This window comes from Benincasa hispida, chromosome 10, assembly GCF_027475165.1.
Source record: "Benincasa hispida cultivar pf3 chromosome 10, pf3_genome.v1.1, whole genome shotgun sequence".
Taxonomy (NCBI): Eukaryota; Viridiplantae; Streptophyta; class Magnoliopsida; order Cucurbitales; family Cucurbitaceae; genus Benincasa; species Benincasa hispida.
This window is the reverse complement of record NC_143487.1, coordinates 27,263,245-27,335,333: the sequence shown is the minus strand read 5'-3', so window position 1 is coordinate 27,335,333 and position 72,089 is coordinate 27,263,245. Positions and strand designations below refer to the sequence as shown.

The 72,089-nt window shown below is 40.5% G+C and overlaps 1 protein-coding gene across 1 annotated transcript; it reads right to left on the bottom strand.

Annotated features, from left to right (window-relative positions):
- Positions 1–34,341: 34,341 nt before the first annotated feature.
- LOC150033232 (uncharacterized) lies at positions 34,342–66,832 on the bottom strand. Its single transcript, XM_090306330.1, has 2 exons — positions 66,516–66,832; positions 34,342–34,396 (listed from the first exon to the last, which is right to left on the bottom strand). The coding sequence occupies exons 1-2, from the start codon at positions 66,830–66,832 to the stop codon at positions 34,342–34,344; spliced, it is 372 nt and encodes a 123-aa protein (XP_090162456.1).
- Between the last annotated feature and the right edge of the window lie 5,257 nt (positions 66,833–72,089).

Below are 72,089 nucleotides of genomic sequence, written 5' to 3'. Positions count from 1 at the left end.
ATATGCGGTGAGAAAGTTGAAGTACTCTTGGTTACGCTCCGCAATCAGTCTCTATGCATATGGACTTTATAAATGTTGCGCTGCATGTTGATCAGTGCCTCTCTTGATGTGGCAGCACCGCGTTGAATATCATCAATCCGCTCCATTACCACTTTAAATCTTTGGTTGAAGAAGTGTTCTTGTTGAGAGAAAAGTTGTTGTTGTTGGGAGAAGAGGGATCTCATTTCCGCTAACTCAGCAGCCATGGAGGTGATGGAGGGTTGTGCCTGCGATGTCTCACCAACATCGTTTTGGGGTTGGGCAGAGGTGCCTTCACCTAAATCGTGTGTGTCATCAACTTGCAACGGTGGAATGGTGGGTTGTGGTGATGATGTTGATTGTGATGGTGGGGCTGCTGGGTAAACAGGTGAGGAGGTTGGGACAAGGAGAAGATTAGTAAAATGTTCGTGAAGTGGAGAAAAAGGTTGTGCGGGTTGGCTAGGAGGACTTGGAAGGCAAATGACTAAGGGAAGAAGGTTCGCAGGGTCTAGATTTTGCGCTGGCGACTCTTGAACCCTTTTTTTTCCCTTATCTTCTCTGCGTCGTCTTTTTGGCCTGCGTTCTTGCGACGCATTCAAATCGATCGCGGGCCTCTTTGCTGGCAGCTCGAGACAGTGTGGGGAGTTCTTGAAGAGCAGCCTCAAAATTTTAATGTTGATGAGGCTGTGGACTTTTGGCATTGTCTTCTCATCGACGCCTATGCCCATAGACAGGCATAGACTTGAAACAATCCACAGAAAGAAGTACTGCCCTCGGATATGCTCCACCAATGATTTGATCTGCCTTGCGATCAACTGCCCTACGTCGATAGGAATGTCGCGTGCGATGCAGTATGCGGTCATGACTCGATCCCTTGATATAGTTCTGTCATGCGTTGTTGGGATTAGCTGCTTCTTGACCAGGTAAACCCAGAGACTTTCCTCCAGGAGCAAGGAATTGGACTCCAGGATGTGGATGCCTTTGAGCGAAACCAACAACTTCATGCCCGGTTGCGTTAATATCCTCAGTGCGTCTTCCATCTATTGCTCCGTGGATCATTAATAATTTTATTCCCTTGCACTGAAGGATACCATTTCTCCTTTAAAGGTCACCGCATCCCTATTTCCATGTAGACGCCCACGGTACAAGTCCCGCGCTACCTGAGGCACAATAATGGATGGGCACTGGCAGAATGTGTCCCACCCATGTTCCACAATCACATTTGGGATGAGGTCAGGTAGTGGTGTCGGCGCAGGATAGAAGCCCATCTCAAACAACATGTCATCATTCTCCTTTCTTTTTTATGAACGCTTCTTGGCCGATGCGGGCTCGCTGCTCTCAGCGATTGCCTTGCCTTTTTCCTTAGCCAATGCAAGGCGGGCTACTTGTTTTTGTTTCTTCTCCTGCTCTTTGCATTTTCCTCTTTCTCGTGCTCTGCGAGTTCTTTGCCCTTTTTCTTCATTAAACGCCACAAATTAGCTTCGCGCTTTTTCTCCTTCTCTTCTAATAATGTCCTCTCCTCTTCTTCCTTTTTCCTTATTCCTTCTTCCTTTTCTTCTTGTTCTTCTCTCGCAAATTCTTCTTCAAATTGCTTAGAGGCCAGCAACAGACATTGTTCCTCCTCGCACCTCTGTATCCCTTCAAGTCTTGCAAGCTCATTATTGCTTCGCATTTCTTCGTACTCTAATCTTCTTCTTATATTTCCCTCTGCGATGATGAGCTTTCCCCTCTCCATCTTTTCTTGCTTCTCCTCCCCTTCTTTTCTTTTTCTTTTTTTTTTTCTTCCAATGCGATAATTAGTCTTTGAGGGTCAATAGTGGACCCTTGCGGTGGATTCTTCCTGCGACGCCGCATCAAGGGGTTTCCTTCTCCTTCTTCACCTTCCTCCATCGCAACCATTTGCGTTGATTCAGGTTGCGCCGACTCCATCAATTACGCTGTGTCCCCCCTATCCTCCCTCACGGAGGTTGATTCTCCATCCTTTTCAGGGCTCGTAGCCCTCTTCTTCTTTTCTTAAGCGCCTTTCTTCATACCGGCGCATTCTTTTTTCTTCCTTCTCTTCCTTCTTCCTTTCCTTCTTCTCTTCCTCGTCTTCTTCATCATCCTTTTTCTCTTTTTTCTTTCTCTCCTTGCAATGATGGGAAGATTCGACATCTCAAGCCTTCCTTCCTTTGTTTTTCTTCTTCTTCTTTTTCTTCTCAGCCACTTCTGGTTGCGCCTCCCCTGCAATCTCCTCCAACGCAACATCAGAGGTCTCCATCGCAACTTCAGCCTCCTTGGCCTCCTCCATCACAATCTCTTCCTCTTCTTTTTCTTGTTCTTCTTCAATCGCTACTACCTCTGCCACCACCACTCCTTCCGTCACCACCACTATCTCCTCCTCCGTAGACAGTGGTTGATTTACAATCCCTGGCTCAGGTAGACCACCTTCTAGCTCCAGGTTACTCAGGATGTTGCCAAACACCTCCATATCATCGCATCTCTTTCTTTCACTCTCAGTTGAGATGGCAGGTGTTGGAATAGGTATGCTTTCAGTGCTTCCTCCCCTTTTGAATAGAGGAGGTCTAACGACTAGGGGGTTTCTTCGGGTTCTCCCGATGAGTCTGAGGACAGTGTGAGCTTCAGAAATGTTGCATCTCGCATGGCTACTTGGTCAGGGGTAGGGGTGGATGGTGAAGCAGGTTAGTTGGAAGCTTGGTTAGCCATGGAAGCTAAGCTCGGAAGAACTGGTAAAACGCTGGAATGTTGGGGAAGAAGAAAGTTTGTATGCTAAGGCACTAGGGTTTCTGATTGCAAAGATGAGGTAACCTTTCCAAAAAGAGGTAAGGGTCCTATTTATAGGTTGGGATGCAGTGGGCCCAACGCGATTTTTGTGGCGACAGGCCTTGAGACACTCAAAAGGCACGTCGTTCGATTCCCCTTGTTTATGGAATTTCAGAAAAAATGTCCTTTCGTTTGCCGAATCATCATTACTCTAGGATACGAAACGATTGGACTCCCTCAAATTACAAAAAGAATTATCTTTAATATTTTATTTGAATGGATGCGAGATAACGATTAACACAATGTGTTCACCAACACAAATGCATCTTCGTAGATGACGGGCAACAACGCATACATCCCCGCAACACACCCTTTAACCAAACACATTTGTGAAGGATGCCTTAACATAGTGCATTTAGCTAAGGATGGGCAAAGGACATATACGAGTGCAACACACCCCTCAGCTCAATACAGTTGAGTTGGGTAAACGTAAAGCGTATCTTATTAGTTCAAGATGTGTTCATTATTGCCTTGCGTACTTGTTGTTGATTGTTTGATTTTCTTTTTATTTTATTTTATTGCAAGTGCGATGACTTGCGGCAATAAATTTTATTTATTACTCAATCATTCACCATTTAAAGCTTAACATATTAATTACAGAAAATCTTAAAGAATTAAAGACTATACGGAAATTAATGCCAAGGAAATAAATGAAGAATTCAATTCATAAAGTCAAGAACGAATTAAATGAGCAAGTGAAGACAAAATTCAAGAATTCAAAGAGACAAGAATTTAAGAAAGCATTAAACATAGTGGTGAGATATGGACCAACAGATGCATTTCTTGAATGGGCACAATCCACATCTCCGCAGGCTGTCCTACTTGCCTGCCCAATGTCCTAGGGACATTGCTTCTTTCCTATAGATCCTGGGGCTTCTGAATTGCTGGGCAACGTTCCTGGTGCTCTGCTTCTCAGCTCGGAAGCCAGCTGGCCCACCTGGATCTCCAAATTTCTAATTGAAGATGCCTTCGCTTGCATCACTGTGTCATTTTTATCCATATATTGCTTCAGCAGGGTCTCCAAAGACCTTCCAGAAAAGCTTAAAGAATTAAAGACTATATGGAAATTAATGCCAATGAAATAAATGAAGAATTCAATTCATAAAGTTAAGAACGAATTAAATGAGCAAGTGAAGGCAAAATTCAATAATTCAAAGACACAAGAATTTAAGAAAGCATTAAACATAGTGGTGAGATATGGACCAACAGATGCGTTTCTTGAATGGCCGCAATCCCATCTCCGCAGGCTGTCCTACTTGCCTTCCCAATGTCCTAGGGACATTGCTCCTTTCCTGTAGATCCTGGGGCTTCTGAATTGCTGGGCAACGTTCCTGGTGCTCTGTTTCTCAGCTCGGAAGCCAGCTAGCTCACATGGATCTCCAAATTTCTAATTGAAGACGCATGCGCTTGCATCACTGCGTCGTTTTTATCCATATATTGCTTCAGCAGGGTCTCCAAAGAGCTTTCAAAAGTGTTAGAAGATGAGGGTTACTGGTGATGCGACTGTCTCGGCTGCCCTTGATTTGAATTTTGGTGAAAAAGAGGATTCCCTTGTCTCCCACCTGGATGGGCGATTGGTCCCCCTTGGTTGGAATTACCCCCCCAACTGAAGTTAGGATGGCTCCTCCAACCGAGATTATAGGTGTTGCTGAAGGGGTTGTTCTGGATGGCGCATACTTGCTGGATGTTCGATGGGCATACTTCAGCTACATGAGCCCTCCCACAATTGATGCAACTTATTGCGGCCACTTGAGCCGGTGCAGCAGGTTGCGCTGATATTTGAGGGATGGCTCATTGATTAATTGCCATCGATTGGAGGATGGAGGTGACCGCGGCCATTTGTGCGGCCAATGTGGTCATTGTCTCCGCAGGGACAATGGCAGTTTCACTCTTTCGTCTATCGACACCTCGGCCTCCATATCCATCGTCAATCCAATCATCAATGTTCTGTGATATGCGATCGAGGATGACCTTATCCTCTGTGTATGTTTTATCCATAAAACCTCTTGCTGCGGAGGCATCAGCAACAACCTGCGTTGATCTGTTCAGGCCGTTATAAAAAGTTTCCATCGAGACGCAATTTGGGATTTCGATATGAGGGTAGTTTTTCACCAATCTTCTAAATCGTACCCAGGCGGTGCTCAGGGTCTCATTCTCCTTTTGCTCGAAGTTCAGCACGTCCTTCTGTTGCTTGCGTTGACGGCTGGTGGGAAGAACTTCTTCATAAATTGCTCCACCAGTTGGTCCCACGATGTACTTTCATTTGGCTCCAGTGAGTGAGCCCACTTCTTGGCGTCGTCCCTCAAGGTGTAAGAGAATAAATTCAGTCTTATACTCTCTGGGGTTACGCCAGGTAGAGAGAAGTTGCTGCACATTTCGAAAAAGCTGGTTAGATGGGCATGTGGGTCCTCACCTTGCAGACCCCCAAATTGCCTGGCATTTTGGATCATCTGAAGCATTATTGGCTTAATTTCGAACATTGTGTTCTCCTCGACAATAGGCCTCAAAATCCCAGGCGAAAAATCGTACAGATTGGGAGTCGCATAATTCCTCATGGGAATGTTGCGGTTAGCTGCCAGGAAAACAAGATCCTACGTTGGCCAAATAGCTCCTTGATTCCCTACCGATACCGCATTATCATTGTTGTCCGCCATGCTTGCTGCCTTCTTTCGCCTTATTCGAATCTGACGTGCCCGTGCGCGAAAGGTACACTCGATCTTAGGGTAAACTTCGAATTATAGTTCAGCACCAGTACTCATAAACCGTCAAGCTGCTCTTCGCGTTGTACAACCAGTACAATGAGATATGTCCTCCAAAATACCACAGACACACTCAAACAATAAACCGTTAACCACTTCCCAGCAATGGAGCCATAAACTTGTAACACTGGGTCGTTGTAGTATAGTGATAAGTATTCCCGTTTGTCACGCGGGAGACCCGGGTTCATTCCCTGGCAACGGCGCCATAAACTTGTTAGACGCAAAATGTATATGATGCTTAGATGATGTGCTAGCCATAAACTTGTAACGCTGGATTTATGCGATGACATGCACGCACGGTTTAAGTCCAATGTTATGCACTAATGACCTGACTTGACTTAATTTATGCAATACTACTTCTAGATATGCATTAGTAACATATGTTCTTGTAGTATGTTATGCGTTGTCACAAGTTTCCTTGTGTTAGAACCAAGTATAATTCCACCGCAAGTTTCTTGGTATGATCTGAGGTCAAACAGAGGGACTGTTTGAGGTTATTGCATTATGTTTATGGTATATGCGACTAGGTTTTTCAATTTAATAAAAGGATTTGTGTACAAGAATATAAAGTTGCGATAAAGTAAAAGAAATCAGTAAAAATGCGATAATAAAATAAAATGCAATAAACCTAAGCTAAGATGGTACAAGATACAGGCTTCATGTTACAAGATACTAAGGTCAAGGCTGGCTGTGAAGATTATACACATATCATGTGATGCGATGGAAAGTCTTATGTACAAAGCAGAAAGAGAAAGATAACTAGTATAAACATCGCAAGTTCCTTAATTGCATTAAAGTGATAAACACAGTTCCATTTTTTCCCTTGGTGTACACCTCTCGGTGATCGGCCACATTCCCACATATCTGTTGTGAAATAGGGACGAACGTAATGAACGCAAGGTTGCTTCCATCTCTGGAAGTACTACTCACTTTAGTTAACGCATTCTTCTAACCTCTCTCGACAGATTAGAATGGCATCTTCACTCTGCTCTCACAGGTGAAGATGTCGTCTAGCATGCCTTAGCTAAACGCAATTATCTCTTTAACACCGATTAAGTACTCGTTTAATTAATATTAACTACCAGGGGATTAAGAACACTTCATGAAGAAAGCGATAAATGGAGGAACGAAAATAGATAGAGAAGTGGTGATGAAAACGATCAAGACATTTAATATATCTATTTAGTGTCTGATACATGGTGTGTGAATGGAGGGGTAAAGAAGATGAAATACAATGATGAAAAGAGATAGAAACAAATAAAATCAAGTGCCAACGTCTCGGCACTGATTTGAATGGAGATTTGCTTGCCGATATGGATGGATCGTGTGGAAGGATGAGCTTCCCTCTCAGGCTTGCTCAACCGGTAGTAGGGATCTGAGTATAGAGCTTCCTGGCGGGGATCTGGCAGAAAAACACTGACATTCACCTCTCAGCCTTGTCTCTTCTTCTTCCTGGATTTCTTCAGTTTAACACTTAGCTCAGCCTTTCTCTCAATGACCTAATATCAATTCGCCCCGTATCCAGTAGCCATCCTTTTTTCTATGAATTCTATGGGGTATTTATAGGTGAAGATCTTTGACTCCAGCCTTATGGTCCCCACTTTTGTTATGGAAATTCCGAAGATGGAGGGATATTATTCCTTCTGTTATGCAATCAGACCGTCAAATCTGCACAACCGTTAGCTATACATGTGTCACAATCCTCCGCTTTTCCATTGCTCAGCTGCATCTTTCGATCAGATGTTTGCATGCGGTGTTGTTTTTATTACCGCATGCGGTTGAAAATCAACTCTGGATCAACTGTCGCATTGTGCCGTCATTGTGGATTGACGGGCACAATATGACAGAGATGCGTTGGTCAGTTTTTCTTGAGCCTTGATCGCAAGCAGTGACTTGGTTTCCTACAAAACAGAGTAGAAATCTTCTTTTCTTCCATCTTAATGATGTTAGTGGGTGTAATTGCATTAATTCATAATTATTGTATTTCGAAGCTAATTTCCATCCAATTGGCATATATTTATTCTCTTTTGGCCGCAATATCTAGATAAGGTAGTATAAATAACTTGTATTTCTAGAAGTTATGAGTTATGCGATCAATCCCGTCAGAAATGCACAACGGCCAACTGTACACGTGTTTGAATCCTCGGCAATTGTGTTGCTCTTTTGCATCTTTGATGTTTGCCCGCATGCGGTGTTGTTTTTTATTACCGCATGCGGTTGAGATTATGTTGATCACAAAGCTCTTGATCAATTGTCGCATGCGTCGTCATTGTGTCGATCGTCTATTCATTCCTGAATAATGGGCGCAATGCGACGTAGATGTGTTGTTCTTTTCTATTGAGCCATGAACGCATACGATGACTTGATTTCCTGCAAAACAGACATGAAATATGCTTTTCTACCATCGCAATGGTGTCAGTAGGTGTATTGATGACAATTTATAATGCTTGTATTTCTTAGCTAATTTCTCTATAATTGACAACTTTTCTCTCTTTTAACCGCAATATCTAAATAAAGTAGTATACATAACTTGTATTTCTACAAGTTATCAATAACTAAATCCCTCTATTAATCTGAACAATTCAAATTAATCCAAAAACTTATTCTCGATTAATCTTATTGAGCTACCAAGGGGACCTCGTGGACCTGTAACTTGAAGCTCTAACGGTCCATGAATAATTAATTAAACTCTTTAATTACATTATTCACCATCTGTTGATTGTCAGGCACTCTACTAAAGACCGACAGCTACACTCTTCGCAGTACATATATATTTATGTGTCCATTGGATATAACCAATCAACAATACGATGAACCTTAACAAATTTCTCGTAAATTACAACTGGGCCAAATTACCGTTTTGTCCCTGTAGTTACATCTAACTCCTTAAGTGCCACTGATCCCTCTAATGAACAATAGATCATAGTCCAACTATGACTAAACACCTTTCAGGCGAGGAGAGGGTGTGGTGACACATTGTTCAAGACCCGGAATTAGCCCTTAAGGGAGCAATTTATCTACTTACCCCTGCCTCGGAGAAGAAGTGAATTCCATCTTATGTAGCTCTGTTTCTAGCTCCCCAATCACACGAATCTCTCACCCATACAAATCAAAGGACCGCCCTCATAGGTAGGAAGTTCACAACTCACCCAAGATTCAGGTCATGTTACCTATTGCCATCCTAGTGAAATGTAAGTCTCTATTATGAACGACGTTATATAATGAGACTAAAAATTTTATGGTCCGGTCTTATACAAACTCCTTTCGCTCATATTTCTATACATGAATGATCAGGAATAGATCATTTGTAGCACCTTACAACAATTGTAACACCTTAAAACCGGGCCATACTTGTAGTGTCACCAGAATAAGGTACACAACCTTATACATCTACTACATACCATTTAGGTTATTACTTAAACATGATCCACCCGTATGTCTACGTACATGTTTAAGTTACAAAGATAACCTTCGATGTTAGTTTATTGGTTTGTGGTTAATGCAACTAAAATATCATATATTTTATTAAATGCACAATGATTTTGTTCAATAATGTTTACAAATTATAGGACCCTATGAGATTTAGAGCATCAACCCCAATGGGGAGATCATCTTGGACACATTTATGGTTAAAAATACTTGAGTTTGCTAAGCAATAGGCGCATGGTAAGGCAATTTGGGTGCATGGTGGACCATCTTGGGCACATGATGATGACAAAAGAAGAAGACATTGGATGCATGACCAAAGACGATGTTTTTTAGGCACATGACAATAAGAGATTGGTCTTAGATACATCATTTGAAGGAAGGTTACATTGGACACATCTTGGACGCATAGTAGGAGCATTTTAGGACGCATGGTTGAAGATGGAAAATTTGGCTAAGTGTTGGAAAACACATAAGTAAGGTTCAATTCATCAAATTTGAGGACTACTTAAAGGATTATCACCTTTTTGTAACGACACTCTTGGATGCATGGAGGACCACATTGGACACATTGAAAGGCTATGTTGGGATGCATATTGGAAAATAGGGAGGGTGAGTGTGCTTGAACACATAGAAAAAATAAACAAGGGAGAAACCATACATTGAAAGGGAGACAAAAACCAAGAAGGGTAAGAAAAGAGGAGGTTGGAAGCATGCTATGGAAACCATACATCCAAAGTAGCATGAGAGGTCAGTTAAGGAGTTGAAGCCACGTAATAAGAGTTGGAAGTAGGAGGTGTCGAAGGGAGAAGAAAATTTCCTGAGTATGGGAAGAGGTGGCAGACTCTGAGGTGAAGAAACCTTAGAGATAGAAACTTAGAAGCATGAGTTGGTGCATGCATATGAAGTGGCTATCAAGGATGGGGTGAAGGTGACAAGGATGGTTTGAATAAGTCTATAAATACCAAGAGGAAAATCTCATTTTCACTCAATAATTTCATGAATTTCTCAAAGGAAATTAAAGAGGGAGATGTAAGAGAAAGGACCTAGGTGGTTGATGTAGGAAGGAGGAGGCCAACGATCATCGACACCGTTTGACGACAAGCCATGTCCCGAATTTAAAGGGAGGATGCATTCAACAGGCTAAAAATGAGCTGAGAATGGCTGACTATGCGCCCAACTGAGGATTTATCTGCCCAACAGGACTGCCTATGCATCCAACTATATAACCACGTGTTGAAGAAATCTGGCCTGTATCTACTATTGTTGTTGGTTACCAAAAGCCTAGTTTTGCACCATTGGAGTTGGTAAGCTAAATCTAGGGCTAAGTACGTATTCTAAGCGTAATTTTTAGCCCCTCAAATAAAGTATATTTGGATTCTAAGGTAAATTTGGAATAATTTACGTTAAAAGTTGAGTTAGGAAAGGTTTGGAGGCCAAGGAATCCTCGTCAGTGACCGTTAGTGGCTTATGATAACTTGTAGAAATACAAGTTATTTATGCTGCCTTATTCAGATATTGCGGCCAAAAGAGAGAAAATATAAGTCAATTGTATGAAAATTAGCTAAGAAATACAATAAATATAAATTATCACAATTACACCCACTAACATCATCGAGATGGTAGAAGAGGATATTTCTATTCTGTTTTGCAGGAAACCAAGTCACTGCTTGTGATCAAGGCTCAACAAGAAACTGAATAGACGATCAATTGTGAGAGCAGAAGTGAAGATGCTATTCTGATCTATGGAGAGAAGGTTAGAAGAATGCGTTAACTGAAGCGAGTAGTACTTTCAGAGATGGAAGCAACCTTGCGTTCATTATGTTTGTCCCTGTTTCACCACAGAGATATGGGAACGCGGCCGATCACCAAGAGGTGTACGCCAAGGGAAAGCGGAACCGTACTTATATCTTTAACGCAATTAAGGAACTTGCGATGTGTATTTATTATCCTTTCTCTTTCTACTTCACACATAAGACTTGCCACTGCATAACACGATCTTTGTATATTCCTCACAGTCAGTCTCAACCTCGGTATCTTGTATCATGAAACCTGTATCTTGTATCATCTTAGCTTAGGTTTATTTTATCGCACGTTACTTTTACTACAATTTACTTTATTATCGCATTTTTATCGCTTTACTTTACATTATCGCATCTTTAAATACCTGTACACACAACCTTTTTATAAATTGAAAACCCCTGGTCGCATGTATCACAAACATAATGCAATAACCTCAAACAGTCCCTGTGTTCGACCTCGGATCACATCGAGAAACTTGCAGTGGAATTATACTTGGTTCCAACGCAAGGAAACTTGTGACAACGCACAACATACTACAAGAACATTCATTAATAATGCATATCTAGAAGTAGTATCGCATAAAGAAAATAAAAACTTATTTGTAAAGTTACAAGTTTATGTAACTGGTAACGAGAACATGGACTTGAACCTTGCTTGTAGTTTATAGATTCAATTTTTGCATTACAGCTTATTTTTAAAAGTTTTGGTTAATATTCTATGTATGGTAATGTATGTATATGGTTTGAAAATCTGACTTGATCTATTTTACAAGCTTGTCAAATAAGTTGAACTATGGATTTAGATAAATATGTTCTATCTTTGGATATGTGAGAAAACATGTTTTACATTGGAATTTATCTACTATTTCTACATGATTTCTTTGGAAATAACAATTTACATAAATCTCTGGAATTGGTTTGGAAACTCATATTTATGGTGGTATTGATTGAAATGGGTTTCAAACTACTGAATTGCAAAAGACAGTTTTTAAACTGTGTACACTGAAATAAGGATTCCCAATACATAAACACAAAAAAAAGGTATACAGGAAATCTATGTGTAATGATAATGAATTGGCTTGTTATGCGTTGAGTAGAGGCTATGCGTTATTTATTGACTAGGCGATGAGCATCCAAGAGTTGGACGCATACAAGGGTGAGGTCACATAGAAAACGTCATCAAAACCATGTGTATTCTTGGAAGGAAAGCCTTAAGCCTTAAGAATTTGAGGTGGTGGCATCTGATTGGAAGCTCATGCATTGGCTACACAGAAGGAAGGCACTTAGCTTGTGATGATCACATCATTGTGTTGATGGGGTGAGAAGGAAACACTTTGCCATGCAGCCAAGTAGGTGGTGTCAACTCTGGAGAAGGTTTGGATGCCTATAAATAGAGCCAAGAGACTTCATTTTGAGTTCACAATTCAGAAATATCGTAAAAAGAGTGGGAAATTTAAGCAAACCTTGCGTTGGAGCCAAATCCATGCGTTAGTCATAAAGGACGCATTGGACAGTGAGGTCTGAAGAGGATGCATCAACTTGGGACTAGGAGTTCTCCAAATTTACTCGTGCGTTTGGAGTGATTACAAAGACACCTGAAAGCTCGGAAAGTCTAGTTTTCAGGGTAGGGCTACTGGAAGAAAAGATTGAAGGGATCGGGCTGGAAACTGAGAAGAATACAGAAGGGTTAGGCTGTCGAATCAGTTTGGGCCAGTCTTGAAAGTTCTATGATTTCAGAAAAACCACGAGGGTATATGAGCTCAAATTTTAGGGTAAGCTTCCTGAGACATTTTAGAACATGTTTGTAGAAGGAAGTATCTCAAAATAAGTTGCATAACTATGATTAATCTAAGCTGAAATTTGAATATGGATTCTAGGGGTGAAAAGGGAGCCCGAGGTAGAAAAGGGAGCTACTAGAGTGAAAAGCTCCTAAGAAATCAAGATGAGTGGCTAAAACGTTTTGACTAAAACATTTTCTTAAAATGTTTGATTACAATGTGTTATAGAAAGCATGTTTTAAAGAAGATTATTCTCATGCCCGCTAGTTTTACAACGTGATTCCAAGCAAACCATGAGTTATGTTTTAAACGCATGCATCTATGAGAAATTGTTGAAAAGTGATTTATATGTGTTAAGTATACTCAGAATGCGTTAGTACCTTTAAAGCCATGTTTTTATATGTGTTATACTTTACATGCTTTAAAGAGAAAGTCATTTATGACTAGTTTTACTTAAAATGTGATACCGAAGGACATTTGAGAAGGTATCCGCCCAACTAGATACTGAAGGACATTTGAGAAGGTATCTATTGGTACTAAAGGACGTTTGAGAAGGTACCAAACCAACCAGATACTGAAGGATGTTTGAGAAGGTATCTGAACAGAAGTACCTAAGGTATGACGGTACTTAGTATGGCCACGTGCATGTAGGTAGAGTCAGAGTTTGAGCAAAAGGGTTCTCTCTTGACTAATAGTTGGTGTTGGGATTGTTTTATCCATAGTAAGGGTTATTCTCAACTGGGAAATAGTTTTACTGTTTTATGATTAAAACAACTTTATATGTTTTATGCTTGAAAAATTTTTATACTGTAGTACAAGTACTGTAAAAGCTTACATTTCAGTTAAACTCTTTATTGAGATTTGCATGAGAAAATTATCTTTCATAAGTAGTTCACTGGGCGTAAGCTCACCCCGTTTTCAAATGTTTTCTTTTTCCCCCTCACAGGTAGCGGTCAAATCCTTTGAAGATAGCTCTACATCTGCTCTACCACTAAAGGAATAAGAGATCTGTAACCCGTCGGTTTAGGTGGTTATTGTTAATATTGTACACATGTTACTGTTGTTCATATAGGGACTAGGGTTTTTGGGTTTTGGGACTTGTGAATCTAGTGTTGTAATGACTCTAAATATGTTATCTTTCTGAATTAAGAAATTTTGGCCTAAAGAAATTTCGCTATATATATGTTATATTTTGGTATCAGAGTTATTCCATAAGAGTTATTAGGCAGTAAGTGTCAACCAAAGGGTTGATAACAGCTGCAGTCATGCCCTTCTCTAGACTAAGAGGGTGGTCTGGGGTGAGGTGTGAAATTGATGGTCAGCGTTGTGCATCCATGCTTAGTAGACCAAGCAAGCATACCTAGCAAGCCATGCGTCGAGGGTGAGCGGTCAACCTATGCATTGGTGTTGGCCGACTCATGCAATGGCTAAGTGGGACTTTGATGAAGGAAGGGTGAGTTACTATGCATTAAGGATAAAAGGTAAGGCTAATTAATGGAAAACTCCAAGGGAAGATGCCAATAGTATACGAGCATAAGTCATAACCAATTTAAATAAAGAAATATGTTTAAGTATTTAAGTGATTTAGGTGGCAAAAGGACAATCACACAAAGTTCTAGCAGGAGGTGGACATAGGAGATTTCATGCAATGGAAGTCTTATCACCCCAAGCAGGAGGTGGGTGAAAGAGATTTCATGCAGAAAAGAAAATTTGGGCTGGCAAGCTGAGATGAGAACAACTCAAGGCTAGGTTGAGTTGTCACAAGGGGGTGAGTTTGGAATGGCTATAAATAGAGGGGTTGGGCAAGAGGAATTTATTCATACCATCACCTAAATCTTATGTTGAGAGCATATTTAGAGTGTTATGTTTGTGTTATTAGGCTGCCATGTTGATTGGAGATCAAAAGAAACAAAGGTTACGTTGGTGAGGCATTGAGTCAGCCAGACGCACAGCCAGCCTACACCCTGCGCGCACGTCTTGCAGCGCTGTGTCCGCCCGTTCACGCAGCTTGCTCAATAGATCCCGCGTGCTAGCCCAACGCAACTGCCCATCCCCCCCCCCCCCCCCCCCCCGCGACGCATCACGGCCAACGCAACACACGCTCAAAAGCGCTAGCCCCCTGTGTGCCACAGCACACCCACCCTGCCTATTTCCAAACGGCTAGCTGCCTACAATGGTCCAAATAACCTCTAAAGAGGCTAATTTTCGGATTTTGGCTAAATTGGAGTAGGGTAAGCTGGTATTTTCATTATATAATGATATTTTGGCTATTTTGACATTATTTATTGATATAACAAGTATTAATTGGTGAATTTCCATTGATATGGAGGGATTCTCAACGTGATTTTAGTGGAAAAACTTGCTTGCGGTGAGTGTTTACTTAGTTTTATGCGTTGATATGTGGATAAATGCATATGTAAGTGCAAAATGCATGCTTATGATGTTATGTTGTTTGCCATGATATTGTTTGTGAAATTTCTATAGAAACTGAGATTATACCTTGACTACATAAGTTAGCATGCTTAATAAAGGTTCTTGGTGGGAAAATATAGTCGGCCTCAGTCGGAGGGAAATAATAGTCGGTGATGACCGGTGGGAAATATAATCAAGTTACCTAAGCATGACTAACGGGAAAAGAATTTTCGATGTGCACATTGGCGGGAAAAGTGGGTTATAGGACAGTTTCCATAAAAAGTTGTTATGATTGATAATATGTCCATGATATGAACATGTCAGGTATAGCATGGAACTGGAGGATGATGATTGAATGAATGTACACATGATCATGCATAAATTATACTGGAACTGTGATTATGTGATTGACTTCCCAAAAATATGTTTTTGCAAAGTGATTATTATTTTAAAAGCACCACTCACTGGACTTAGTAGCTCACACTCTTCTAAATGTTTTCTTATCCCCCCCCCCCCAGGTAGCAAAGCCGAGCGTTCAGGAAGGAGTCTACAAACCACCAACACACCAGGACTTGGTAAATTCTCAGGGCACGACTCGGATCATGTGATAAAGAATATAGGAAATTGAACTATGTGTATGAAAGTTAGATAGAGTATTGTAAAAATGTTAAAGTCTTCAATGGATAGGGGGGAAATGTTAAGTTTAAATTTTTTCTTAGAATACTACTGGTGTACCCTCATTCTCCCTTCCAAGTCTTGGGGACTAAGACTAGGGAGGGGGTGTGACAGTTTGTGGTGTTTTGCAGGACAGATCTCGTTGTACTGACTGTTCAATGCAGAGAGCATCTTGACAGTTTATGATACTGGTGCTGAACCAGAATTCGAAGCTGACCCTGAGATCGAGCGTACCTTTCGTGCACGGGCACGTTAGAATCGGACAAGGCGAAAGAAGGCAGCGAGTAATGGCAGATAATAACGACAATGCGGTTCTCGTAGTAAATCAAGAGGCTGTACGGTCAGCGCAGGATCCTGTGTTCTTGGCTGCTGATCGCAACATTCCCATGAGGAATTACGCGGCACCCAACCTGTATGAATTTTCGCCTGGGATTTTGAGACCAACAGTTGAGGAGAACACAATGTTTGAAATAAAGTCGGTCATGCTACAAATTATCCAAAATGCAGGGCAATTTGGGGTCTACAAAGTGAAGACCCGCATGCCCACTTGACTAGTTTTGTCAAAATGTGCGGCAACTTCTCACTACCTGGCGTTACCCCTGAGGGTATTAGACTTTATTCGTTCCCTTACACCTTGAGGGACGAAGCCAAGAGGTGGGCTCACTCAATAGAGCTGAATGAGATCACATCATGGGATCAGCTGCTTGAGCGATTCATGAAGAAGTTCTTCCCACCGACCGTCAACGAAAGGCGACGAAAAGACGTGCTGAACTTCGAATAAATGGACAATGAGATCCTAAGCACCGCCTGGGTGCGATTTAGAAGATTGGTGAAAAACTGCCCACATATCGGGATACCCGATTGCATTTTGATGGAGACCTTTTATAACGGCCTGAACAGATTGACGCAGGTTGTTGCTGACGCCTTCATAGCTGGAGGTTTTATGGACAAGATGTATACAGAGGCCAAGGTCATCCTTGACCGTATATCGCAGAACATGGATGACTGGATAGATGATGGTTATGGAGGCAGAGGCGCTGAGAAAAGAAAGAATGACACTGCCATTGTCCCTGCGGAGACAATGAACACATTAGCCGCTTAAATGGCCGCAGTGACCTCAATCCTCCAATCGATGACAATCAATCAAGGAGCCATCCCTCAATAATCAGCGCAACCTACAACATCGACTCAAGTGGCCACAATAAGTTGCGTTAATTGTGGAGGGGCTCATGTAGCAGAAATTTGCCCATCGAACATCCAACAAGTATGCACCATCTAAAACAACCCCTTCAGCAACACCTACAATCCTGGCTGGAGAAGCCATCCTAACTTCAGTTGGAGAGGCAATCCTAACCAAGGGGGGCCAATCAACCATCAAAGTGGCAGTCGAGGGAATCCTCCTTTTCACCATAACTCAAACCAGGGGCAACCAAGGCAATCGCATAACCAGCAACCCTCATCTTCGAACACCTCTGGAAGCTCATTGGAGGCCTTGCTTAAACAATATATGGATAAAAATGATGCAGTAATGTAGACACAGGCATCTTCAATTCGAAACTTGGAGATCCAAGTGGGCTAGCTGGCATTTGAGTTGAGAAATAGAGCACCAGGAACGTGTCCCAACAACTCTGAAGCCCCAAGATCCAATGGAAAGGAGTAATGTCCCTAGGACATTGGGCAGGCAAGCTGGACCGCCTGCAGAGATGTGGATTGCGCTCACTCAAAGAAACGCATCTTCCGGTCCATATCTCACAACTATGTTTAAATGCTTTTGTTAAATTTCTTTCTTATTGAATTCCCGAATTTTGTCTTTACTTCTTCATTTAATTTGTTTTATGAATTTATTCTTCATTTATTTCCCTTGCATTTATTTCTATATCGCCTTAAATTCTCTTAATTTTTCTGTAATTAATGCGTTAGTCCTTAATTGGTGAATGAATGAGAAATAAAGAGAAATTTATCGTCGCAAGTCATAGCAACTTTGGTTGATGAAAAAAAATAATAATAATAATCAACATCCGGTATGCATGGTGATAATGGATGCATCTTGAACCAACAAGATATGCTTTGCGTTCACCCAATTCAAAGGCGTTGAAGCTGAGGGCTGTGTTGCACGCGTGTGTGTCCTTTGCCCGTCCTTAGCAAAATGCACTATGTTGAGGTAGTGTTGTGCTAATAGCAATACTGTGCGCCCGATCCTCCAAAAATGTGTTTAGTTAAGAGGTGTGCTGTGGGGATGCATGTGTTGTTGCCCGTCCTCTGCGGAGATGCAGTTGCGTTGGTGAACACATTGCGTTAATCTTTACCTTGTGTCCATTCGAATAAAACATTAAAAAAAATTCTTTTTGCAAGATTGAGAAGTCCAATCATTTCGTATCCCAAAGAAATGATGAATTTGTAGACGAAAGGACATTTTTCTGAAATTTCATAAATGAGGGAAGTTCGAGCGATGGGCCTTTTGAGTGTATCGAGACCTATCACCGCGAAAATTGCGTTAGGCCCACTAAGGCCCAACCTATAAATAGGACCTTCCCCATCTGTGAACTCTTTACCTCATTGCATACACAGCTTTCTTCTTCCCAGTAACCAAACGTCTTCCCAGTTCTTTTGAACCTAGCATCCATGGCTGACAAAGTTTCCCAACCCTCTGCTTCACCATCAACCCCTTCCTCTGACCAAATCGCCATGCGAGAGCCAGCATTCCTTGCTGCCAGTCACAGGCTTGCTACTCAACCCCACACCATCTGGGAATCGCCAGTAGAACTCAGAGAAACCCCTTAGCTGTTAGACCTCCTCAGTTCAAGAGGGGGCAAAGCACCGAGAGCAAACCATTTCCAACTACTACCGTCTCAACTGAGAGTGAGAAGAAGAGACGTGATGACACGAAGGTGTTTAATCTGGACCAAGGAGAAGGATTAACCGAGGTAGGATTTGTAAACCAACCATTGTCGATGGAGGAGGTGACGGTGGCGATAATTAAAGAAGTGGTGGTGGAAGAGGAAGCAGTGAAGAAGAGGAGGCAAGAAGAGGCCCTCTGACCTTAGGGACTCCTAAGGTAACTGCCAACGTAGAAACCTATGACGGGCCCTCTAGAGTTATGGTGGTGGTTGAGATTGCGGTGGCTGAGGTTGTAGTGGAGACGCAAACAAAAGTAGTTGAAGAGAAAAAGAAGAAGAAGAAAAGAAAAGGGAGAAAGGCTGGAGAGGGTGAGTCTTCTCATCATCGCAAGGAGAAAAAGAAGAAATAAAAGGATGATGATGAAGATGAGGAAGCCAAGAAGGAAAGGAAGAAGAAAGAGAAGGAAGAAAGAAGAGAGCACCAGCGTGAGGAAAGGCGCCTGAGAAAAGAAGAAGAAAAGAAGATGAGGGCCGCGAGCCCAGAAAAGGAAGGAGAATCAACCTCTATAAGGGAGGACAAAAGGAAATCAACACAATTAATGGAGCCAGCGCAACATAAGACAACGTAATTAGTTGCGGCCAATGAAGGTGAAGAAGGAGAAGATACCCCTCCGATGCGGTGTCGCAAGGAGAATGTGCCGGAAGGGTCTACTATTGACCCTCAACGATTGATCATCGCATTAGAGGAAAAATAAAGAAGGAGAAAAGAAGAAGAGGAGAAAATGGAGTGCACAAAACTTATCATGGCAGAAGGGAATAGAAGAAGAAGACTAGAAGATGAAGAGATGCGCAGTAATAATGAGCTCGCAAGAATTGAAGAAGAAAGGAGGCTCGAAGAGGAATAACACCTTTTGTTGGCCTCCGAGCAGTTTGTAGAAGAGTTCAAAAGAGAAGAGGAGGAAGAATAGAAAAAGAAGAAGGCTAAAGTAGAGAGGAGAATTAGAGAAGAGAAAGAGAGAAATCGCGAAGCCAACAAGCAACCCACCTTGCGTTGTCCAAAGAGAAGGGCAAAGCAATCACAGAAAGTAGTGAGCCCGTATTGGCAAGGAAGCGTCTGTCGAAGAGGAAAGAAAATGATGACATGCTGATAGAGATGGGCTTCTATCCTGTGCCAATGCCATTACCTGACCTCATCACGAGTGGGATTGTGGAACATGGCTAGGACACATTTTGCCAAGCCCAGCCATTATTGTATCGTAGGTAGTGAGAAACTTCTACAGTGGGCATCTACACGGGACCAGGGATGCAATGACCTTCAAAGGAGAGACGGTGTCCTTCAGCGCAAGGGATATCAATGAGATATACCAAATGAAGAATAACTCGGATACACCGAGGAACAAAATTATTGATGACCCCATAGAGTAGCAAATGGAAGATGCGCTTAGAGTTTAACCGCAACCGGGCACGAAGTGGTCGATTTTACTCAAAGGCATCTGCACCCTGACATCCAAGTCTTTGCTTCTGGAGGGAAGGCTTTAGGTCTACTTGGTCAAGAAGCGGCTGATCCCAACCACGCATGAAAAGACTGTATCAAGGGATCGAGTTATGGACGCATATTGCATCGCACGCAGCATACCGATTAACATAGGGCAGCTGATCGCAAGACAACTTAGAGCACTGGTGGGGCATATCCGAGGGCAGTACTTCTTTCCGTGGACTGTCTCAAGTCTGTGCCTATCGATGGGAGTAGGCATTGAGGAAGAACCTATGCAAGAAGTCCATGGCCTCATCAATAACAAAATCCTGAGGTTGCTCCTCAAAGGCTCCCCACATTGCCCAAAGTTACCTTTAAAGAGGCCCGCAACCGATCTCAATGTGCTGCAAGAACCCAGGCCAAAGAGACAACGCAGAAATAATAAGGGAAAGGAAAAGGTCCAAGAATTGCCATCGCAAGAAATAGAACCTTTGGACCCTTTACCCTTAGTAATCTGCCCTCAAAGCCCACCGAACAACCTCCTTCTCCACTCCATGAGCACTTTACCAACCTTCTTCTCGCCCCAAATTCTTCAACCGCATGCCTAGCAGCCTCACCCACACCTTCAGCATCATTACCGCAACCCCCCATCCACCGCCGCATATTGATGACTCACACGATTTGGGTGAAGGCACCTCTGCCCAACCCCAAAACGTTGCTGGTGAGACATCGCAGGCACAACCTTCCATCCCCTCCTTAGCTGCTAAGTTAGCCAAATTGTGGTCCCTTCTCTCTGAACAACAACAACTTTTTCCTCAACAGCAAGCCTTCTACAATCAAAGATTTGAGGTGGTAATGGAGCAAATCGAAGATATACAGCGCAATGCTGCCACATCAAGGGAGGCGTTGATCAACATTTAGCGCAATGTTTATAAGGTCCATTGGCACCAACGACAGATTACGGAGCGCAACCAGGAGTACTTCAATTTTCTCATTGCATATCTTCATGGTCCCATAGTGCCTCTGCATCTCCAGTAGCACTTGAATTTTGAAGAAACTCTCTTAATACCACCTCAAAACCCTCCTCCAGATCCTCCTGCTCCTCAGCAATATTTTTTGATGAAATTCTTGAATTCTTTGTACAGGAAACAATTTTGTATTGCATTAATTTTTAATTATTTGTATACTTTGTTAATAATCAATACAATTGAGTATATATTCACTCCATTTGTCTGTGCCTCTTTCTTATCATCCTTTGTCAATATTTGTGATGTACTTGATCTTTTATTTTTGCATTCTTCATTGCGCTGCCATGATGTATAATATGTTTATACTTAGAAACATCTCCCACACTTTGTAAATTCTAACTAACACTTAGTTAATTCTTAGCTTTAGCAGTACTTTACCTTTTATCTTGTAAAGTTTTGCACAAACCTTCTTTTGAAATTTTTTCTAAGTGTTTGTCTAGTCTATCCAAACAATGCAATCAGGACCTTGATCATCTTTAAATATAGGGGTGGGGAAGGTCTAAGCAGATAAGATCAAGAATATGTGGTCATTAAGAAAATGCGTTCATTTTCTGTTAAATTTTTTTTTTTTTACAAAACTCCAATGTCAGCGCAAGGGAAAACCTCAAAAATAATCCCAACATGATAAGAGTTTAGTTGTGAAAGGAACCTACTCGTAGTTGGATGTTCATATGACACCCGTAGGAGCAAGCCAAAACGAAGGTGGGTTTCCAAGAACAATGCAGTATGAAAATAAAAAAAAAAGAAAAGAAAAATAAAAATAAAAGAATGCAAGAGACAACTCCTCTAAATATTATGAGTTAAAGTTGAAATTTGCACACAACCGTAGTTGGATGTTCGCATGACACCCATGGGAACAAACCAAAACAAAAGGTGTAACCATGATCAACAGTCTCTAATAAATGATGCAAGTATTGACCACCGCATATAGACATATCAAGTTGTTTTGACCAAGAAGAGATAAACATTTTATTTTAAAAACTTGAAAAGCATCTTCGAGCAGAATTTTTTTATATAGAAGAATAAAGTAGGGCTTTGTTAAGAATTAACAAGGATAGGAGGAAATTATGTTGTCAAGAAATGTGCCTAAGTGTAACATTCGGAGCAACCAATCGACGCAAAAATATAGGATAGGAATATAGAATTATTGCCTTAGTAGAAGATATGCTTGAGGACAAGCATATATCTAAATTTGGAGGTGTGATAACTTGTATAAATACAAGTTATTTATGCTACCTTATTCAGATATTGCAGCCAAAAGAGAGAAAATATGCGTCGATTGTATGAAAATTAGTTAAGAAATACAATAAATATAAATTATCGCAATTACACTCACTAACATCATCGAGATGGTAGAAGAGGATATTTCTACTCTGTTTTGCAGGAAACCAAGTCACCGCTTATGATCAAGGCTCAACGAGAAACTGAATAACGCATCTTTGTCATATTGCACCCGTCAATCAACATTGAATAGACGATCTAGAGCTGAACCTCAACCGCATGCGGTAATAAAAACAACACTGCATGCGGACTCACGATCGAAAGATGCAAATGAGCAACGCAAAGGCGAAGGATTGCGATACGTGTACAACTAACCGTTGTACATATTTGACGGTCTGATTACATAACAGAAGGAATAATTATTCCACCATTTTCGAAATTTCCATAACAATACAGTGGGGACCACAAGTCAGAGAGTCAAAGATTTTCGCCTATAAATACCCTCACACATTTCACTGAAAAGATATACTTGATACGGGGTAATTGATACGAGGCTATTGAGAGAGAGCTGATCTGAGTGCTGATTGAAGAAGATCCGGGAAGAGAAGAGACAAGGCCGAGGGGTGAGTCTCAGTGCAATTCTGCCAAATCCTCACCGAGAAGCTCTATGCTTAGATCCTATCTACCGGTTGACAAGTCTGAGAGGGAAGCTCATCCATCCATTCACTCCATCGATGCTGGCAAGCAATTTTCCATTCCAGATCTATGCCAAGACGTTGGCGCTTATTTGTATATGTTTCTAACTCTATTCATCAATTGTATCTCATCTTCTTAATTTCTTCATTCACAAATCATGTATCAGACGCTAAATAGTTTTATTGAATGTCTCGATCATTTCCATTTCCACTTCTCTGTCTATTTTCGTTCCTCCATTAATCGTTTTCTCCATGAAGTTTTCTTTATCCCTTGGTAATTAATATGGATTAGAGTAACATAATATGTGCTAAACAAATAAATGCATTTAGCTAAGGCATGCTAGATGGCATCTTCACCTATGAGAGCAGAAGTGAAGATGCTATTCTGATCTATCGAGAGAAGGTTAGAAGAATGTGTTAACTAAAGCGAGTAGTACTTCCAGAGATGGAAGCAACCTTGCGTTCATTACGTTTGTCCCTGTTTCACCACAGAGATGTGGGAACGCGGCCGATCACCGAGAAGTGTATGCTAAGGGAAAAGCGGAACCGTACTTATATCTTTAACGCAATTAAGGAACTTGTGATGTTTGTATTAATTATCCTTTCCCTTTCTGCTTCACACATAAGACTTGCTTCTGCATAACACATTCTTTGTATATTCTTCACAGTCAGTCTCAACCTCGGTATATTGTATCATGAAACCTGTATCTTGTATCATCTTAACTTAGGTTTATTTTATCGCACGTTACTTTTATCGCAATTTACTTTATTATCGCATTTTTATCACTTTATTCTACTTTATCGCATCTTTAAATACCTGTACACACAACCCTTTTATAAATTGAAAAACCCCTGGTCGCATGTATCACAAACATAACGCAATAACCTCAAACAGTCCCTGTGTTCGAACTCGGATCACACCGAGAAACTTGCGGTGGAATTATACTTGGTTCCAATGCAAGGAAACTTATGACAATGCACAACATACTACAAGAACATTCATTAGTAATGCATATCTAGAAGTAGTATCACATAAAGAAAATAAAACTTATTTGTAAAGTTACAAGTTTATATAACTGGTAATGGGAACATGGACTTGAACCTTGCTTGTAGTTTATAGATTCAATTTTTGCATTACAACTTATTTTTAAATGTTTTGGTTAATATTCTATGTATGGTAATGTATGTATATGGTTTGTAAATCTGACTTGATCTGTTTTACAAGCTTTTCAAATACGTTGAACTATGGATTTAGATAAATATGTTTTATCTTTGGATATGTGAGAAAATATGTTTTACATTGGAATTTATCTACTATTTCTACATGATTTCTCTGGAAATAACAAATTGGATTGAAATCTCTTGACTTGGTTTGGAAACTCATATTTATGGTGGTATTAATCGAAATGGGTTTCAAACTACTGAATTGCAAAATACAGTTTTTAAACTGTGTACACTGAAATAAGGATTCCCAATACATAAAGACAAAAAAAAAGGTATATAGGAAATCTAGGACTTCCGATAATGAAGGATGGGAGAAGATATCCGAAAAATCCAAAACTTCTACTTGCATGTATGAAAATGATTGATGCTGATTGTAGTGCGTTTACTCTACTTCAACCAAGGTATTTTGACGTTGGGTGTATTGAACTTGCTCTACCTCAACTAAGGCTTTGGGTAGAGGGTTTAGTATAATTTTCAAAACTTGGATGTGATGTTTAAGTGGATTTTATTCCTAGATGTATTTGAGAAACTTTTATGGTTATGCCATAGTACCGTTTGTTATCTATTGATGCTCGTGTTTTGGAGCTAGTTTGGATATTTCAATACTCTAATATTGGCTTACATTTAGAATTGTTTTATAAATGTTTTCGAAGGAAAAACCTATTTTCGTATTAAACCACCATTCACTGGGCTTCTCAGCTCATTCTTTCTCCCCCAGGTAGCAGAAGAGAGGGGTTCCAGGTGCCACCCAATGTCGAGGTTTGCCATACTGCATAATTAGTCTTCCTACTATAAGTCCTTGTAACTTGGGGTTGACTTATTTAAAGTTGGGATTTTAGTTTGTAAAATAAGACGTAAATGTATGAACATTATTAATAAAGTAATATTTTTAGTCTTGTTTGTTTAGTATTAGAAGTTGTTGGGTAAAATAGGACAAGGCAGACAATAAGTACCACAAAAAGGTGGTATAATCGAAATGTTCTATACTCCCCACCTTGATCTAATCGAAGTGTCTGAATCCCATGTTTTATCATATAGTCTTGGAATTTCAAGTCCAAATACTCCCCACATCGATCTATTCAAAGGTTCTCAACGTCGGTGTTAAATTCCTTGAACTTGTCAAGAGCTTCAGACTTAAAATGAATTAGGTAAATATAACCGTACCTTGAATAATCATCTATAAAGCTAATGAAATATTTATAACCTCCCCGTTTTGTAACACTCATCGGTCCACAGAGGTCCGGATGCACGAGCTCTGTTTCTTTGGCTCGACGACCTTTTCCAGAAAAAGATCTTTTTGTCATTTTTCCTTCGAGACATGACTCATAAGGCAGTAAAGAGACAACTTCTAACCTATTTAGAAGTCTACTTTTAGCCAGCCTCTCAATCCTATTGAGATTAATGTGGCCAAGTCTCAAGTGCCAAAGATAAGTATTTTGAGAAATGCATTGCCTTTTTCTTTGAGTTTTAGATGTTTTAAACATTTCTATGTTATATACAGCTTCAACTTTAGATGGTTTAAACTCATATAAGTTACTTAACGCTTCATTAAGACAAAAATTTACTTTGTAAAAATCTTCCAACAAACAGGAAATAGATATCAAATTTCTTTTACAAGAAGGTACATAAAGAACATATTCTAAATACAGATATCTACTTCCAAAAGTTAACTTAACAGCTCCTACTACTTTTACTGAGATATGCTCCTCTGATCCAACTCGGAGAGATCTCATCTTCTTTAAGCTACCTCTAGGAACTAGTTTCCAAAGAAGAAAAAAAAACATGATTAGTGGCCTCTGAATCCAATATCCAGGTAGAATCTTCATTCTCCACTATACATGTTTCAATAACCAGTAAATCTAATTTAACTTGTCTTTCTTTTTCAGCTTTCTTCTTGGCAAGATATTTAGGGAAATTTCTTTTCCAATGTTTATATTCGTTGCAATGGAAACATTTTCCTTTGGCAACTTCTTTTTTGTCTTTCTGTTCAGTTGGAGCCTTCCCCTTCCTAGTGTCCTTTTTCTTTTCAATACCTCTATTCTTGGAGAAAGAAGGGCCAAATTTACTCCCAAAAGACGAATTTTTCTATGGTTTCCTCTTTGAAGTAGAAGCAACATTTTTTTTCTTCCTCTGAACCTTTATTTTTTAATAAAGATTCATAAATCTGGAGTTCGTTGAGAAGAGTTGTCAAATTATACTTTATCTTATTCATCATGGAATTCGTTTTGAATTGAAAAAAGCTCTTCAAAAGAGACTGCATGATGAATCCAACTTGACTCTTTTCACTCATGATGGATCCGTTCACTTCTGCAATATTGAAGTGAACTATCATGTTCAAAACATGTTCCCTTACGAAGGTCCTTCCTTCTTTCTGTAGTTGTAGATGAATTTTAGTGTGTCATGCATGGCAGATGTGAACGGTTGTCCAAAGAAACCCTACAACGAGTCTATGATCTTTCTTGCAGTAGCTAACCTCTCGTGTTTCTTAGACAGTAAATCAGATATACTAGCTAAAATATAAACCCGAGCCTTCTCATTAGCTTGGACCCATCTGTCATACGCATCCTAAACTGTTCAGTTTGTGTTGGGACCACGGGATGGAGGACACTTCTCCATTCAAATGAATCGAAGATCATCTATTACTAGTATCATGTTTATATTTAATTTCCAAGTTCCATAATTATTGTCGCTATGTTTTTCAGAAGCTAGCAGTTGTATAATGGATGTTGACATTGCTGAAAAAGTAAACAAATTATTAGAGAATTGATTTAACTCTTTTTAATCCAATTTATTTAGCAAAAGAATGTACCCGTTCTCATTATTCTTTCGCTACGATACTTCAGTGAGTCAAAATAGACCCCACTGAAGGGCAGTCAACTACCTCTTCACTGAATCAAGACATTCTTGACTAAATACTAATACTAGAATAACTCTTATCCTTATAGTACGTAGTTACCGTTTATTTGGTCAAGATCTTTACTAACACTTAGTAAGTTTTATAAATGTATACCCATGTTGACGGAAATTTAGAAGTCAAATTATTCAACAACTAAAATCTCTTAGACGCGGTATCCGATGCATGTTCCTAAGATATGTGTTGATAGTCATGCGTTGATGATCATGCACTGGAGTGACTATGCGTTAATAAAATGTATGCAATAACCATGCATCTTGTCACAAGTTTTCTTGCGTTCACGATAAGTATAACATGAACGCAAGCTTCTCAGGTGATCCGAGGTCAAACACAGAGACTTGTAGCTATATGTATTCGATAATGTGCATGCGGCGGTTTGAATAAAAGAATGGAAAGGAGGTTGCTAAGTTAACCCTACTCCTACTCCTATCTAACAAACAACGCAATGAGAATATGCATGAGAGGTAGAGACTCGACAACACTTGACATGAAATAAATGTATGGGAAAATAGATAAAATGCGGAGATGATTTCATTGCAACCTTTAAGAGTCACCGCAAGGGCAACCTTAGTCAACGCAAGCCATGCGATCATGCAACACACATACAATAGTAAACCACCTCTCAGTGCGAATGCTACGGCTTCTAATGCTAGAATGAATGCGATATATGCGATAAGTCTATAGGACCTACACATAAGCCTCTATTCTTATTTATGCTATGACAAAGTGACACACACACAAATAAAGCGACCACATAATATCATACCTATTCTTAGGGTGCATGCGATGCAGTGTTGACAAACAGAGCTTATCTCTAAGTCCCTATCTCTGGCTTATGCCGATCTAATCTCACTCTCTCGAGTCTAGATTCTAACCTAGCTCTCTTGAGTCATTAGGTTCTTTCTTTAGACTCTCTCTCAAGTAGCTCTAAAGGGGTATTGGGTACAACATAAAACAAGACAATCGCATGAACTTGGTTGACGTAAGATTATTCCTATCTCTTGTGAACAATGCATACATTGCTTAATACAACCAACCACTTACCCTCTCGGACAGTTGGTTGTTGCTGACTTTACTCATAGACAAGCAATGCGTTAGCCCATAGACAGACATTGTCGCAGCTTCACACTAAGCAAATAAAGTTACTCACACACTCACGCAACGCACACCTCTCGGTGGGTTGCTACATGCTTCATATTCCTAATCCACATGACTAAGCATGCAATACCCAAGCAATCCCACTAAGTGTTGCAATGAAAATAAAGATGCTAAGCAAAGAAGATGGAAATGGAGTTGAAGGAAACAAAGAAGTGCATTGAAAACAAATTGTACTAATTCCTTAATCACAAAATGACAATAAAATATAAGAAAAGAAAGGAAAAGGAAATGACCGGCTTGAAGCAAAGACTTACTTCCAGCGGATGTGCGTCAAGGCTACCGGTGGTGCCATGGATGGGCGAAGGAGCTGACTCTCTCGAGATCTAACTTCAGTCGAAGGCTTCGGTCGTCACTCGAAATGGATGAAGGAGGTGAAGAAATCTCAAGCGTCTTCTCATGCATTTTTTCTGGATCGCAAGGATCCGCCCTAGGTGAACCTCAGGCGAAAACCTTGGATAACTTGAATTTCTGCTCGTCGGCTTCTATTTATAGAGCTTGGGTCACCGACAGCATTAATTGGACTGCTCTGAGTCTGACATTCGGCGCGTTAGTCCTTTCTGAACCACTGCTACCAACAACGTGGTAGGTGAAATGTCAGCATCAGCTTTGGATTTTCTCGAGGTAGATGCGTTGATGCGTTAATTCCGCCAACCTTGTGTTGATCCCATAGTATGCGTTATCGCGTAGCCACAATCATTCAATGACCGCATTCGCTTAATAACGCAACTCTACACGATGACGACATTCACTTGATGAGCGCAACTCCCATGCGATGGACGCATACGACTGATTATCGCAACATCCATGCATTGATCGATGCGTTTGCCTTTGTGATGGAGAGTTTCTCTGCATGCGGTGGTCCGGTTTCCGCCTTTGTGTCCATTTCTTGCATTAGCTACAAAAATAGAACATTGAACGCATAATAAATGCAAAATAACTAGTTAGCTGAGATTCGACATGTTGATCGGCACAAGCTCGTTTTCTCATGAATTCCTAGCATAATTGCCGCATATCCTGCCTAACAACCTTCATAATTCTAAGTAAAAGGCCTAAGATTACATGCATTTCTGCATGTCATCAACCCACCACTTTCGAATTACAGAGATCAGAATCAAACAAGCCCTTGAAGGAGAAATAATTGTTTAGAAATGGACCTAAGTAACCTTATCCATTTCTGGAGTTCACGGTGTTTCGAATCCTCTGTTACAACCTTTGAAGGGATAGTTGTCACTAAACGACTTGCAAAGGGTAGTATAAAGCCAACCAGCAGGCACAACATAGGAATCTCATGGTGTGATCTAATGGAAGAGACCATAAGACATGTTGACACACACCCTTCACCCACTTACTATGAACTATTTTCCCTACTCACCTTGTTATTGACCCATGGAAACACTTTCCGAAGGGAGGTTGCTGCTAATAGCAACTCGAAGCCGATCATGGATCTCACGGTGTGAACTATTAGGGACGTGAAAGCTAGAAGTAATATATCTCATATACTATTAATCTCCCATTGAAGTGTTCTATTTTATAAAAGATTGGGTATTTACTTGGTTATTAACCGGCTAATATTAAACAACCCAAGTCTAGGTGATTTTTTCTTGTATAACTCTTATACCGGGATTAACCTATGATGTCTAGGTGATAAACCAATTCTATTACCTTACACCATGTTGGATCAACACCAGCACACAATAGAAGAAATCAGGATCCATAAGCATTCTAATTCATTAATTTTGGTGAAAAAGAAACATGCTAAAATAGAGCTTAATGGGTTTCAAGAACATACCTTGGTCGAACCATCGAAATCTCTATTTCAAACTGCTAAATCCTCTGAATCCTTGTGTAGACCACCACAAGATCTTTCATACTATCCTCTTGGTGCTTTAGATTGAGTTGTGGGACTTAAAATAAGCTGGAGTCAAAGGGAAAATGGAGAAAGCTCACCGAACCAACCCACTGAAGAATACCTTCTTCATCCAAAATTTTCAATAAAATTCAATCGGTTCATCCTCCTTTTCTTCACTCCAATCTCATCAATATATTGCAGACTATCATGCAAAGTGATGTGTTGCATGGGATGCAGCTCATGCTTGGAGTAAACCAAAGAAAACTAGTTGAAGATGAACATGAAAAACCCATGCTTGTAAGCTAGTGTAATTTTTTCAATTTCCAAAATCTATTTTGATTTTAAAATCATATTTTATTTCTAAAATCAAAATTTATTAATTTTACAAATTAATTTTCTAATAAAATTAATAAATAATTACTTAAACAATTTAAATAATTCTAATTAATTTAATATCCAATATTAAATTAATTTTTACACAAATGCATCTCCATATATTTAAATCATATTTAAATATATTTTCTCCAATTTTGTTTGATTCTAATTTGAACGTTTCAAATTAACTTATCACGTTACTCTAGAGCTAATCCATTTCCGAGCTAGTAAAGGGACCTCATGAACCTACAAATCATGGGCTCCAATGATCCGAGATTAATCGGCTAAACTCATTAGACCGATCTAACCCCCATTCGTTAACTAATGGGTCACTCCACTAAAGCCCATAGTTGAACTCCCCTCACTGTAGATATGTTATGTCCACTCGATATAACCATGATTAGTAAGTTAACCTTTCACAGGTTGTTCGTAATAACGACTCAATGATGAATGATGCACACATACATAAGGTGACTGTATACTATCATATCCTATTTCTAGGGTGCATGCGATGCTTAATAGCAAACAGAACTTATGTCTATGTTTCTATCTCTTGCTTATGCAATTCTAATCTGACTCTTTCAAGCCTAGATTCTTTTTTTAGACTACTCTCTCATCTTCTTTTCTCCTTCTTTTCTCAGGCGCCTTTCCTCACACCGGCACTCTCTTCTTTCTTCCTTCTCTTTCTTTTTCCTTTCCTTCTTGGCTTCCTCATCTTCATCATTATCCTTTTCTTTCTTCTTTTTCTCCTTGCGATGATGAAAAGACTCACCCTCTCCAGCCTTTCTCCCTTTGCTTTTCTTCTTCTTCTTTTTCTCTTCAACTGCTTCTGGTTGCGTCTCCACTACAACCTCATCCATCGCAACTTCAGCCACCACCGCAACTCTGGAGGGTCCATCACAGGTTTCTGCGTTGGTAGTCACTTCAGGAGTCTCTAAGGCCAGAGTGCCTTTTCCTGCTTCCTCTTCATTCACTGCTTCCTCCTCCACCACCACTTCTTCATTCACCACCACCATCACGTCCTCCTTAAACAGTGGTTGGTTTACAACCCCTGCCTCAGGTAATCCTCCTCCTTACTCCAAATGACTCATAATATTGCCAAATACTTCCTTGTCATCGCGCTTCTTCTTCTCACTCTCAGTTGAGACGGTTGGAGTTGGAACTGGGGTACTTTCAGTGCTGTGCCCCTCTTGAATTGAGGAGGCCGGACGGATAATGGGTTTCTTCGGGTTCTACGAACGATTCTCGAGACGGTGTGGGGTTGGGCAGCAAGTCTGCGATTGGCAACGAGGAATGCTGCCTCTCGCATGGCGATTTGGTCAGAGGAAGGGGTTGAAGGTGAAGTAGAGTGTTGGAATGCTTGGTCAGCCATGGATGCTAGGTTCGAAAGAATTGGGAAAACGCTTTGTTCTGGAAAGAAGAAAGCTCTGTATGTAGTGGGTGCTAGGGTTTTCAGTTTGCAAATGAGGTAAAGAGTTCAAAGACGGGGAAGGTCCTATTTATAGGTTGGGCCTTAGTGGGCCCAACGCGATTTTCGCGGTGACAGGTCTTGAGACACTCAAAAGGCCCACCGCTCGAACTTCCTTCATTTATGAAATTTCAGAAAAAAAAAACATCCTTTCGTCTGCAGATTCATCATTTCGTTGGGATATGAAACGATTGGACTTCTCAATTTTTGCAAAAAGAATTTTCTTTAATGTTTTATTCGAATGGACGCAAGGTAAAGATTAACGCAATGGGTCGACCAACGTAAATGCATCTTTGCAGAGGACTGGCAATAATGCATGTATCCTCCCAACACACCCCTTAACTAAACCCATTTCTGGAAGATCGGGTGCACGGTATTGCTACCAGCGCAACACTACCTCAACATAGTGCATTTTGCTAAGGATGGGCAAAGGACACACACGCGCGCAACACACCCCTCGGCTTCAATGCCTTTGAATTGGGTGGAAACAAAGCGTACCTTGTTGGTTCAAGATACGTCCATTATCACCATGCATACCGAATGTTGATTGTTTTATTTTTATTAAATATATTGATTTATTATTATTATTTTAATCAACACAAGTTGCTATGACTTGCGGAAATAAATTTCTTCTCATTTCTCAATCATTCACCAATTAAGGACTAACGCATTAATTACAAAAAAGTTAAGAGAATTAAAGGCGGTACAAAAATAAATGCTAGGGAAATAAATGAAGAGTAAATTCATAAATTCATGAAACGAATTAAATGAAGAAGTAAAGACACAATTCAGGAATTCAATAAGACAGGAATTTAAAGAAAGCTTTAAACATAGATGTGAGATATGGACCGAAAGATGCGTTTCCTTGAGTGAGCGCAATCCACATCCCTGCAGGTGGTCCAGCTTGCCTGCCCAATGTCCTAGCCTAGGGACATTGCTCCTTTCCATTGGATCTCGGGGCTTCTGAGTTGCTGGGCAACATTCTTGGTACTCTATTACTCAACTCAGATACCAGCTTGCCCACTTGGATCTCTAAATTTCGAATTGAGGATGCCTGCGCCTACATTACTGCGTCATTTTTATCCATATATTGTTTTAGCAGGGCCTCCAATGAGCTTCCGGAGGTGTTTGAAGATAAGGGTTGCTGGTTATGCGATTGTCCTTGTTGCCCCTGGTTCGAGTTATGGTGAAAAGGAGGATTTCCTCGACTGCCACTATGATGGTTGATTGGCCCCCCTTGGTTAAGATTACATCCCAATCGAAGTTAGGATGGCCCCTCTAGCCAGGATTGTAGATGTTGCTGAATGGGTTGTTTTGGATGGTGCATACTTGCTGGAGATTCGATGGGCACATTTCTACTACATGAGCCCTCCACAATTAACGCAACTTATTCGGCCACATGAGCTGGTGCAGTAGGTTGCGCTGATTGTTGGGAGATGGGTCCTTGATTGATTGCCATCGATTGGAGGATTGAGGTAACTGCGGCCATCTGTGCGGCCAATGTGGTCATTGTCTCCGTAGGGACAATGGCAATGTCATTCTTTCTTCTCTCAGCGCCTTTGCCTCCATAACCATCATCTATCCAGTCATCAATGTTCCGCGATATGCGGTGAAGGATGACCTCGACCTCTGTATACATTTTGTCCATAAAACCTCCTGTCATTGAGGCATCAACAACAGCTTGCATTGATCTATTCAGGCTGTTATAAAAGGTCTCCATCAAAACGCAATCGGGCATCCCGATATGCGGGCAATTTTTCACCAATCTTCTAAATCGCACCCAGGCGGTGCTCAGGGCCTCATTCTCCATTTGCTCAAAGTTCAGCACATCCTTTCATCGCCTTGTGTTGACGGCCAGCGGGAAGAACTTCTTCATGAATCGCTCCACCAGTTGATCCCATGATGTGATCTCATTTGGCTCCAGTGAGTGAGCCTACCTCTTGGCTTCGTCCCTCAAGGTGTAAGGGAACAAATAAAGTCTAATGCTTTCTGGGGTAACACCAGGCAGTGAGAAGTTATCGCACATTTTGACAAAGCTGGTCAGGTGGGCATGTGGGTCTTCACCTTGCAGACCTCCAAATTGCCCTGCATTTTGGATCATTTGTAGCATGATCGGCTTTATTTTGAACCTTGCGTTCTCCTCAATAGTAGGCCTCAAAATCCCAGGCGAAAAGTCGTACAGGTTAGGTGCCGCATAATTCCTCATGGGAATGTTACGATCAGCTGTCAGGAAAACAGGATCCTGCGCTGGTCGTACAGCCTTTTGATTTACTACGGGAACCACATTTTTGTTATTATCTGCCATGCTCGCTGCTTTCTTTCGCCTTATCTGATTCTGATGTGCCCGTGCACGAAAGGTACGCTCGATCTAGGGTCAGCTTCGAATTCTGGTTCAGCACCAGTACTCATAAACTGTCAGGTTGCTCTCTATGTTGAACAGCCAGTACAACAAGATCTGTCCTGCAAAACACCACAAATATACTCAAACAATAAACCGTTAACCAATTCCCCGACAACAGCGCCATAAACTTGTAATGCAAAAATTGAGTCTATAAACTACACGTAAGGTTCAAGTCCATGTTCCCGTTACCAGTTACATAAACTTGTAACTTTAAAAATAAGTCTTTATTTTCTTTATGTGATACTACTTCTAGATATGTGTTATTAATGAATGTTCTTGTAATATGTTGTGCGTTGTCACAAGTTTCCTTGCGTTGGAACCAAGTATAATTCCACCACAAGTTTCTTGGAGTGATCCAAGGTCGAACACAGGGACTGTTTGAGGTTATTGCGTTATGTTTGTGATACATGTGACCAGGGGTTTTTCAATTTATAAAAGAGTTTTGTGTACAAGTAATTTAAAGATGTGATAAAGTAAAGTAAAACGATAAAAATGCGATAATAAAGTAAATTGTGGTAAAGTAAAGTGCAATAAAATAAACCTAAACTAAAATGATACAAGATACAGGTTTCATGATACAAGATATCGAGGTTGAGACTGACTGTGAAGAATATACAAAGATCGTGTTATGCGGTGGCAAGTCTTATGTGTGAAATAGAAAGAGAAAAGATAATTAATACAAATATCGCAAGTTCCTTAATTGCGTTAAAGATATAAGTACGGTTCCGCTTTTCCCTTGGCGTACACCTCTCGCGGATCGGCCGCATTCCCACATCTCTGTGATGAAATAGGGACGAACGTAATGAATGCAAGGTTGCTTCCATCTCTGCAAGTACTACTCGATTTAGTTAATGCATTCTTCTAACATTCTCTCGATAGATCAGAATAGCATCTTCACTTCTGCTCTCATAGGTGAAGATGTTATCTAGCATGCCTTAGCTAAACGCATTTATTTCTTTAGCACATATTAAGTTACTCGGTTAATCCATATTAATTACCAAGGGATTAAGGAAACTTCATGCAGAAAACAATTAATGGGGGAACGAAAATAGACAGAGAAGTGGAAATGGAAATGATCAAGACATTCAATAAAACTATTTAGAGCCTGATACATGATTTGTGAATGAAGAGATTAAGAGGATGAAATACAGTTGATGAATAGAGTTAGAAATGAATACAAATAAGTGCCAACGTCTTGGCACAGAACTGGAATGGAAAATTACTTTCCAGCATCGATGGAATGAATGGATGGATGAGTTTCCCTCTCAGGCTTGCTCAATCGGTAGAAGGGATCTAAGCACAGAGCTTCTCGGTAGGGATTTGGCAGAATTGTACTGAGACTCACCTCTCGGCCTTGTCTCTTATCTTCCCGGATCTTCTCCGATCAGCACTCAGATCAGCTCTCTCTCAATAGCCTCGTATCAATTACCCCGTATCAAGTATATCTTTTCAGTGAATTGTGTGAGGGTATTTATAGGCGAGAAGCTTTGACTCTTTGACTTGTGGTCCCCACTGTATCGTTATGGAAATTCTGAAAAATGGTGGAATAATTATTTCTTCTGTTATTCAATCAGACCGTCAAATATGCACAACGGTTAGTTGTACACGTGTCGCAGTCCTCTGCATTTTCATTGCTCATTTTCATATTTCGATCGTGTATCTGCATGCGGTGTTGTTTTTATTACCACATGCGGTTGAAGTTCAGCTCTGGATCGACTGTCGCATTGCACCATCATTGTGTTAATCGTCTATTCAGTGTTGATTGACGGGCGCAAGGTGACAGAGATGCGTTGTTCCATTTCTTCTCTGAGCCTTGATCGCAAGCGGTAACTTTGTTTCCTGCAAAACAGAATAGAAATGTCCTTTTCTACCATCTTAACGATGATAGTGGGTGTAATTGCGATAATTTATAATTATTGTATTTCTTAGCTAATTTTTGTACAATCGACGCATATTTTCTCTCTTTTGGTCGCAATATCTAGATAAGCCAGCATAAATAACTTGTATTTCTACAAGTTATCATATCTCTAAAGGGTGAATGACGCATACATAAGATAAGATAATCGCATAAAGTGTAAATCTTAGGTCATGCTAGCTAAGTACTTCTCAACCCATTCGGAGATTTAGCTACTCATGCGAAGTAAGGGGAGATTGAACATAAGTTGAAATGAGATTTCCATTGTCTATAAATCAAATGCAGAATAAAGAATAGCAATAGAATGTTGAGATAAGAAGCCCGGTAGCAATGTCTTGCTTCCCGTGGCCTTTTACACTGTCTTTTCACTCCAACTCTGCCCAGATTAATATCGTTGCTTTCGCAAGTGTTAGCCCTCTCTCCTTTTGTAGCACTTCCCGAAAGTATTTCAAGATGTCCAGGAATGATCTCTCAGCGTCTTCTTCTGTTCGCTTGTCTCCATCTTCTCAGTATAAGAATAACTATGAACAGACTAACAGCTATCTATTTTGTATAAGATCTAACTTCTATATATATGGCAAACTCCCTAACGATGGTGGCCTTCAGTATTTATAGAGCTCATGGCGAGGAAGCTTTTCTCTCTAATGATTGCAATGATGGGTAGTCATTAAATCTCCTACTCTGATGTGCCGATTAATGGTCACCAAAAGTTGAGTGTACTTGCTACAGTGTGTCGTTAAAGGATTGTCAACTAAATTTGGATTCAACCGTCTCTTCCTAATTCCCTGATAAGAAATATGAATTAACCAAGTACTTAGTCTGTGTTAAAGATATAAAATGCGTTTAGCTAAGGCATGCTAGAAGTCATCTTCACCTGTGAGAGCAGAAGTGAAGATGCCATTCTGACCTATCGAGAGAAGGTCAGAAGAATGCGTTAACTAAAGCAAGTAGTACTTCCAGACATGGAAGCAACCTTACGTTCATTACGTTAGTCTCTGTTTCACCACAGACATGTGAAAGCGCGATCGATCACTGGAAGGTGTACGCCAAGAGAAGAGCGGAACAACATTTGTAGCTTCAACACAATTGAGAACTTGCATTGTTATATTCTTTGTCTTTGTCTTTCTGTTCTGTTCATAAGACTTGCCACCGCATTCCACGTCTTTGCACAACTTTCACAGCCAGCCTTGATCCCAGCATCTTGTAACATAAAGCCTGTATCTTGTATCATCTAGCTTAGGTTTATTGTATTTCATTTTATTATCGCATCTTTACTGCTTTACTTTATTTTATCACAATTTATATACCTGTACAAACACATTTTTAAAGATTAAAAACCTGATCGCATATATCATGAACATACAACAGTAACCTAAATCAGTCCCCATGTTCGACCTCGAATCACACCGAGAAACTTGCGGTGGAATTACACTTGGTTCTATTGTAAGGAAACTTGTGACAACGCATGGCATACTACATGAACATCCATCATTAATGCATATCTAGCGATAGTATCGAATCATTTGGAGCATAGAACATCATCAATCATACCTATCAAAATTTGCATTACAAGTTTATGGCGCCGTTGCCGGGGACATCCAACAGAGATTTTGATAGGTATGATTGATGATGTTCTATGCTTGAAATGATGCGATACTACCGCTAGATATGTGTTAATGATGGATGTTCACGTAGTATGCCATACGTTGTCACAAGTTTCCTTATGATAGAACCAAGTGTAATTCTACCGCAAGTTTCTCGGTGTGATCCGAGGTCGAACACGGGGACTGATTTAGGTTATTGTGGTATGTTCATGATATATGCGACCAAGTTTCAATCTTTAAAAATGTGTTTGTACAGGTATATAAATTGTGATAAAATAAAGTAAAGCAGTAAAGATGCGATAAAAAAATGAAATACAATAAACCTAAGCTAGATGATACAAGATACAAGCTTCATGTTACAAGATGCTGGGGTCAAGGTTGGCTGTGAAAGTTATGCAAAGACGTGGAATGCGGTGGCAAGTCTTATAAACAGAACAGAAAGATAAAGACAAAGAATATAACAACGCAAGTTTTCAATTGCGTTGAAGCTACAAATGTTGTTTCGCTCTTCTCTTGACGTACACCTTCCAGTGATCGGTTGCGCTCCCACATGTCTGTGGTGAAACAGAGACTAACGTAATGAACGCAAGGTTGCTTCCATGTCTGGAAGTACTACTTGCTTTAGTTAATGCATTCTTCTGACCTTCTCTCGATAGGTCAGAATGGCATCTTCACTTCTGCTCTCACAGGTGAAGAATCCGTCTAGCATGCCTTAGCTAAATGCATTTTATATCTTTAACACAGACTAAGTACTTGGTTAATTCATATTGCTTATCAGGGAATTAGGAAGACATCATAGAGAAAATGATTAATGGAGGAACTGAAATAGACAGAGAATGGTATATGAAAGCTATCGAAACATTTAATATGTCTATTAAGTGTTTGATACATGATGTGTGAATGAAAAGAGAATGAGAAAGTGAAATACAACGATGAAAGAAATAAAATAGATACAAACAAGTGCCAATGCCTTGGCACTGATTCGATGGAGATCTGCTTGCCGGATAGGATGGATTTGATGGTAGGAAGAGCTTCCCTCTCAGGCTTCCTCCATTGGTAGCAGGGAACTTTGCACAGAGCTTTCAATCGGGTGTTTGGCAGATTAGATCTGAGATTCATCTCTTGGCCTTATCTCGTCTTCTTCCCGGATTTCTTCACTTAAGCACTCAGCTCAGCCTTTTCTCTCAAAAGTTTTGCAGCATTTACCCTGTATCCCTAGCATTCTTTTTCTCCAAAATCTATGGGGTATTTATAGGTGCAAGTCTTTGACTCCGGCCTTGTGGTCCCCACTGATGATTATGGTAATTCTGAAGATGGAAGGATATTATTCATTCTGTTATGCAATTAGACCTTCTGCACAACCGTTAGTTGTACACGTGTCTCAATCCTCTGTTTTTGCGTTGCTCAGCTGCATCTTTCAATCATTGATTTGCATGCGGTGTTGTTTTTATTAGTGCATGCAGTTGCACACAGCTCTAGATCGACTGTCGCATTGCGCCGTCATTGCGGTAATCATCTCTTCATTGTTGACTGACGGGCATAATGTGACAGAGATGCGTTGATTAGTTTCTCGTGAGCCTTGAGCGCAAGCGGTGACTTGGTCTCCTGCAAAACAGAGTAAAATTCGGGTTGTCTTCCATCTTTATGGTATTAGTGGGTGTGATTGCAAACATTTATAATTATTGTAATACTAGGCTAATTTTCATAAAATCAGCGCATATTTACTAAATTTTGGCTGCAATATCTAGATAAGGTGGAATAAATAACTTGTATTTCTACAAGTTATCACCATCATCAGCTTTCCATTCATCATGATTTATTATGCTATCACCTTGATGCAAAGTCTTTATGCGGCCACCTTCTTGAGCAACTTCTAGCGAACGCATACGATTGCATGACTTTGCGATCGCAATCTTGCAATGCATGCGGACGCCTAATTCCTTGGATCGCGATTTAACTTTTGTCAGCGCATTTTTCCTGCACAAAATAAGTAAATTAGCTGCTTTTATGCGATGGGTGCATGCGATCACAATATCTTCAGTTTAGCACTTTTGGACATGAATTTGTATATTTTTACCGTCACAATCTCTCATTGTTTTACTTATCTATGCTGTAATAACGTGTACTTCTACCCATTATCACACCCCCAAATTTAAAACAATGCTTGTCCTTGATGACAAAAATTAGTGGGACGCAATATGCGATGCATGTCTTAGATTATACGTTGATTCTCATGTGTCGGTGGTCATGTGTTGGAGTGAAAATATGCGATTATGAATGTATGCGATAACCATGCGTTCCTATCCCAAGTTTTCTTGTGTTCACACCAAGTATAATATGAACCCAAGTTTCTCGAGTGAACCGAGGTCGAACTCAGGGACTTGTAACTAAATGCTATGCGGTAATGTGTATGCGGTGGATGAATAAAAGAATGATGGAGGGTTTAAGCTACAAACTACTCCTACTTCTAACTAACAGACAAAGCATTGGAAGTATGAATGAGAGGTAGAGACACGGCAACTGTTGATGGGTAGTAAATGGATGGAGAAATAGGTAAAATGGTGAAGATGTCTTCATCGCAACCCTTAAGAATGACCGCAAGGGAAACCTTAGTCAATGTAGACTATGCGATCATGCTACACACACATGAGCCTATTCTAGGACGCATGCGATGTATATGCGAAGTGTCGAGAGGCCTGATTCCTAAGTCTCTATTCTTGCTCATGTGCTCCCACACATAAACAAGATGACTGCATACCATCGTATTCTACTTCTTGGACACATGCAATATCCTCTCCATAGGGTGCATACTCTGTGTAATAGCAAACGGAGCTTATCTCTAAGTTCCCCATTCTTTTTTATGCGATCTGATCCGCTCTCTCGAGTCTTAGATTTGGTTTTTAGACTACTCTCTAAAGTATGCCTAAATGATGAGTGATGCACTCATAAGACAAGGTAATCGCAATAACCTAGTTGACGTAAGATTATTCCTATCTCTAGTGAATACTTGCTTACATTGCTTAATGCGACCAACCACTTACCCTCCCAGGTAGTTAGTTGTTGATGACTTTACTCATAGACAAGAATTGCGTCCGCTCATAGAAAAGCGTTGCTACAACTTCACACTAAGCAAATAAGGTTTTCTCATACACTCACGCAAGGCGCACCTCCTAGTGGTTTGCTACATGCTTCATATTCCTATACCACATGACTAAGTATACGATACTCGAGCAATCTTACTCAATGATGCAATGAATGTTAAGGATGCTAAGTAGAAGAAGATGAAGATGGAGTTGAAGGAAAATATAGAAACGCATTGATCACAAAATGTATTAATTCTTTAACCAAAATGTAATACAATACAATATAAAGAAAGAAGAGAATATGAAAGGACCAGCTGAAAGCAATGTCTTGCTTCCAGCGGATGTGTGTCAAGGCTGCCGGTGGTGCCAGGAAGGGCAGTGGAGCTGACTCTCTCGAGATCTAACTCCGGTGAAGGCTCCGGTCGTCACTCGGAATGGATGAAGGAAATGAAGAACCCTCAAGCTTTCTTCTAATGCTTTGGTCTGGATCACAAGGATCCACCCGAAGGTAGGAAACCTTGGATGAAAACCTTGAATCCTTTGAAATTTTGCTCATCAGCTTCTATTTATAGAGGTTGATCACCGACAGCATTAATGGACCTGCTCTGATTCTGACATCTGTGGTGCGTTGGTCCTTTGTCTGAATCTCTGCTTCTAACGGCGTGGTAGGTGAAATCTCAACATCATCTTTTGATTTTCCCGAGATATGTGTTAATGTTTCCATTTCACCAACCTTGCGTTCATCCCACTACTATGGTTATCATCTTGTAGCCGCAATCTTGCAATGACCGCATTCGCATGATCATCGCAACTTCTACGCGATGACCGTAATCGCTTGACGATCGCAACTCCTATGCGATGGACGCATGCAGTTGATTACCGCAACACCCATGCGTTGAACGTATGCGTTCGACTTTGCGATGGAGAAATTCTCCGCATGCGATCATCTTTGCGGCAACCCAGCTTCTGCGTATGCGTCCGCTTCCTGTGGTAGCTACAAAAATAAACAATTGGATGCATAATAATGCATAATAGTGGGTTAGTCGAGATTCTTGATGTTGAACGACGCAAACTCATTTTCTCCTGAATTACTAACATATTCGCCGCATATTCTACTTAACAGCCCTCATAATTCTAAATAAAAGGCCTAAGATGATGTGTATACGCGCGCAACACACCCCTCAACGCAATGCATTTGGGTGTAATGGCCGCAAGGTGTCTCTTGTTAACACACTATGCACCCATCATCGCATTACATACCAATTTTTAATTTTCTATTTAATTGATCAGAAACGCAAGTCGAAAAGACTTTGTTGTGTTTAATGTTTCATCCAATCATTCACAAAAATTAAAGAATAACGCTACTAATGTATACAAATTAAACGATTTAAACAGGTCATGAAAAATTAAATTGAAGAGAATTACAGAAAGCAATAAAGGCTAATTCTAAAAAGCAGTAAAAGGAAACTGTTAAGAAAGCAAGTAAATATAGATAGGGATGCTAATTGAAAGAAGTTCTTAGAATTACCTCAATCGCTTCCCTTCGCAGGCGGTTTAATCCTTCTTGCCCAAGTCAATGGTGTCCATGCGTCACTCGAAGTCACCTCTGTAGTAAGGCTTAATTCGTTGATCACTGACTTTAAACGCATTGTTCCCTTCTAAAGTTGTTAGTTCCACAGCTCCGTGAGGAAATATAGTCTTGATTTTGAACGGTCCAGACCAACGAGACTTCAACTTTCCTGGGAACAATCGCAAACGAGTGTTAAATAATAATACTTGTTGACCTTCGGTGAATGTCTGATTGTTTATGCAGTCGTCATGCCACTTCTTTGTTTTCTCCTTATAGATATTGGCATTTTCATAAGCGTCCCTTCACCATTTGACCAGTTGATTTAATTGCAGCTTCTGGACTTTCCCCACACTTGCTAAATCAAACTTCAGCTTCTTACATGCCCACATCACCTTATGTTCCAATTCAAGTGGCAGATGACAAGCTTTTCCAAGGATCACGACATACGGGGACATGCCAATTGATGTTTTATAGGCAGTCCTGTATGCCCACGGTGCTTCATCAAGCTTGGGTGACCAATCCTTCCTGGAAGTATTGACTACCTTCTCCAAGATTGTTTTGATTTCTCTGTTAGAAATCTCCGCCTGTCCATTAGTCTGTGGGTGATAAGCGGTTGCAACTCGGGCTGACGTTGAATTTAGTCAACAAGTTGGCAATTATGTGGTTAATAAAGTGAGAGCCCTCATCGTTAATTAAGACCCGTGGCATCCCATAACGAGCAAAAATGTTCTTTTTCATAAACTTTGCCACTGTGGCTGCATCATTCTTGGCGCATGTGATGGCCTCAACCCATTTTGATACATAGTCAACCGTGACCAGAATATAGTGATGACCTTTTGATGGTGGAAGTGGGCCCATGAAGTCAATTCCCCAAACATCAAATAATTCCACTTCTAAGATTGATGTCAATGGCATCTCATTTCTTTTTTACATATTTCCCGTTCTCTGACATCTGTCGCATTGCACAACGTGGGCTTAGGCATCCTTGAACATCGTTGGTCAGAAATAGCAATATTGTAAAACCTTTGCGGCAGTCCACTGCCCCCTAAAGTGTCCTCCATACAGGGACTCGTGACAAAGCTCTAGGATGTGCTTGACTTTGTACTCAGGAATGCATCGACGTAATATGTGATCAGGTCCCTGTTGATATAGGAATGGGTCATCCCAGAAATAGAATTTGGCATCATGTCTTAGCTTTTTCTTCTGCTGGTAAGTATAGTCATCTAGTATTCGACCGCAAACAATGAAATTCATGATGTTCGCATACCAGGGAACATTAATGCCCACTGCCATCAGCAACTCATCGGGAAATATTTCTTCAATATCTTTTTCTGTCCCTTGAACCTCGCAATTCTCCAATCTAGATAAATGATTTGCGACTTGGTTCTTGGTGCCCTTCCGGTCTTTAATCTCTAGGTCAAATTCTTGCAGTAGTAGCTCCACCGTATAAACCTTGGTTTTGCATCCTTCTTTATCATCAAATACTTGATCGCAAAGTGATCCGTATACACCACAACGGTTGTTTCGATTAAGTATTGTCGGAAATTCTCCATTGCAAATACCACTGTGATCATTTCCTTCTCTGTGGTCGTATAGTTCTCCTGCGCATCATTCAATGTTTTACTTGCATAATAAATAGGATGTAGTACCTTGTCTTTGCGCTGACTTAATACTGCGCCCACGGCATATCTACTAGCATCGCACATCAACACAAATGGTTGCGTCCAATCTGGTGCAATCAAAATGGGTGTGGAGATGAGTGCATCTTTCAATGTATTGAATGCTTTGGTGCACACGTCATCAAAATTATATTCTCGATCAGCTTCAAGGAGTGCATTTAAGGGCCTTGCAATGTGAGAGAAGTTGCGAATAAATCTTCTGTAAAACCCAACATGTCCCAAAAAGCTCCCAAGTGTTTTTACGTTCACTGGTGGGGGTAACTAGGAAATTGAGTCAATCTTTGCCTGATCAACTTCCAATCCTGCTTTAGAGATTTTGTGACCTAGAACTATACCTTCTTTCACCATAAAGTGGTATTTTTCCCAGTTCAAAACAAGATTCGTTGCCACGTATATCTTTAAGACCTTTTCAAGATTAGACAAACAAGAGTCATAATTACTGCCGAAGACTGAGAAATCATCCATGAATGCCTCGACTGACTCCTCCAAGTAATCTGAAAATGTTGCCATCACATCGTTGAAAAGTGCCTAGTGTATTACAAAGTCCAAATGGCATGCGTCAGATTGCGAACGTACCAAATGGGCACATAAAGGTTGTCTTGTCTTAGTCCTTTGACGCAATTGCTATTTGGTTATACCTTGAATAGCCATCAAGAAAGTAGAAAAATTCATTCCCTGCAAGTCTGTCTAATATCTGATCAATAAATAAGAGTGGGAAATGGTCCTTTTTAGTCGCCAAATTCAGCTTGCGATAATCCATACAAATTCTCCACCCCATAGTCATCCTTGTGGGAATCAATTCATTCTTGTCACTAGTGATGATTTTCATCCCCCCTTCTTCGGAACACACTGCACTGGGCTCACCCAGCTGCTATAAGATATCGGGTAGATGACACCTGTGTCCAGCCACTTTACTATTTCCTTCTTCACGACCTCCCTCATGGCAGGGTTCAAGCAACGTTGCCTTTCTACTAATCCAGTCTTTCCTTCTTCCAGACGAATCTTATGCATACAATATGAAGGAATGATTCCTCGAATGTCTGCTAAGGTCCATCCTAAGGACTTTGTGTTACTCTTTAGGATTTGTATGAGCGCATCTTCTTTTTCCTTACTCAGCGATGCAGAAATGATAATCGATAACGTGTCGTTACAACCTAAGTAAGCATACTTAAGGTGCATGGGCAACGAATTTAACTCTAGCACAGGTGGTTCTTCTAGAGATGGCTTAATGCGCTGTGAAGTTCGTTCAGACAACTTGAATGGTTCAAAATTTGCTTCCACATAAATTGTGGTGTAGTCCTCCTCTACTATTGGGTCGATTTCACAATTTTTTTCCTCCAGCTTCTTCAGGGGTTCGTGCCAATGTCCTTCCCGCAGTTCCTCGATATATTGGCAGTTTTCTATATCACCTGGGTACTTCAACGCATTGAGTATGTTGAATTTTACCTTTTGATCGTCGTCCCTGATGGTCAGTTCTCCTTTCTGCACATCGATCAGCGCTCGCCCTGTGGCAAGAAATGAACGACCTAGGATGATAGGGATTTCTCTATCGGCTTCATAATCCAATATGACAAAGTCTGCCGGGAAGATAAACTTGTCCACTTACACGAGAACATCTTCTGTCTTGCCCTCTGGAAGCTTCATCGATCTATCGGCCAGCTGTAATGTGATCGTGGCTGGTCTTGCTTCGCCGATATCCAACTTCTTAAAAATTGACAAGGGCATCAGATTTATGCTTGCCCCTAAATCACACAGCAGGTTCCCGACCATCTTCCCTCCTATCGTGCAGGGCAATGTAAAGGTCCCAGGGTCCATCATTTTAGTGGGGAGGTTGTTTTGAAATAAAGCGCCGCACTCATTTGTTAACGCAACCGTTTCATTTTCTCCAATCTTTCTCTTATTGGCGAGAATATCCTTGAGAAACTTTACATAACTCGGCATCTGCTCTAATGCTTATATCAAGGGAATATTAATGTGTAGCTGTCAGAGAACATCCAGAAAGCTCTGAAATTGCTTGCTATCATCTTTCTTTTTCAGCCTGGACGGGAATGGTGGAGGATCCCGCCGTATTTCTTGTTCACTTGGCTGTTTGGTGAGGTCCAGTGCTTGCTGTGTTTCATTAGCTGGAGGTTGCGTCAATTGAGAATTCAAATCTTGAAGAGCTTCATCTTTTGTAGGTGAACTTGCGTCTGAACTGGTACTTTTTCCACTATTAGTTGATTGGTCATCATCAACCATTAGATCTACTAGTGCTGTTATCGCATCTCGTTCTGAGGGCATAGAGGTTGTTGTTTTGCCACTTCTCAATGTCACTGCATGACATTGTTCTTTACCTCGCTGCCCCTTCGTTCCTGAATTGGCGTACTAGGCGCTTTCGTGTTTAATTCCCTTGTAAGCTGATCTATCTGCTCTTCTAATCTTTTAAGGGAATCAGCTTGCGATTGTCTCAATGCCTCACTCTTTTCAATGTAATGTTTTAACGATGTCTCTAGAGTCAAGGTGCTGCAAGAGGTATCATATAAGAACTGTTGGTCACAGGGTGGTATACCTTGAGAATTACCCGAGTTACAGTCCGAAGTAATGAAGATCGGAGGGTTGCCTCTATCCTCTTGATAACTGTTCTGATAGAAACTCTAACTCCCCTAGTTGTGATTCCCGTCCTAACTTGAAGTTAGGTGATCCTACCAACCAGGGTTATAGATGTTGCCAAATGATTCATCATAGGCAGAATACACAGGTTATTGATTCCATGGGTAGACTTCTACTGGATGTCCCTCTCCACATTGGATGCAATTCATTGCGGCCACGTGAGTCACCGCATTAACTTGTACTGATCCTTGAGAGGGAGTTCTCTGTTGGTTAGCCACCGTCTGGAGGAGTGAGGTCATTGTGGTCATTTGCTCGACCAGTGCGCTCATCGTATCAGTTGACACATCGACACTTTCTACTCTTTCTTGCTCTAGACCTCTTACCTCGAGCCTGGTATCAATCCACTCATCAGAATGTCGTGAGATGTGATCCAGGATATTCTTTGCTTCCGTATATGATCTGTTCATTAATCCTCCCTCTACGGAGGTATCTGCAACTGCTTGCGTTGATTTATCTAAGCCATTATAAAATGTTTCCATCAGAATGCTATCGGGAATCCCGATATGTGGACAGCTCTTCACTAACTGCCGGAATCACACCCAGGCAGTGCTCAAAATTTCATAACCCTTTTGCTCAAAATTCAACACATCCCTTTGTCTCCTTGTGTTGACGGGGAAAGGAAGAATTTGTTCATAAACCTATCAACCAACTGTTCCCATGCTTTAATCTCATTCGACTCAAATGATTGAGCCCACCTCTTTGCTTCATCCCGCAGTGTGTACAGGAAAAGATATAACCTAAGATTTTCTTGAGTCACATTAGGTATGGAGAATGCGTTGCACATGTCTACAAAATTCGTCAAATGCGCATGCGGGTCTTCTCCTTGTAATCCTCCAAATTGACCCATATTATAAATCATCTGCAGCATAATTGGTTTGATTTCAAAGCTTACATTCTCCTCAACCATAAGTCATGAAATTCCTGGTGAGAAGTTGTAAAAATCCGGCGCCGCGTCTCCCATTGGAACGTTGCCGTCAACAGCAAGAAATATAGAATCTTGCTCTCGCCTATTTTCCCTTTGATTCCCTGTAGGAGCTTTGTTATTATTAGCCATACTTCTTCACCACTTGATTCGGCCCTGATGTGCTTGTGTGCGAATAATACACTTGATCTCTAGGTCCAATTAGAATCTCTGGATCACTCAAGCACTCCTAAGCCGTCAGACTGCTCTTCGCATTGAACAGCCAGTACAAAGAGATCTGTCCTGCAAATTACCACAAACATGCTCAAACAATAAATCGTTAACTAATCCCCAACAACGGCGCCATAAACTTGTTGACATAAAATTTGATCTAAGCTACAAGCAAGGTTCAAGTCCATGCTCCCGTTACCAGTTCCCCGACAACGACACCATAAACTTATTGAAATAAAATTTTATCTAAGCTACAAGCAAGGTTCAAGTCCATGCTCCCATTACCAGTTCCCCGGCAACGGCGCCATAAACTTGTTGAACGCTAATATTGATCTAAATGATATGCTCTACTATGCGCGAAATGATGCGATACTACTTCTAGACATGCGTTAATTATGAATGTTTTGAAAGTATGCCTTGCGTTGTCACAAATTTCCTTATGTTGGAACCATGTGTAATTCCACCGCAAGTTTCTCGATGTGATCCGAGGTCGAACAAAGGGACTGTTTGAGGTTATTGTGGTATGTTCGTGGTATATGTGACCAGGGTTTTCAATCTTTAAAGAGTGTTTTGTACAAGTATATAAAATTGCAGTAAAGTAAAGGAAAGGAGTAAAAATGCGATAATAAAATAAGTACGGTAAACCTAAGCTAGATGATACAAGATACAGGCTTGATGATACAAGATGCTGGGGTCCAGGTTGGCTGTGAAGGTTATGGAAAGAACATGGAATGTGGCGGCAAGTCTTATGTACCAAATAGAAAGAGAAAGATAACTAATATAAACAGCGCAAGTTTCTTAATTGCGTTGAAGTTATAAGTAGGGTTCCGCTTTTCTCTTGGCATACACTTTTCACAGATCGGTCGTGCTCCCACATGTTTGTGGTGAATCAGACACGAACGTAATGAACGCAAGGTTGCTTCCATGTCTAGAAGTACTACTCGATTTACTTAACACATTCTTCTAACCTTCTCTCGATAGATCAGAATGGCATCTTCACTTCTGCTCTCACAGGTGAAGATGTCGTTTAGCATGCTTTAGCTAATCACAGTTATCTCTTTAACACAAGTTAAGCTCTCGTTTAATTCATATTAACTACCAGAGGATTAAGAAGACATCATGGAGAAAGTGATTCACGGAGGAACGGAAGTAGACAGAAAATGGAATATGAAAGCAATCGAAACATTTAATATATCTATTAAGCGTTTGATACATGGTGTGTGAATGAAGAGATAAAGAAAGTGAAATACAATGATGAAAAGAGATAGAACAGATACAAACAAGCACCAACGTCTTGGCACCGATTCGAGTGGAGATTTGCTTGTCGAATTGGATGGATCAGATGGATGGATGAGCTTCCCTCTCAGGCTTGCTCAACCGGTAGCAGGGTTCTCAGCACAGAGCTTCTCGCCGGGTATTCGACAGAATAGAACTGAGTCTTACCTCTTGTCCTTGTCTCGTCTTCTTCCCATATTTCTTCAGTTAAGCACTCAGCTCAGCCTTTTCTCTCAACACTTTAGCAGCAATTAGCCCCGTATCTAGTAGCATCAGTTTTCTCTGAAATCTATGGGGTATTTATGGGTGAGGATCTTTGACTCCGGCCTTGTGGTCCCCACTTATTGTTATGGAAATTTCGAAGATGGAGGAATAATTATTCCTTCTGTTATGCAATCAAACCGCCAATTCTACACAACCGTTGGTTGTATACATGTCTCAATCCTCCGCTTTTGTGTTGTTCAGCTGCATCTTTCAATCGAGTGTTCGCATGCGGTGTTTGTTTCTATTATCGCATACGGTTGAAAGTCAGCTCTAGATTGACTATCGAATTGTGCCGTCATTGAGTTAATCGTCTCTTCATTGTGATTGATGGGCGCAATGTGACAGAGATGCATTGATTAGTTTCTCTTGAGCCTTGAGTGCAAGGAATAACACTTGATATTATTAGAAATACCCAGAAAATATCATATTCGTAAAGTAGAAACATAAACGTACTCCTATCAATGTGGAAAATATACCGGATTAGTCGATTCGAATTGAACTGAATTGTTGTTTTGAACTTTCTACTTATGATCGTTAGTGACTCTGTTTCCTGGAAAATAGAGTAAAATTCTCCTTTCCTTCCATCTTAAAGGTGTTAGTGGGTGTAATTGCAATAATTCATAATTATTGTATTTCGAAGCTAATTTTCATACAATTGACACATATTTATTCTCTTTTGGCCGCAATATCTAGATAAGGCAGTCTAAATAACTTGTATTTCTACAAGTTATCATCGCGTGTTTTTAGTTTATCACGTAGCTCCACCGCAATCGTTTACTACAATCGTTGCTAAATATTAAGAGGGTAAAAAGTATGAAAGACAGAGTTGGAAATTCTAAAGAGTAGTGGTCATACAAAAAGTGAGGTAAGTTCATGAAAGAAAGATATAAAAAGTATACTAAAAAAAATGCATCCCTGATGAGTTTATGTCGCCTATCAACGCAGGGACTGCTTGTTTCTTATTCAATCTGGATTCTTCAAGTCCATGGAGGTTTTCTCTCATTTTCTTGATCCTCTAGGATCTTAATCGCCTCAATCCGAAGCTTCTTCCCATTAATGCTCATCATGATCTCTCCTTTGTGCACATCAATTCGAGCACGACCAGTTGATAGAAATGGTTGTCCCAATTTGATGGGCGTATCTTCGTTCGCTTCATGATCTAGGATGATGAAGTCTGCTGGTAGAATGAATTTATCAATTGAGACCAAGACATCCTTCAACTATCCCTCAGGGTGTATGTGAACCTTGAATCCTAATTTCTCTACTTAAGTATGTTCCCTACTCAGACTAGTGTGGTGAGTAGGTTGATGTGGAAACTATTGTGTAATGGTAGAGAAAAGAGTGGAGATTTGAAGAAAAGAGAAAATTTTGAAGTTTAACTCTTAGGGAAAATTTGGAAAATTTGGCTAAGTATAGAATTTTGTGTGGGATGCGTTGGAAGGGACCAATGTGTTGGAAGGGTGTGTTGATGATGGCATGCGGTTGAAGAAGGAAAATGGAGAAAACACGTTGGAAGGCACAAGGGTAGACAAGGCATGCGTTGAAAGGCAGCCCATGCGTCGAGCAGCCTCGACCAGAGCCCATGCATTACGTCGAGAAGCCTCGACCAACGCCCAAGCAATGCGTCGAGCAGCCTCGGCCAAACGCCCTGCCAATGCGTCGAGCGGCCACGCCCATGCGTTGAGTGCCCTACCATGAAGCCAAGCATGCCCATGCGGCCGAGCGAGCGAGCAATTGCAAGCCTATGCCGCACACCCATGCATCGAAGCAGCACGCCCATGTGTCGAAGCAGCAGCCTCTGCCGCATGCCCATGCGTCGGTGGCCAGCACCATGCGCCCATGCCAAGCAAGCCGTGCAATGCTGCCTAGTGAAACATGTGTGAGCCATGTGCCTAGTGAGCAATTGCCAGCCTATGCGTTGGTGATGGTTAGCTCATTGCGATGGCTAAATTGGATTGTGATGGATAAGTTGAATTGTAATGGTAGTGAATTGGCTTGCTATGCATTGATGATAGGCTAGGCATTGAGTATGGACTATGTGTTGAACATCCAAGAGTTGGACGTATACAAAGGATGAGATCAACTAGGAAACGTCATCAAACCATGTCTTCTTGGGAGGAAAGCCTTAAGCCTTAAGAATTTAAGGTGGTGGCATCAGATTGGAAGCTCATGCGTTGGCTACACAAGAGGAAGACACTTAGGTTGCGCTGATCAAAATGATGTGTTGGTAGTGTGTGGGAGAAACACTTGGCCATGCAACCAAGTAGGTGGTGTCAACTCTAAGGAAGGTTTGGATGCCTATAAATAGAGCCAAGAGACTTCATTTTAGATCACAATTCAAAAATACCGTAAAAAGAGTGAGAAAGTTGAGCAAACCTTGCGTTGGAGCCAAAATCCATGTATTGGTCATAGTATTTCAAATAGGACGCATTGGACAGTGAAGTATGGAAAGCAGCATCAACTTGGGACGAGAAGTTCTCCGAATTTACTCGTGCGTTTGGAGTGATTACAAAGCCACCTAAAAGCTCTGAGAGTCTAGTTTTCATGGCAAGGCTGCCGGAGGAAAAGCTCGAAGGGATCAGGCTGGAAATTGAGAATAAGATAAAAGGGTCAGGTTGTTGGATCAGTTTGGGCCAGTCTTGAAGATTCGGTGATTTCGGCCAAACCACGAGGAGTTCTGAGCTCAATGTTAGGGTAAACTTCCTTATGTATTTTAGAATATGCTTGTAGAAGGACGTATCTTAAAATAAGGTTCAGAACTACGAGTAATCTAAGCTTTAAGTTGAATCTGGATTCTAGAGGTGAAAAGGGAGCCCAAGGAAGAAAAGGGAGCTACTAGAGTGAAAAGCTCCTAAGCAGTCAAGGTGAGTGGCTAAAACGTTATGACTAAAACATTTGCTTAAAATGTTTGATTACAACGTGTTATAGAAAGCATGTTTTAAAGAAGATTATTCTCATGCTAGCTAGTTTTACAAAGTGATTTCCAAGCAAACCATGAGTTATGTTTTAAACGCATGCATGTGTAAGAAATTGTTGAAAAGCAATTTATATGTGTTAAATATACTAAACATGCGTTAGTACCTTTAAAGCCATGTTTTTATATGTGTTATACTTTACATGCTTTAAAGAGAGAAAGTCATTTATGACTAGTTTTACTTGAAACACGATACCAAAGGACATTTGAGAAGGTATCCGCCTAACTAGATACCGAAGGACTTTGAGAAGGTATCTATTGGTACTGAAGGACGTTTGAGAAGGTACCAAACCAACCAGATACTGAAGGACGTTTGAGAAGGTATCTGAACAGAAGTACCTAAGGTATGACGGTACTTAGTATGGCCACGTACACGTAGGTAGAGTTAGAGATTGAACAAAAGGGTTCTCTCTTGACTAGTGGTTGGTGTTGGGATTGTTTTTACCCACAGTAGGGTTATCCTCAACTGAGAAACAGTTTTACTGTTTTATAATTAAAATAGCTTTATATGTTTCATGCTTGGAAAATGTTTATATTGCAGTACAAGTACTGTAGAAGCTTATATTTCAGTTAAACTTTTTATTGAGATTTTGCATGAGAATCAATTATCTTTCTTAAGTTAATCACTGGGCGCAAGCTCACCCCATTTTCAAATGTTTTCCTCCCCCCCATACCACAGGTAGCGGTCAAATCCTCTGAAGATAGCTCTACATCTGCTCTGCCACTAAAGGACAAAGAGATTTGTGACCCGTCTGTTTAGGTGGTTTCTGTTAATATTGTACACATGTTACTGTTGTTCATATAGGGACTAGAGTTTTTGGGTTTTGGGACTTGTGAATCTAGTGTTGTAATGCTAGACCGATGTAGTGCTATACCGATGTAGACCCTTCCAATTCAGCAAGGTATCGTGAAGCTTCCTGTGTCGCACATCTTTGGTACTATTATAGTGTTTGATCTTTGCGTTACTTCCACTATTGCGATCTTTCCTTCATCATCCTGCTTTTCTTTCAATCTTTTTGGGAATGGTGGTAGCTGTACTTCCTCTGTTTCGTGTTCTATAGGCTTGGAAGTGGACGCAACTTATGGTTTCATCGCCTGGGGCTCTTTTGATTCTTGTGTCAACGGGTTCTTGGATTCCATCGCATTCGGGTTGGTCCTGCTGGGCTCTTTCCCTTCTTCCGCTGTCGTCTTTTCACTTAGCAAGGAGACTACTAGGCATTGTGATGAAACACAAGACATACGCAGCGGAATAAGGATCTAATTACACTCTAATTGTTTTTAATTAAAAGGAAAATAGCATGCAAAAAGTAGGAAAAATAGTAAATTAAAAAGGAGTAGAGTACAACATTTGTAGCTCCCGAAAAAAAAAATTTCCTCGCTGAATCTCGACCTGAACTCTTCCGGACCACCACTAGAGTTTATCCGCTATTCTCTGGACTCAGAACCAGTTTGTGGGACCTGGTGAATGAAGGAATGAAAAGGGGAAGAAATGGTGGTTCAAGATTAATGTGTGAAAGAAAGGAGAAATTTTGGTGAGAATTATTGGAAACCAAAAATAGAAAACCTTTTTTTAAGAAGAAGAGAAAAAAATTTCAAAAACCTCTTTTTATTAAACAATTACATGCATCTAATGCACGTAAAAACTCACCAAAATTCAACACCTCACAAAGCACTAAACCAAAGTAGGCTATGTGTCATTCTATAATGTTTACACATAGTCCACTTAAGTTAGTGGGATTATCCAACAAAATGTTGGATAATTCCACTAACTCTAGTTAAGGGCAAAGGGGTCTTTTTCTATTTGGTCAAAGTCAAACTTTGACTCTTAGCGAAAAATCAACCCTTTGACTTTTTACAGTTTTGACCCTCTTGACTAATTTTGACCTCCCGAACATGAATCCACATTCATATTTTCGAAATTCAAATCACATTTAAATATAGAGCACCATACAAAAAACCGATAGCGATATCGCATATACTTGTTGGTTTTAATCCCTTTTCCTAATTCGAACAATTCGAATTAATCCAACATACTGTTATCAGTTTAATCCATATGAGCTAGCAGGGGGACCTAATGGACCTAAAGAACAATTGATTTGTGGTCCAACCAACAAATTCAGTCCCTCTCAGCCTAGTGAGAGGGTGGGGCCCCTTGTTCTTATTCTGAAGTCAGCACTTAAGGGAACAACCTATCTACTACCCTTAGAGATGGGTAGGAGTGAAGTCCGTTTTGCACCCTATGTACCCAACTATTTACCCGGTCTTACCCCTGAAATGGGAGGCTTATTGAGCCAGCGCTGTTGAGCTGCTCTCACCCATGCAGATCTAAAGATAATCCTGAATAAACAGGAGTTCATATTTAGCTCAAGATTAAGATCGAGTTACCTAGGTCATCAAATTTGAATTATTCAGTTTTAAACAGTAAACGGTGTTATAAAGTAAAAGTGACCAAGTCGTGGTCTAGTCTTATACAAACTCGTTGCATAGGATGCCCCAACTCACATATCTCTATATGAACGATTTAGGATCACATCGTTTATACTAACTACAAAGTGGGTCACACCATAGTGTCCCCAAAACAAGGCACCCAATCTTATCCCTATAATATAGACCATTTTAGGCTATATACTCGAACTTGATTCATGTTTAATGTCAGCACATAAAGTTCAAGTCTACATTAAATAGCCTCAGGACCTTAGTTTATTGGATTCAAGATTACAATTTCAGTAACAATTTTATCGAAAAATAAAACAGAATATGTTTATCAATTTACAAACTACGAGTTTTAGGAAATAAAATCTAACACATTGTTCCTGTGTTCCCCGATTTGTGAGGGAGCTTAGTTGAGCTCGGTAACATCCCTTGCGGTCTATTTTTCAGCTCACCAGCAATCTGTCCTATTTGGATTTCGAGATTGCAGATTGAGGTCGCCTGATTCTGGAGTATTGTCTCATTCTTTTCAATATATTGATTTAATAGGCTCTCCAGAGAAGAAGACAGCGGTGCTTGCGAGCTGCTGGCTTGATGTTGCGTTTGATCATTTGTTCGCTGGAAAAATCCTAGCGGCCCTTCTTTTTGCGCCATCGGTTGATAACTCTATTGTCGGGTATTTTTCCAAGCAAAATTGGGGTGGTTTCTCTCCACCCTGGGTTGTATGTGTTAGAGAAAAGATTGTTCTTTACGAAGCATACTGATTATGGGTTCCTTAGACATTCTTCCATCGGATATGATTCTCCACAAGTGGCACAACTCGTGCTCATCTGATTAATTGCGTTGACCTGCCTTTTTTGCGCTCTAGGGCTGATGATTGCAATGCTCTATAATAGATTGATCATCGCATTCATTTGATTCTGTAGAGATGTGATGGCCCCATTGTTTGCATCACCTTCTCGAGTTTTTAGTCGTTGATCACTTTCTCGCCAATCTTCGTGATTCTTTGATATGTGGTCAAGAATATTTTTAGCCTCATCATACGTTTTGTCAAGCAGACTACCAGCTACTGCCGCATTGGCAGCTGTCTGCGATACAGGGTTCAAACCATGATAAATATCTCCATCTGGAGATAGTTAGATAAGCCGTTGTGCGGACAGTCTCACACCAATCTCTTAAACCTCGCCCAGGCGTCGCTGGGCAATTCGTCAATTTCCTATTCAAAATTCGTAATCAATTTACTCCTTCTTGTGTTCTCCGTAGGAGGGAAGTATTTCTTCGTGAACTTTTCTACAACTTGATCCCACGAGGTTATCTCTCTTGGTTTGAGGGAATATGCCCATTTCCTTGCCTCATCACATAACGAAAATGGGAACAACGTTAGTCGAACTTATTCAGCTGAGATGTTTGGGAACACAAAATTGTTAAAGATTTCGATGAAACTTCAAAGATGGGCGTGCAGGTCCTCGCCACACCTTCCACCAAACTTTTCGGCTGTCGAAATCATCTGTAACATAACCGGCTTCATCTCAAACCTAGATCCGTCCAGAGTTGGCCTCATGATTCTTGGAGAGAAATCATAGAGGTTAGGCGATGCATAGTTCCAGATGGGTCTATTGCAGTCATTTTCCAGGAGAATGGGGTTGCCATGATGTTGTTCGCCTTTGCAGCTCTTTCTTCTGGTTGTTCCGCCATTCTAGGGTTTCTCTGTTGTTGTTGGCGGTTGTTTCTTCGTCTTCTTCGGAACGTTCTTTCGATCTCTAGATCGTAGTTGGGTTCAGGAACGTGTCCTTCGCTCATGCGACACCTGCTTCCTCCCTTATCAAAGGAATGGCAGTGCGCAGAGGTTGAAAGATGCAAAGAAAATAAAAAAGTTTACTGTTAGCGCAATATGTACTACCGTAGTCCCCAACAATGCCACCAAAAACTTGATGCGTTGTGAATGTGATAAGATTATGGTGTATATTTGTGGTGATGAGTTATGCGTTGCACATGCAAGTTTTCCTAGTTAAACCCAAGTATAAGCCTCACTAGGTTTCCTAGTAAGTCCAGGGTCGAACACAAGGACTACTGAGTAAATATGCGACAATAAATTTTGTTCCTTTGCGATGGTGAAAACAAATAAGTTTGATGGTGTTTTGATTAAGTATATTTCCTATGCAACGAATTCGAGTAAAGAGTTGATTAAATCGAGAATTACAATAAGTATGCAATGAACGGGTTGAGAAGGGATTTAGGTAACACTTCCTAAGATTGTGTTTAAGTTATGCGATTATGCTATACACACACAACAACATGTCATCTCTCAATGCAAATGCCACAGTTCCTATTTCTAGGATGCATGCGATGTATACAATAATGTCGATAGGACTTATACGGTTCTAATCTGACTCTCTCAAGCCTAGATTCTTTCTTTAGACTACTTTCTCAAGTATTTCTAAAGGGTGAATGACGCATACATAAGACAAGATGATCACATAAATTGTAAATCTTAGGTCATGCTAGCTAAGTATTTCTCAACCCATTCGGAGATTTAGCTAACCATAAGTTGAAATGAGATTTCCATTGTCTATAAATCAAATGCAGAATACAGAATAGCAATAGAATGTTGAGATAAGAAGCCCGGTAGCAATGTCTTGCTTCCCGTGGCCTTTTACACTGTCTTTTCACTCCAACTCTGCCTAGATGAATATTCTTGCTTTCGCAAGTGTTGGCCTTCACTCCTTTTGTAGCGCTTCCCGGCAGTCTTTCGAGTTGTCCAGGAATGATCTCTCGACGTCTTCTTCTCTTCGCTCGTCTCCGTCTTCTCAATATAAGAATAACTATGAATAGACTAACGACTATCTATTTTGTATATGATCTAACTTCTATATATATGGCAAACTCCCTAATGATGGTGGCCTTCGGTATTTATAGAGCTCAAGGTGAAGAAGCTTTTATCTCTAATGATTGCAATGATGGGCGGTCATTAAATCTCCTGCTCTGATGCGCCGATTAATGGTCACCGAAAGTTGAGTGTACTTACTACAATGTGTCGTTAACGGCTTGTCAACTAAATTTGGATTCGATCGCCATTAGCTTTCCGTCCCATTGATAACTTGTAGAAATACAAGTTATTTATACCGTTTTATTTAGATTATGCAGCTAAAAGAAGGAAAAAGTTGCGTCGACCGTATAGAAATTGACTTAAAAACGCAAAAGTTGTAAAGTTTTGCAAGCACACTCGCTAACCCCATTGTGATGGAAAAATGGAATGTCCAAATCTTTGTTTTGCAGGAAATAGGTCACCACATGCGACAATCGCTCAAGGACAAAAAGAGCAATACATTCGCACCACATGCGACGGTCAATCGAGAATGAAAAAGAACAACGCAATTGCAGCGCATGCGACGATCGATCATGGACGCAAACGATCAATGCAATTGCATCGCATGCGGCGATCGATCGTAGATGAAAAAAGCGACGTCTTCGCAGGGATTTCTAATATTGTACAACTTTTCTATTGTAGAATCTGACAAATTGAATGTGGAGCAAAGCGGACTTTTCCACCAAGCCATGGCAGAAAAAGAAGCGTTTCAAAGTGGGACCACCGATGCAGAAGGTGCCAAGGTCTATAAATAGCTACATCAATTTCAAAGAGAGCAAGCTAGTCTGAAGAGACAACTTAGAGAAAAACGAGACAAGACCAAAAGAGAAGTCTCGGGAGAAAGAAATTCATTCCCATTCCCGAAGAGAAGCTTTGTGCAAAGATCACTTCTACCTGGAAAACAAGCCTGAGAAGGAAGTTCTCCACCACATTCCTACCACATGCCGATAAGTAAATCGTCTCCGATCGAGATCCATGTCAGGACATTGACACGCTTTCCTCATTTGTTCTTACTTTCCATTCATCAATTGTGTTCATCTCTAATCTTTCATTTATCCATATGTACTAAATGCTTTATCGTTATCTTTTAATATCATTATCATATCCATCGTCATCTCTCTGTTCTTCACCATACATTCATCTTCTCTTTCTTTCACAATGTGTAACTAATCCATAGGGTAAAGGGGAAGGATTAAGTGAGTAAGTTAATCATTGTGGAAGAAATTAGCTAAGTTTAGCTAACGCGTGCTCAACGGCATCTTCACCTGTGAAAGCAGAATTGAAGGTGCTATTCTTCCTCTCGAAAGAAGGTTGGAAGAATGCGTTAACTAAAGCAAGAATTATTTCCAGAGATGGAACAACCTTGCGTTCGCAACGTTCATCCTTGATTCTCCGTAGACATATGGGAACGCGGCCGATCATTGAGAGGTGTAAGCCAAGGAAAAACGGAACCTTAGTTGCGTCGGCAACAAAATTGACGAACTTGCGATGTTCTTTCCCCCAACCCATTCTCTTTCTGACACATTTCATGAGACTTGTCACTGCATTCCATCAGATCCTTGCACATCTTCACAGACAGCCAATTTACTTGTTTATTTAATTATTTATTTATTACCACATCTTATTTTATTATCGCATCTTATTTTATCACCACAATTTATTTTATTACCACATTTTATTTTATCATCGCATTTTACTTTTCGCCACATTTTATCTTTCCAAACCAATTCATTATTATTTTATTCCCGGTCGCATATATCACATTAGTATCGCATTGATCACCGCAATCCCCGTGTTCGACCTCAGATCACTCTGAGAAACTTGCGTTGGAATTATACTTGGTTCCAGCGAAAGAAAACTTGTGACACATGCATACTACAAGAACGCATACTACGAACGCATCTAAGCATCACCGCATACATCATTATAGAATGTAGTATTGCATTTATTATTATTGCAAAGTGCATACGTCATCAACCTTACAAGGTTTTTGCAATCAAAATTCCGAACGAACAAGTTTTTGGCGCCGTTGCCGGGGACTTGGCAGCTAAATATTTATTGAGTTTTGTGTTTTTGCAGGCAACCTTTTTATCTTGGGAGTATTGTAGCTTATGCAACCAAGTTACAAACAATATTGAAGTGTAGGCGATGAGCCGAAAGCCAGTATTGACCCCAGGGTAAAAGGGCAATCAGTCGCATGAGCTGAAGGTAATTCTAAGCACATGATGGCCAACATGCGCCCAACAATTGCCGGAAGTTCCAATGGTCAGGATGAGCTCCTTAACCTAAGCAGTTGAGAGTAATCTCTTGCATGAGAGACTCCTTGCGGTGAGAACACTCCAAATTCTCCATGGACGTTTTCTCCTCTATCTTTACTTTGCTTTCTTAGTTTAGTTTATTTTTATTGTTATTTTGGATATGTGGTTGCTTCCTTGGTTGTGGTGCGTTTCCTCCTTGTAGGTGCGACAATAAGTCTCCTCGGTTCGCAATACAATGGAAGAATTCCCTCCATCCTTCAACGCATGGCTTCGATCGCATGAATTCCAAAGCATGATCGCATGGATTATTCCGCCTAAGTTCTTTTCTTGTTATCTTTTATGCATTATCTGTTTGAAATTCTCTTTCCCGATTGTGTTCCTTTGCGATGCATCTATGATGGTACGTATAATTCACCGCATCCGCTAACTAAGCATCGTAAGGCTCACCTTACTTTTAATAGCTTCTTCAAACTTTGAAAGTCTTAAGTTTTATTTTGTGCAAACCTTCACTCAAATGTTTGTTACCGCATTCCTGTTGATTTTGTTTTTAGCTTTGCATTGGGAACGCTGCCAACCTCTAAGTTTGGGGGTGGTAGCGATCCCGGAGAATTGCGTTCATTACATTGTGATCATTTTATCAAAATATATATATATATATATATTGAGAATAACAACTCCACTGTCAATGCAATGGGGAAACCCGTGTTGATAAGAGTTAAGTTATGAAAGGCACTTACCCGTAGTTGGATGTCCGCATGACACACATGGAGGCAAGCCAAAATGAAGGTCAGTCACCAGGATCAATGCATAAGCGCAACTCCTCTGTCCGGCACAATCCAAATTAAGCAAGACAAGAGTTGAGTTGAATATGGAATACAACCGAAGTTGGATACCCGCATGACACACGTGGGGGCAAGCCAAAACGAAGAGCGTAACCAGGTTCAATGCCGCATTTGAATAAGTAATCGTAAAGTCTAGAATTGTTTTGAACGAACACATTCTCAAATGCTAAACACAAAGTTGCGGTGAATGAATAAAAAATTTTTGAGCAAAGGCTTGCCGGATCTAAACTTAAAAAAGATATTTTTTAAGAAGTAGCCAAAGTAAAGGAGAGCGTTGCGGCCATAGTTAGACATATGAGTAAATTATATTCTGAGAGGTTGGTCATCGCAAAGGAAAGCCTGACAGTGAGTTATAATTTCTTGAGTATAACACATGCTTGAGGACATGATTCTAAGTTTGGGGGTGTGATGACATGCAGAAATACACATCATCTTAGGCCTTTTATTTAGAATTATGAAGGTTGCTAAGCAAAATATTCGGCAATTATGTTAGGAATTCATGAGAAAATGAGTTTGCATCGTTCAACATTAAAAATCTCGGGTAACCCACTATTATGCGTTATTATTCGTTCAATTGTCTATTTTTGTAGCTAATGCAGGAAGCGGACACATACGCGGAAGTCGGGCTATCGCATAGACGTTCAATTGTCTATAAAGGCAAACGCATACGATCAACGCATGTGTGTTGCGGTAATCGACCACATGCGTCCATCGCATAGGAGTTGCGATCGTCAAGCGATTGCGGTCATCATGTAGAAGTTGCGGTAATCAAGCGAATGTGGTCATTGCAAGATTGCGGCTACACGATGATAACTATAATAGAGGGATGAACGCAAGGCTGGTGGAGTGGAAGCATCAACGCATATCTCGGGAAAATCAAAAGATGATGTTGACATGTCACCTACCATGCCGTTAGCAGTAGAGATTCAAAAAAGGACCAACGCGCCTAGAATGTCAGAATTAAAGCAGGTCATTAATGCTGTCGGTGATTATGCTCTATAAATAGAAGCCGATGAGAAGAATTTCATTTGATCCAAGGTTTGCATCCAAGGTTTCCTACCTTTGGGTGGATCCTTGTGATCCAGGCGAAAGCGTGAAAGGAAAGCTTGAGAGTTCTTCATCTCCCTCATCCATTTCGAGTGACGACTGGAGCCTTTGCCAGAGTTAGATCTCGAGAGAGTCAACTCCACCGCCCTTCCATGGCACCACCAGCAGCCTTGACACACATCCACTGGAAGCAAGACATTTCTTCCAGCTGGTCCTTTCATTTTCTCTTCTTTCCTTATATTGTATTGTATTACATTTTGGCTTAAGGAATTAATACATTTTGTGATCAATGCATTTCTATATTTCCTTTGATTCCATCTCCATCTCTCTTTACTTAGCATCCTTAACATTCATTGCATCATTGAGTAAGATTGCTCGAGTATCGCATACTTAGTCATGCGGCATAGGAATATGAAACATGTAGCAAACCACCGGGAGGTGTGCGTTGCGTTAGTGTGTGAGAAAACCTTATTTGCTTAATGTGAAACTGTGGCAACGCTTGTCTATGAGTGGACGCAATGTTTGTCTATGAGTAAAATCAGCAACAACTAACTTCCTGGGAGGGTAAGTGGTTGGTCGCATTAAGTAGTGTAAGCAAGTGTTCACTAGAGATAGGAATAATCTTACGTCAACTAGGCTTTTGCGGTTACCTTGTCTTATGTATGCGTCCATCACACCTTTAGAGCTACTCGAGAGAGAGTCTAAAGAAAGAACCTAAGACTTGAGAGAGCTAGGTTAGAATCAATGCTCGAGAGAGCTAGATTAAGATCGCATAAGCAAGAATGGAGACTTAGGAATAAGTTCTGTTTGCTAATACAAATCACGTGCATTTGCGGCGGCCGTGTATGGCATGATTGCATTAGTCTGCATTGGCTGAGGTAGCCCTTGTGGTCATGCTTAAGGTTGTGATGAAGACATCCTCACACTTTATCTATTTTTCCATGCATTTACTACGCGTCAATAGTTGTCGTGTCTCTCCCTCTCATTCTTATTCTCATCACTTAATCTGTTAGTTAGGAGTAGGAGTAGGTTGTAGCTTAAAAACCCCATCATTCTTTTATTCATTCGTTGCAAACACATCACCGTATGGCACTTAGCAACAAGTCCCTGAGTTCGACCTCGGATCACTCGAGAAACTTGCGTTTGTGTTATACTTGGCGTGAGCGCAATAAAACTTATGGTAGGAATGCATGGTCATCGCATACATTCGTAATCGCATATTTTCATTCCAACGCATGACCACCGACGCATGAGAATCAACGCATAGCTTAAGACATGCATCGCATAATTACATCCCAAATAATTTTAGTCATCAAGTCTTTGACGACTTAATTTTCGTCATCACCCATAATGATTTATTATGCTATCACCTTAATGCGTAGTCTTTATATGGCCACCTTCTTGAGCAACTTCTCGTGAACGCATACGATCGCATGACTTTGCGATCGCAATCTTTCAATGCGCGCAGACTCCTAATTCCTTGGATCGCGATTTAACTTGCGCCAACGTATTTTTCCTGCACAAAATAAGTAAATTAGCTGCTATTATGCGATTGGTGCATGTGATCGCAATTTCTTCAGTTTAGCACTTTTGGACATGACTTTGTATATTTTTACCATCACAATCTCTCATTTTTTTATTTATTTGCGCTGTAATAATGTGTTTTTCTACCCATTATCAATTGGATCACAAAATAATTGTTAATTAGGGGATCAGTAGGACTTAAGGAATAAAAGGTAATTTTGGGGGTAAAATAGAGATTCGACCCAGCTGTTATTACGAATAACCTGTGAAGGGTTGACTTACTAATCATGGTTATATCGAGTGGCCATAATATATCTACAATGAAGGAAGTTCAACTATGGGCTTTAGTGGAGTGACTTATTAGTTAACAAATGGGGGTTAGTTCGGTCTAACGAGTTTAGCCGAATAATCTCGGATCGTTGGAGCCCATGATCTGTAGGCCCACAAGATCCCCCTATTAGCTCGAAAATGAATTAGCTCAAGAGTAGCATGATAAGTTAATTTAAAATATTCAAATTAGAATCAAACGGAATTAAAAAATTTCTATTTAAATATGATTTAAATATATGAAGATGGATTTGTTAAACTTAATTTAATATTGGATATTAAATTAATTAGAATTATTTAAATTGTTTAAATAATTATTTATTAATTTATAAAATTAATTTGTAAAATTAATAAATTTTGATTTTTAAGCCAAATATGATTTTAAAATCAAAATTAGATTTTGGAAATAGAAAAACACAAAATGGAAAAAAGAGTATTTCCATATTCATCTTCAAAGTAGCTCACACTAAACTCATTATCTTCAAGCATCATTTACTCCAAGTATAAACTGCATCTCATGCAGCCATTCTCTTTGCATGATATCTACAATATATTGAAGAGATTAGAGTCATTTTAAGGCATTGCAACCAATAGAATTTTAGCTGAAAATTTGTGTGAAGAAGGTATTCTTCCATTGGATTGTTGCTATGAGCATTCTCCAAATTCTCTTTGATTCCAGCTTATTTTGAGTCCCACAACTCAATCTAGAGCATCAAGAGAATTGTAGGGAAGATCTTGTGGTGGTCTGCCCAAAGATTTGGAGAGATTTGCAACTAGAATTCGAGATTTCAAAGGTTCTTCAAAGGTATGACTTGAAACCCATTAATTTCTTCTTGAACATGCTTTTATTTCTACCAAAATTAATCAATTAGAGTGCTTAACGATCCTCGTTGTTTCCGCTGTATGCTGATACAAGCCAACAAGTCATACTATGACTGTCTCTTTAAAGCATGTAAAGAAAAACGCATAGAAACATGTCTTTAAAGCTTCTAATGTATGCTTTGTGTATTTAAACACATAAATAGTTTTTCAATAAACTTTCATACATGACATGCATTTAAAAACATAACTCGTAGTTTGCTTGGAAAACTACCTTGTAAAACTAGCTAACATGAGAATAATATTTCTTAAAACTTGGTTTCTTTAGAAACATTGTAAATATTTAGACACTCACAACTCACAACTTTTAGGATTACTCCTCAAAGGTTGATATGCTTCTAACACTAGTATCAATCCTGTGGACACAAAAGCATATATTTAGTTACTAGCATTGGTTTCCCTTTTGAGACTAACCCTCAAATAAACTTTGTGTTTAGCCTTCACCTAGAAGACTTTCACTCAAACGCATACCTTGCTGTAGGTCTTGTACTTAGAAATTTCCTCGAGATTTTGGCTCTTGCTATGGTCAAACACACTTCACAAATGCATCCCACTTGTGCAACCAACACTTGCTCTAAGTGTTCCTTCAGCTGCACATGGTCATCCACAAAGGCTGCTATGCATCCAAGACTTCAATGTAAGCCTTCCTCAGCCCACACAGTAGGTCCAACGCATAGGAGTGCTCAGCCCTTTGTCTGCACGAGCATCTACTTTGAGCTGCCAACTTACTCAACCCAAGCAACTTCCTACTTGTTCATGAAATTCCATATTTAACTTACGGAATTAATAACTACAATTCTAGAGTTCATCTCAAGAAATTTCCTTTTACAAACTTGTTTAGAATTGTCTCAAAAAGCTTATCTTAAATGTTCAGCTTCAAACTCTTCCTGATTCATCCTAAAGTCTCAATTCTTCATCAATGGCCTAGATTCACCCGTGAACTGAACCTCTGGTCACTTTTTCCCTTCTCCGGCCTTATTCTCGTGAGACCTTCTTCCAACAGCATCACCTCTAAAACTAAACTCTTAGAGATTTCCAACGACACCAAGATCGCTTAATTTTCACACAGGAATTGTTCGAACTAAGCTTTTGAATTTCAGCCTCCCTTTTTATACTACTTTCCACAGCTTACCATTAAAGCCTAGCATGACACCTTTAGCTTAAATGGAGTTAAATTCAGTGCTTAGGATAGTTGTTGCCCTTAATCGGTGGTTAAGATTGATCAAAGCATGTGTTAATCGTTTAGCTCAGTGTCCATCATATAACTCATCATTCAGTGATCTCTCGCTGTCACTTATCACTCAACGATCTCGCTGTGGCTCATTGTGTAGCTCTTGCTGTCGCTCATCGCGTAGCTCTCACTATCGTATTAACTATTAGGATACTGATTCTTGAAATTCTTTATTATCGTAACAGGTTGGTACAATCTACAAGAATAGGAACTAAATGATGAACAAACTATTTATTAAACAATAATTGTCAAACAGGGACTAGACGATCGCTTAACAATTCCAAACGATCGTTTACAAAATGCTACATGATTGCTTAAAGTCTCTACACGATCGTTGAGTAACACTAGAAGATCGCCCACAACACCCCGTGATTTCTTACAAGGAAGTACATGATCTCTTACAAGACATTACATGATTGTTTACCAAACACAATACGATCGCCTAGCAAATGCTACACGATCTCTGAGCTTTGCTACACGACCTCTTAGTAGAAGTAGACGATGAACGGCACACTGTGATGACTTCTTCCCGACAAAGACTTCCGAACTCTCACTCTCGAGAGCTCCCCTTCCTCACTCTTGATATTTAGACTTCACTGCTTTCTTTCTGTTTCCATCTTCTTTTAAACCTCCACTTCTCCCAACGGATTTGGAAGTTGTTCTTAACCGATTCAACCGCCTCTCCTCTATTCTTTCTTTCTTGATATTGCCACATAATTGGAGGCCTATCATTACCTTTCCCTTGCACCTTTACCTCGTCCTCAAGGTAAAGTTCTAAATGTCCAACCCATTTCTTTAGCTGCAACACATGAAACACTGAACGTATCGACACTGTTGTCTGAAGGTTTAACTTGTAAGCTACTGATCCGACTCTGTGCACTACCTGATGTGCTCCGTAATACTTGGGAGATAATTTCACATTCTGCTTTTTGTGGAACTCCAACATTATGTCGCTCCTTGTCAATAAACTTCCTCACTTTATCCGAGCCACCTCAAGTGCTCCCTAAGCACGTGCAATGTAGCATCTTTGTCTCGCATTTGTTGGCCAAAAGTCGCTTCGGTCATACAATCATTCCCATAGTAAATCAACATTGGAGGTTTTCATTCATACACAATCTAAAAAGGGGCCAAGCTAGTAGGAGCATTATGCATAGTGTTACTCCAATATTTCACCCAAGGCCACCAGTTAATCCATTCTTTCAGTAGCTCACAACAACAGCACCTCCAATTCATTTCCACACTACGATTCACCACCTCTGTCTGACCATTCGATCGAGGATGAGAAACTAAGCTGTGATGGAGGTTGATACCCGACAGTCGAGACAACTCTTGCTAGAAGTGATTCTCAAACTTCTTGTCTTGGTCCAAGACAATGGACGTCGACATCTCCACAGATCGATATGCTTCCACAGATCGATCCCTTTCTTAAAGATTGAAATCAGGCTATCATCCTTTTCTTCAAGTCTTCCCAATCTTTGAACGACTCTCTTTCTACCTTCAATGGATACCAGTCTAATGCGGTGCCGAAGAAACTCACAATCGCCACCGTCATCTTCTCAGTTTCAATCAACTTATGAAATTGAAAATAGCGGTCTGCTTTGTATAACCACGCGTCTGGATCACCTTCGCTAAACACTGGCATTTTGACTTTCTTGAATTCACTCCAGTCGCCATTCACTTCTTCACCAGGTGCTTTCATCGAACTATTTGTTCCGCACACCTCATTGGCATTCGATTCTTCTGCCTCTTCCATCACCTTTGTTTTTTCCTTGGCCATTCCCATAACATAAGAAAAGAGCATTTCTTGATGTTTCTTTGCCTGCAATCTCAATCTCTCAATGCTCTTCGAATTGATGCCAAATTCTCCTCTATGGTTGACAACTTCTGTATTTCAACTCTGAATCCCAAGGCCTCTTATTCTAGCAATTCCAGTTTCTCTTCAAAACATTTCTGAACCATGCTTGGCCAGGTGATTGCTCTGATACCAATTTGTTAGGATACTAATTCTTGAAATTCTTTATTATCGTAACGGTTTGGTACAATCTACCGGAATAGGAACTAAACGATGAAAAAACTCTTTATTAAACGATAAGTGTCAAACAGGGACTAGACGATCACTTAACAATTCCAAACAATCATTTACAAAATGCTACACAATTGCTTAAAGTCTTTACACGATTGCTAAGTAACACTAGACGATCGCCCTTTACAAGGAACTACACGATCGTTTACAAGACATTACATGATCACTTATCAAACGTTATACGATCGCCTACCAAATGCTACATGATCGCTGAGCTTTTCTACATGATCACTTAGTAGAAGTAGACGATGAACGACATACTGCGATGACTTCTCCGCGACAGAGACTTTCGAACTCCCACTCTTGAGAGCTCCCCTTTCTCACTCCAGATATTCAGACTTCACTGCTCTCTTTCCGTTTCCTTTTTCTTTAAAACCTCCACTTCTCCCAAAGGAATTGGAATTCGTTCTTAACCGATTCAACCGCCTCTTCTCTATTCTTTCTTTCTTTATATTGCCACATAATTGGAGGCATATCATGTCGCTCATCATGTAGCGCTGATGCCTATCGTCTAACGCATTATGCCCATCGTCTAGCACTCACGCCTATCGTGTAGCGTCATCGTCTAGCGCTTATGTTTATCGTGTAGCGTCATCGCCTATCGTGTAGCGCATCGCTTAGCGCTACACATAGCTACAAAATCGTCCGCGCGCGCAATACTCCAATGCCTAGCGCCCACGCTTGCGCACACTTAATGCTGCCGCATGCATTCTAACCTCCAAAACTTAGTTGCCACATGCCTTGAACAATGCATGGCTTTTCTTCACTCAACCACACTTGGCTTCCTTAAATGCTCAACTAACCTCTCAAATAAGTAAGGCCAATGCCCTTGACTCAAATCCCATGCCTAGCATAAGGCCAACGCATGGGCAAACACTTAGCCACTTTTTCTAGCTTCACCCAAGAGTCAAGCTTTCAAACTTAAACATTTCTTACAATTAATCATTAATTCTCACATTAACCTACTCACCATACTGGTCTTAGTAGGTGATAACGGGCAGAAATGCACGTTATCATAGTCCTAAGTTCTTAAACAATGTTGGATTGCGTTGATAAAATATGTTAAATTGCGTCCATTAAGCATAAATTCTATAATATTGCAGTCACATGTGTCCAACACATTAGAACAGTTGATCTTTATATTTTAGTGCAGAATATGCGTTAATGCAATACAAAGATGGCGATCATAGGAAGTCACTGGTCTAGCGCAACTTCACCGCAAGGCTTTGCGTTGATCTTACTCACAAACATTTGCCCAAGAAGAATCGCCGAAACTTGGTTAGCGCAACATAGTGGATGCATCTGGGTGAAAGGATAATTAAGAGCGATAGGACAGAAAGCTGATGACAGTCGGATCCAAATTAAGTTGACAGCCGATAACGGACGCATTCAAGTTTATCGGTGACAATTATCCGGCGAATCGGTCAGGAATTAAAAGTTATCCCATCTGTACAACCAAGATAGAGAAGCCGCCTTTCACCATGGATGCTCTATAAATACCCAAGGCATTCTTCAGAGAAGGGGTTAAACAGTTGATCGGTTGATCGGTTGACGAGTTAACCAATTGTTTCTATTCATAATTTTCTTTTCTCTTTTTAAGGTGGAGGAAGAGAAGAGTGGTGACACTGGAGATCGCCCAGGGCAACTCGAGAGAGAACCTTGGGGCGTAAAAGAAGAGAGTAGGCCGACTCTCGCGAAAGTGAGATTATCTTTAGAGCACGAGTAGAAACAGTGAAACTGCCTGGCAGCAAGAAATTGCTACCAGGCTCTTTATTAACTTGCATTGTTATTTTGTACTTCATCTTCATATCAATGGAAGTTCTATTTCTACATATGTTCACTCTCTTAATATGCATGAGTAGCTAAGCTAGTCGAATGGGTTGAGAAGAACTAAGCTAACATAACCTAGGAAGTTTATTGCTTGCGATTGTCTTATTTTATGTTGTGCAAAATACCCTTTAAAGTTACTCAATAGAGAGTCTAAAGAAAGAACCTAATGTCTCAAGAAAGCTAGGTTAGAATTTGGACTCAAGAGAGCAAGATTAGAACTGCATAAACAAGAGATAGGGACTTAGAGATAAGCTCTGTTTGTCAACTTGTATCGCATGCATCCTAGGAATAGATATGATGATATGTAGTCGCCTTGTTTGTGTATCATCGCGTAGACAAGAATTAGAGGTTTATGTGTAGGCCCTATAGACACTTTCGTACATACATCGCATGCGTTCTAGGATTAAAAGTCATAGAATTCACGTCGAGAGGTGGTTTACTATTATATGCATGTTGCATGATCGCAAAGCATGAACGAATTCTAGGGAGTGTTAAGTGAACCCTTCTCAACCCGTTCACCGCATATTCATCGCATCTCCCATTTACAAACTCTTTTCAAATTCCGCTGCATTCATTATTTATTTTTCATCAATGCAAACAACAAACCCAACGATTATTTATTTAACTGGTTACCGCAAGTCTTCATAAAAATCACCAATGCAAACTATTGTCACAAGTCCCTGTGTTCGACCCTGGACTTACCAGGAAACTCAGAGGAATTTACACTTGAATTCTGCTGGGGAAACATGAGTGCACAATAGAAATCCATCAACGCATATCATCCATATTTCCATTCAATAAAATAATGCATCAAGTTTTTGGCATCATTGTCGGGGACTTCGGCAAAATAGTTGTTAACGGTAATTTTTGTGATTTCTTTGCAAAACTCTCAATCTCTGGCAAACTATGACCCGGAGATTGAGAGAACGTTTCAAAGAAGATTGAGAGATCGCCAACAGCAACCACAATCTGACAAAGAAGAGATGGCGGAGCAGCCTGGAAATGGAGCACCAAATGATAATAATGTCATGGCGAATCTGATTCTGTTGGCAAACGATCGCAGTAGGCTCATTCGGGACTATGCATCGCCAAACCTCTATGATTTCTCTTCGAGAATCATGAGGCCAGCCCTCGATGGAAGTAGATTCGAGATGAAACCGATGATGCTGCAGATGATCCAGATTGCATGTCAATTCGGAAGAAAGCGTGGTGAGGATCCGCATGCCCACCTCCGAAGTTTTATTGAAATCTGCAATACTTTTGTGTTCCCGAACATCTCTGCTGAAGAAGTTCGACTGACGTTGTTCCCATTTTCTCTCTGGGATCAGGCTAGGAAATGGGCTTATTCGCTCGAGCCAGAAGAGATTACTTCTTGGGAGCAGGTAGTGGAGAAATTCATGAAAAAGTATTTTCCACCAACCGAGAATGCAAGACGAAGAAAGCTTATTACTAATTTTGAACAAGATATGAACGAATCGCTCAGCGATGCTTGGGCAAGATTTAAAATTTTGGTCCGAGATTGTCCGCATAATGGGCTACCGGACTACCTTCAAATGGAAATTTTCTATCACGGTTTGAATCTTGCTTCGCAGACCGCTGCCAATGCAGTAGCCGCTGGTGGTCTGCTTGACAAAACTTATGATGAGGCGAAAAATATTCTAGATAGCATCTCTAAGAACAATGAAAACTGGAGGGAGAGTGACCAGAGATTGAGACTTAAAGATTCTGATGCAAACAACGGTGCTATTACTTCATTACAAAACCAAATGACTGTAATGATGAATTTGATCCAAGAAATGGCGATCAGTAGCCCAACACCACAAGGTGGGCAGATTAACGTAATTAGTCAAAACACTGCAAGGTGTGCGACTTGCGGTGATGGGCACGCGATGGAGGATTGCCTGCAAAATCCATAATCTGTATATTTTGTAAAGAAAAATCCCTTTTAAAACACTTACAACCCCGGGTGGAGAAACCACCCCAATTTTTCCTGGAAGAATCAACAACAAAATTTTCAACTTGTGGTGCAAAAAGAAGGGCCACCAGGATTCTTCCAACACAACAATGGTCAACAGAGCAATCAAGCAAGTAGCTCACAACAATCAATGCAATCTTTTTCTTTGGAGAGCCTATTGAAGCAATACATAGAGAAAAACGAGACAGTGCTTCAAAGTCAGGCTATGTCCATCCACAACCTCGAATTGCAAATGGGCCAGATTGCAAGTGAGTTGAAAAGTAGACCGCAAGGTGCGTTGCCAAGTTCAACTGAACTTCCATGCAACCCAGGGGG

Excerpts from the sequence above, each read along its gene's own strand:
- LOC150033232 (XM_090306330.1), bottom strand. The coding sequence starts at position 66,832 with ATGTTGGAGTTCCACAAAAAGCAGAATGTGAAATTATCTCCCAAGTAT. Across the intron at positions 34,397-66,515 it reads ATCCGTTGGGAGAAGTGGAG|GACAGATCTTGTTGTACTGG; the intron begins GTTTAAAAGAAG and ends GGTGTTTTGCAG.